Source organism: Cannabis sativa, chromosome 3, assembly GCF_029168945.1.
Source record: "Cannabis sativa cultivar Pink pepper isolate KNU-18-1 chromosome 3, ASM2916894v1, whole genome shotgun sequence".
Classification (NCBI taxonomy): Eukaryota; Viridiplantae; Streptophyta; class Magnoliopsida; order Rosales; family Cannabaceae; genus Cannabis; species Cannabis sativa.
In genome coordinates, this window is record NC_083603.1 from 64,065,041 (window position 1) to 64,137,129 (window position 72,089).

Consider the following 72,089-nt stretch of genomic DNA (forward strand, 5'->3'; position numbering starts at 1 on the left):
TCATGTAATTGGTTTTGATTAATCAATTATAATTCTCAAATTAGACTATGTCTATTTGTGAAATTTTCACTAAGTAAGGGCGAAATTGTAAAGAAAGAGTTTATAGGGGCATATTTGTTAATTATGATACTTTGTATGGTTCAATTAATAAATATGATAAATTACAATATTATTTAATAATTATTTATAGTTATTAAATAGTTAGAATTGGCATTTAAATGGTTGAATTAGAAAATTGGCATTTTTGAGAAAATCAGATGCAGAAAAGGTAAAACTGCAAAATTGCAAAAAGTGAGGCCCAAATCCACTAGTATAGGGCCAGCCACTTTTGTAGGAATGCTAAATAATTCAAACCTAACCCTAGTGGAATGCTATAAATAGATAGTGAAGGCTTCAGGAAATTTACACTTAAATTTTCTATTTTTCCTTCAGAAAACCTGAGCCTTCTCTCTCCCTATCTTTGGCTGACCCTTCTCTTTCTACTTCCCTCTTCAATTTTGAAAATCTTAGTGTGAGAGTAGTGCCCACACACATCAAGTGATACCTCAATCATAGTGAGGAAGATCGTGAAGAAAGATCATCAGCAAAGGAGTTTCAGCATCAAAGATTCAGAGAAAGAGATCTAGGTTCAGATATTGATAATGCTCTGCTACAGAAAGGAATCAAGGGCTAGATATCTGAACGGAAGGAGTCATTATATTCCGCTGCACCCAATGTAAGGTTTCCTAAACTTTATATGTGTTTATTTCATCGTTTTAGAAAGTTCATATTTAGGATGTTAATAAACATACTTGTGAGTAGATCTAAGATCCTGGTAAAATAATTTCCAATAACTGGCCTCAGAGCCATGGTAATTGATTTACTTGCAAGAAATTTGGACTTTAAAACGATTGTTTGTATGTTCTTTGGATGGTATCATGTTGTATTGAGTGTTATTTGATGATTGATTGATGTTTGTAAATTTTCGTGAAAAATAATTGCGATTTTGTTTCTGGAATTATTTTTATTGGATAGTATGGGAAAAATTAAGCAAGTTAGCCTTTTACAGAACTCAATTTCGATTTTATTTGAATTAGTTATGAATTTTTGAAGATTTGAAAAAATCAGAGCTCACAATTTTCCTGCGATCGCGAAAACTGTCCGTACAGCTCACAATTTTTTCGTTTTTCTTCAATTTTTCATGCTTTTTCATGGAATTAACTTCCGATTTTTTGTGTAGTTCTATATTGATACTATTACTATTTCTAATTCAATTCTAATTATCATTATGAATTAATTTAATATTTTTTAAATTTAATTCAAGATATTAGTGTAATTTGAATTTAAAATAGTTAATATCTATCTTATTTGCTTAATAATCTATCTTATTTTTAAATTTGATTATATCTTATCTTATTTTTAAATTTAAGGTCAGATTTTAAATATTTTAAATTTAAATTTTTTAAATAATTTGACCTTATTTAAATTTAAAATAAGATAACAATAATCATGTAATTTTAAATAGATGTAAGATATTTTGCTAACTTTTAAATTTTGTTATTTTATTTATTTAAATTACATTTAAAATATGAAAAATATATTCATTTATCTTTTTTAATTTTTTATTTAATTTTTATTTATAAAATAACATTAATTTTTAAAAGTAGTTAGCAAATTTTGAAATGATATTTAGGTTGGTTGAAACCTAATTTTTCAAAATTGTAGGTTTAATTTTTTAATTTAATTTTTTTTTTAAATTTCGAATCTTTCAAATTTTATTTTAAATTTTTAAATATTTTATTTATTTTATTAATTATTTCGAAATTAATAATTTAATTTAAAATTAAATAAATCCTACATCCAACTATCCAGCTAACCTTGTTGCAGGAGTATGTGTTTTAGCTTGTGTGTAAGTTTTCAAAACCTATTATTACTTGATTGCAAATAGCCATGGTTTCCTTTTGCCAGATCTATTGATCTGATGGCTCCCTTGGTCAAGATAATAATTTGTAACAGGTATATTTACAAACTTCTTTCATCTGTGTATGACCTAGCAACATGATAGGACCCATCCAAAGTGTACCTGTGTGAGCCTATGTGTTTAATTTTATTATAGATGCATATAGGTTGTTGTTGCTAAATAAAATATCATAGTTCTTGATAGATTTTATTTAGGCCCATTTAGTTTTTGGGCTTATTCAATTAATAACAGTTGTTCATTTTAAGGTTAAATTCCTCTCTTTTGGGCCTTGTGTGAGAGTTGGGAGCCATAGTAGTGGGTACGACATACTGAAGCCAGCACCCCCTCACATGAACCACCCCAATTGTGAAGGCCCATTTTCTATTTTTCCTTCAGAAAACCTGAGCCTTCTCTCTCCCTATCTTTGGCTGACCCTTCTCTTTCTACTTCCCTCTTCAATTTCGAAAATCTTAGTGTGAGAGTAGTGCCCACACACATCAAGTGATACCTCAATCATAGTGAGGAAGATCGTGAAGAAAGATCATCAGCAAAGGAGTTTCAGCATCAAAGATTCAGAGAAAGAGATCTAGGTTCAGATATTGATAATGCTCTGCTACAGAAAGGAATCAAGGGCTAGATATCTGAACGGAAGGAGTCATTATATTCCGCTGCACCCAATGTAAGGTTTCCTAAACTTTATATGTGTTTATTTCATCGTTTTAGAAAGTTCATATTTAGGATGTTAATAAACATACTTGTGAGTAGATCTAAGATCCTGGTAAAATAATTTTCAATAATATTAACTCTTTGCAGAGATTGATCTTTTCAAAACCACTATGAACAAGATACAAATGCCATAGATTAATAAAAATGTGGTTGTGTCTTTTTGATGACTTAGGTTTAGTTACATGAAAGAGTTCTTAGAATAGTGTAAGTGGATCCTGGTCACAGAATACTAAACTCATATTCCATACAGTTTGAATCCATTGATAGAAAATAGTTATTAATCAATTGTGAAAGTGTAACTGTATTGTATCCTGGAATTAGAAATATAAGAAAATTTCTGTTTGGAATCTAAAATTAAAGTCAAAGACTTAAATTTATACCAAATATAATGAGTAATTCTTCTTGGACCACCACTACTAATTTAAACTCTAAGTCAGATTTGTCCATACAAGTAGTAGATTTCTAAGATTGAGGACTTATGTCATTGTGGAATAGAATTTCGGGATTATAATCATATGTGTCATTTAATTTCTGAAGAGAGAAAATAGAATGACATTAAATGATATATAGACCATTCATCCAATGATATGTTATTGAGCTAATTCCAAATGAATAAGCTAAGAGGAATTAGGATAATTTCGTTTATAAATAAGAATCCAACGATGCTTTGATTAGCGAGAGTCAAAGTAATCTTATTTATACAATCTTCTTGTTTCATATTGTAAAAATACTAGTCTAAGGTGTCATCTATTGATGAACAACTAGATGTTGCATATACAATATTTATCTTTCGAGATCTAACACTATTATGTATGTCTAATGGTGAAAATCTATTAGGGATTTATCTCATTAGATAAACAAACCAAGTTAGACCAACAATGAAGATTCGAAATTAAACTACAATTTAATAACAGAAAATAACATGGTTCAATATAAATTCATACACAATTCAGAAATTATTAAACATATAGCAAGTAGGAATGACAAGTGAAAATACTAAAACATACAATCCTAAATAATTTCCAAGATTTTCAACAAACTGATATCAGTGTCCCGTTTAGGAGAGAGTCAAAGCTACCATCCATTGAATAGAGTTGTCAGCTCATCTAAAATGTTAAACATTCTAGCAACCTTTTATTCGATCAAGATTGGAATTCAGCGTTGTCCCGTTTAGGCGAGAGTCAAGGCAATTCTATCTTATGAGCTTCCACCATTGTTTCATAATTTGCAAGTCAAATATGGTCGCCACCATTAGGGTGATCCATACCATATAAAACACTTACAAACTACTTATCTTTCGAGATTAAACGGTGCGAAATTGCTAATGAACGTTCCTCCATTAGGGAGGATTACTCACTAAAACAAACGCGATGTAAAACCAACAATGGAGATCGAATATCTTAATAATAAAGCTCATTGTTTAAAATGTATTTTCATTATTATTTATAATAAAATATATTCATTAAATATCGAATTTAGAATTAAAATTCTAAATTAGAATTTAATTTAATATTTATAAAATTATACTTAGATGGTGATTGAAATAAATTGAATTATATCCATCTCAGTAGTAATTTTGATATATAAATATTAAGAAAATTATTTAAGTTGTATTAATTTAAATTAATTTGCAACTCAAAATAAATTTTCATGCGAATATATTTATTGTATTTTGAAAAAGAAAGTATAAAAATTTTATATTTTCGAAATACTTAAATAATAATTACTTAGAAAAATACTTCAAGCAAAAATATCACCTATCTAGATTTTCCTTTGACTAATTAATTCAATTTCTAATAATAATATACTTTAATTCATTTATTTTAAATTAATCAATAAATGAAAAAATCATTGATTAAAGTTGGTCCAAGAATTAATTAAAATAAATAATTAATTTACAACTTAATCTATTTTTCAAGATAAATTCAAAATCATCTTGCATTATGAAATGCAATTTTGAAAATTGATTAATAAAATTAAGAAAAAATATATATTTTGAAAATTATTTAAATTTAAGTTGAAAAAATAAATTTCAACTAAAAATAATTTTCTATTTAATTAAGTGTCATGAAAAAGAAATATTTAAGTATCATAATGAAAATCAACTTAGATATTTAATTTCAATTTAATTAAATGTATTAAATTCAAGAAATAAATAATTAAGTGTAGATAAGACTTAATTATTAATCTCTAGTTTAATACTAGGAAAAAAATATACTTAAAATAAATTGTACCAAAATTAATTATTTAAATAATTAATTTCACAATGTATAATATTTTCCTATTAAATATTAGAAATAATAAGTAGTCTAGAAATAACTGTCTAGAAAATATCTTATTTGACTAAGTATCTTTTCCACAAAATTTGAAAAAATATCTAATTTAATTTGTATTAGAAAAAATCTAGAACTTAAATATTTTCAAATTCAAATTTAATTAAATATCAAAAATTAAGTTATAGCCACTTAATTTGAAAATATTCCATTTTAAGTTAATATTCGAAAAGATATCAACTTAAAAAATATCTAAAGAATCTTAATAACCAATTCCTAAAATTACTCAACTTAATTTTGAAATTTTAGATCCAAAAGATATTCAGATTTAAGTTGATTAGTTAGAGATAACTAAATATCAACTTAAATAGGAATATGTAATGAAAAATTTAAATTAAGCTTCAGAAAAAATCTAGATGGTTATAATTCTATATTTAATTAAATACAAGAAAATACATATAGTTTAGCTTAGAATATAAAATTCTTTAAACTATGGTTTTCTTAAATTAATTTCAAAATAAATGAAATTAATTATGTTGCTAATCAGTTTTATTAGGTTAAACTAATTTAATTAACCTAGTACAGTTATTCAAATCAGGCAAATGGGCCTTCACAATTGGGGTGGTTCATGTGAGGGGGTGCTGGGTTCAATATTTCGTACCCACTTCTATGGCTCCCAACTCTCACACAAGGTCCAAAAGAGAGGAATTTAACCTTAAAATGAACAATTGTTATTAATTGAATAGGCCTAAAACTAAATGGGCCTAAATAAAATTTATCAAGAACTATGATATTTTATTTAGCAACAACAACCTATATCCATCTATAATAAAATTAAACACATAGGCTCACAGAGGCATACAATTTGGATGGATCCTTCATGTTGCTAGGTCATACACAGATGACAGAAGATTGTAAATGTACCTGTTACAAATTATTTACTTGACCAAGGGAGCCATGAGTTAAAATCAGATCATTGGATTTGTCAACAAGTTAACTATGGCTATTTGCAATCAAGCAATAATAGGTTTTAAAAACTTACAAAAAAGCTAAAACATATACTCCTGCAACAAGGTTAGCTGGATAGTTGGATGTAGGATTTATTTCATTTTAAATAAATAATTTCGAAAAATTAATTAAATAAAAAAAATTTATTTTCGAAAAATAATAAAATAAAATTTTAAAAAATTTCGAAATTAAAATAAAAAAAATTTAAAATTAAACCTACAATTTTGAAAAATTAGGTTTCAACCAACCTAAATATCATTTCAAAATTTGCTAACTACTTTTAAAAATTTAATGTTATTTTATAAATAAAAATTAAATAAAAAAAAATTAAAAAAGATTAATAAATATCTTTTTGAGATTTTAAATGTAATTTAAATAAATAAAATAACAAAATTTAAAAGTTAGCAAAATATCTTACATCTATTTAAAATTACATGATTATAGTTATCTTATTTTAAATTTAAATAAGGTCAAATTATTTTTAAAAATATTTAATTCAAAAAATTTTAATATCTGACCTTAAATTTAAAAATAAGATAAGATATAATAAAATTTAAAAATAAGATAGATAATTCAGCAAAAAAAAAGATAGATATTTGCTATTTTCAAATTCAAATTACACTAATATCATGAATTAAATTTAAAAAATTTTAATTAATTTAATTATGATAATTAGAATTGAATTAGGAATAGTAAATGCTTAAATACAGAACTACACAAAAAATAGGAAGTTAAATCCATGAAATAGCATGAAAAATCGAAGAAAAATGAAAAAAATGCGAGCTGTACGGACGGTATGCTGTGCATACTCGTCCGCGCGAGCATGGGGACTGCATGATTTCCGCACGCGGAAGGTGGTTGCCCGATTCCTGGTTTTTTCGAAACTTCAAAAAATCATAACTAATTCAAATTAAATCGAAATTGAGTTCTGTAAAAAAGTAAATTGCTTAACTTTTTCCATACTATCCAATAAAAATAATTCCAGAAACAGATATTCAATTATTTTTCACGAAAATTCACAAACATCAATCAATCATCAAATAACTCTCAATACAACATGATACCATCCAAAACATCAAACAATCGTTTTAAAGTCCAAATTTCTTGCAATCAAATCAATTACCATGGCTCTGAGGCCAGTTGTTGGAAATTATTTTACCGAGATCTTAGATCTACTCACAAGTATGTTGAGTAACACCCTAAATATGAACTTTCTAAAACGATGAAATAAACACATATAAAGTTTAGTAAACCTTACATTGGGTGCAGCGGAATATAATGAATCCTTCCGTTCAAATATCTAGCCCTTGATTCCTTTCTTTAGCAGAGCATTATCAATATCTAAACCTGGATCTCTTTCTCAGATTCTTTAGTGCTGAAACTCCTTCTTGCTGAAAGTCTTTCTTCACGATCTTCCTCACTATGATTGAGGTATTCCTTGCTGTGTGTGGGCACTACTCTAATCACTAAGTGTTTCGAAATCTTAAGGAAGAAGAGAGAGAGAGAGTGGTCGGCCAAGGTATAGAGAGAGAGAGAGAGGCTCAGGTTTTTTCTGAATGAAAAGTGTGTTATTTTCCTGAAGCCTTCACTATCTATTTATAGCATTCCACTAGGATTAGGTTTGAATTATTTGGCATTAAAATAATGAAAATATCAGAGGATAATTCCTATAAAAGTGGCCGGCCATGGCAGTATGGATTCGGGCCTCACTTTTTGCAATTTTGCAGTTTTATCACTTTTGCATCTGATTTTCTCAAAAACGCCAATTTTTTAATTCAACCATTTAAATGCCAATTCTAACTATTTAATAACTATAAATAATTATTAAATAATATTATCATTTATCATATTTATTAATTGAACCATACAAAGTATCATAATTAACAAATATGCCCTTAAAACTCTTTCTTTACAATTTTGCCCTTACTTAGTGAAAAATTCACAAATAGAATTTGAGAATTATAATTGATTAATCAAAACCAATTATATGAGTCTTACAAGTAATATTATCCTAACTAGTGGGGGGACCATGGGTCTATATAACCGAGCTTCCAATAAGCAGATCAAGAATTTATAACCTAAATTCACTGACTTATTAATTCTTCGTTGAATCCACGCATAGAACTTAGAATTGCACTCTCAGTATATAGAATGCTCTATATGTTCCACCATATAGACACATCATTAGTTATCCATTGTTATAATCTTAATTTGATCAATGATCCTCTAGATGAATGATCTACACTGTAAAGGGATTAGATTACCGTTACACCCTACAATGTATTTTATCCTTAAAACACTTAACCCCGTATAAATGATATTTCAACTTATGTGAAATGAGTACTCCACCATTTATTTTCGTTTGGTCAAGCTCAAAGGAGATCATCCTTTACTTACTATTCGTCAGATAGAAGCTATAGATTCCATGTTTATGTTAGCGCTCCCACTCAATTGCACTACCGTGTTCCCAAAATGTACGTATCACCCTGACCCAAAAGTAGGCTTAACTAACAAATCAAAGAACATGAATAGCCTCTCGAGATCGAGCCTAATCATAATAGGATTAAGATCATTTGATCTAGGATCAACTAGGCGATATTGACTTGAATAGATATTACGGTAAGTTTAATAAATCTAAGTCAAAGTTCAATATCGGTCCCTTCCGATGCATACTCCATGCATCCAACCTGAGCTTTACTTTAACCAATGCTCTGGAAAGAACATAGCACTTCTCCAAATGCAAGTAAACTCTGTTGTAGATTATCATATCAGTATAACCCTGTGTCTGATAAATCTAGGAAACTTTATTCACATAGTCATGTTTACTTTCCAATGTGTTGACAGCACAATAAACAGGATCAAGTATGTGAAAAGGGTTTCAGATGAATTTATACATTATGTACATATAATCATGAAATAAATCATGTGAACCATGCAACATTAAATGTTATTTCTGATCTATATTAATAAGTAAATCTGATTATATTGAAATGAGTTTTATTTAGGGCATAAAACCCAATAGGAGGGACACACGAAACCCAGACAGCGTAGGTTGAGATTCAACATCGTCGTCTGAAATCAAACGAAACCCAGAAGATTGGTAAAAGCATAAGGTTTTTGCAATGGCGTTTCGTCATCGAGGTGAAGAAGATCCTCCGCCCGACTACAGTAAGTCCTAGATCCATATTTTCTAGGGTTTTTTGTGTTTTTAAAAAATATTGGTGTTGTTTGGGTGAATGTGAGTAGAATGAGTTAATGGGGGTTTTTATACAAATTTTTCAGTGGGTAGTAGCTTTAATGGTTTGTGGTGGGGCTTGTGGTCCATATCCTCTATAGTGGTTGGATATGATATTAAAGTGGAAGGTTTGAAATTATTGCAGAAAACAGAGTAGTCAAAGGCTGTTGGGAATCTTTGGTTGTTGTTTTCTTCAATGGGAACATTTCCACATGTTTTTGTCTATTTTATATTATTCCTTGTCTGTTTGTTGGCATTGGGGGATGAATTGCTTTTGGGGGTTAATATCTTTTGTGGGTTAATTGCCTTTGGGGATTATTTACTGTTAGGGGTTAATTGTTATTGGGGGTTATGTCAAAATGTTTGGAAAGTTTTATTGGTTTTGCCCATAAGTTTAACTGTGTACTTATACTTACATATTAACTTTGCAGGTTTGAATTTGGATAATTTCACTGTGAAATTTTTCCATGGTGGGTATTGGTTCACCCGAGGTGGCAATCGAAAGTATGAGTCTATTTTGATTTCTGCAATTTTAATGGATTCAGCAGGCTCCACCTTGAAGAAATGGCTCAGGTTTTTGGATACATATTCCCTTTTGGTTTTATGTTTAAGCCAAAAGGGAAGAGCTTGAATATGGGGTTTAGGGTTTTTGAGGAAAGTGAATTATGTTGATGTTGGATGATTTGAGGGGTAGAAATTACAGGGAGGCCAACATATATTTGGTATTGCCAGATCCAGTTTTTGCAGTTGAATGGAGACTAGATGAGGATGCAGTAAGGCATGTCCCCCAACCCCAACCTGCTAAATTGGACAAATGCATTCTAGAGGAGTTGTCATCTTACAATGAGTTAGTACCAGATGTTGTTGTAAATCCAAGAGGCCATCATGATCCTAATGATGAATTCTACAACAAGTTTGTGTGATGGGGTGATTTAGCAGCACAATGGATTGATGAAGAGGTAGATTCTCGAGAGTGCAGCCCTCAACTAGGTAATACTGTGCCTGAGACAATTGATATTTCATCCTCCTCATCATTAGAATCTGAGGAAGATGATGATGCTGCTGATGATGGGGATGATGATGATGATTCTGCTGACGATGATGATGCTGGTGATGATGATGGAGATGATGATGATGCTGGTGATGATGATGGAGATAATGAAGATGATGACCATGATAAAGGAGATGGGGAAGTTGATGATCGTGGAGATCCACCTGATGATCAGAATATTTCTGAAATCATGGATTGGGCTGAGGAGACTTTAGGGCATTTGGATGATGATGGAGGCCTAACAACATATCCAATACCATTGCAGCAAATCCCCCCACAAAGCCCCCCCTCTACCAGATGTGGCACCAACAGCCCAAGTTAATGCATATATTTGGCATGTTTTGGCTCTATATTGTTGATGGTTTGGCTCTATTTTGCTGGCATGTGTCTAATTTTTAATTTGCTTTTTGTTTACAGGGTAATGATGGTTCAACAAGGTCTCCAGAGGTGGAGATCACTGGTTATAAAGAGGTTGAAGAATCTCCAAGAGCTAGAAGACTTAGGCAGAGGAGGAGGTTGAGATTCAGTGCCCAATCACAACCAGAACCCCACACTCAACCAGATTCCCACCCTGAACCAGAACCCCACACTCAACCAGAACCCAACATTGAACCTGAAACCATTCTCCCAACACCCCAACTAGAACCTGAAACTGAACCCCATCCAGAAATTGAAACCCAACCAGATTTTAAACCCCACCCTGAACCAGAAGAATCTACAAGAGGAAAAAGAGTTAGGCAGAGGAGGAAGCTTAAGGAACCCCAATCTCAACCACAAAACCCCACCAAGAGCCAAAAGACTAAGACAGAGGAGGAACTACAAATTCCCCCCCCCCCCCACACAGAAATCCAACTAGAAACACAACCACAACCTAAACCAGATATTTTAACCCAACCTGAATATGAGTTTCCCTCACAGTCTACCCAACCGGACCCTCAAACCCAACCAGATTCCCACCCTGAACCACAAACCCAACCAGAAGCTGATTTTGTTTTGCATGAGGAGGAATACTATGGAGAGCCAGAAGTAGAGAGGCATGGCTACACACAACCTGACAATTGTGATTGGTGGGGAAGGCACACTGAATTGGTTCCTGATGTCCTCTATGAAGATGAAGGTGACATTGGTGAAGAAGATGAAATGGGCAGTGTTCATAGTGATGAAGAAAATGAAGGTGGAGGACCATATAAGTTGCCGTATAATCCAGAGACAAATTTTGAGAACTTGGTGTGGAAACCATACATGGAGTTTGCTTCCATAGAAGTGCTGAGGAAGACAATCAAGGCATATTTCATCCATGAAAACAAGGAGTACATTCTACTGGCTAATGACTCCAAGAAGTTTAGGGTAAAATGTAGGGCTGAAGGATGTCCTTGGATGCTCTACGCATATGTGAAGCAAGATGGGAAAAAATTCAGGGTAAACAAATGTAAACCTAAGCATGAAAACTGTGGCATTGTTTTGGACAATAGACATATTACTACACAATGGCTAGCAGAACAATTCAGAGACACATTCAGATTACATCCATCAATTGAGTACAAGTCCTTCTTGGAGATAGTCAAGGATACAAAGTATTCTAAGGTAACTACCACAAAGTTTTATCGGGCAAAGAACATAGAAAAGGCAGAGCTAGAAGGCACAGTCATTGAGCAATATGCAATCTTGGAGGATTACTTCAAACAACTCTTGCAGACCAATCCAGGTAGCACTGCCAAAATTAAGTGTGAGATGCAAGGTGATAAAAGAACATTCCAAAGGTGCTATGTCTGTCTACATGCTTGCAAGGAAGGGTTTAAAAATGGTTGTAGGCCATTCATAGGACTTGATGGGTGCTTTTTGAAGGGGTTTTGCAAAGGAGTACTGTTGGCTGCTGTTGGAATTGATGCAGCAAATTCTATATTTCCAATAGCTTATGCTATCACTGAGAAAGAGACAACCAGCAGCTGGAGTTGGTTTTTGGAGTTAAGAGATGACTTGAGTCCCATTGAGCCAAACTCATTCACTTTAATGAGTGACAGACAGAAGGGGCTTCAAAATGCAGTTGAAAACATTTTCAACAACCCAGATAGCAGGTTCTGTGTGAGACATATGCATGGAAATTTCAAGAATGAGTTCCCTGGACTATTGCTGAAGCAACTACTGTGGAATGCAGCAAGATCCACCATTGAAGCAGATTTTGATAGGAGAATGGAAGAGATAAAGAAGGTGAATGTGAAGGCATACAACTGGCTGGCAGCAAAGCAACCATCAGAATGGACAAAATCACATTTCAAAGAGGGGGTGAAATGTGATATGCTGGTAAACAATATCTGTGAAAGCTTCAACAATACAATTCTTGATGCAAGGGACAAACCAATTATTACTCTATTGGAGTCCATTAGGTAATTTCTTATTTTATTTGGCTTGCATCTGTCTGGTAGGAAGTTTACATGATTCAGGGTTAGAGTTCTTGTTTTTTTTTTATATGATTTACATTCTATAAAGTACTCTTCTGCTTGCTGTTTTACTGTATTATAGTGGTTGCTTTTATGAACAAGTACGTTGAAAAAGAAATGGATTTTCCATAGCTGTTGAGGTTGTGATATTAGGGTACTTAAAATTTATAATTTGAAATATGAGTGGGAGTTTATTGTCTCTTTCTAACATTTTTGTTGGCTGATTTAATTCTAAATAGTGTTGCACTTATTGTCAACATTGATTTGTTACTTTCCAGGTATTGGCTTATGTGTCGTTTTTACAAAAAGAGGGAGAGTATATCAAAATGGAAAGGCCCTATACACAACAACTTTGTTAAAATCACTACTAAGCTAAGAGAGGTTGCTAAACGATGTGTCATAACAAGGGCAAATGCAACTATGTTCCAAATTCAGATGAATCCAGGAGGTGGTTTCACTGTTGATCTAGAGGGGAAAACATGCACGTGTAGGGGATTCCAGTTGACAGGCATCCCATGTGGACATGCCTTAGCTGCAATCTGGTTTTGCAACCATCAATCTCATGCTTATATTCACCCTTGGTACAAGATGGAGGCTTTCAAGAAGTGTTATGAACATACAGTTTACCCTATACCAAGCCCTGATAAGTGGCCCAAAACAGGTCAAAATCCAATCTTCCCTCCAGGTGTAAACATTTTGCCAGGCAGACCAAAGAAAAAGTGAAGAAGAGATGCTAATGAGCCACCCTCTCCAAATTGCACAAATACAAGGAGAATCGGTGCAATTATGCATTGTAGCAACTGCAAGAAACCTGGACACAGTAAGAGGACTTGCAAGAATGATGCAACACCTGCTTCTATTCCTCCTCCAACTCAGATAAGACATTTTAAGCTGCAATCTTGGTATGCATGTCATTTGGATTTTTATGTCAATAAAATAACAGTGATTGTTTTTGTTTAAGGCCAAAAGAATAAGGGGGGCAGGCCACCAATACAAAATCCAAACAAGGAAACATTGAAGAGAAGGAAAAGAAGGGAAATGGAAAAAGCTAGGAAGGCTAGGCAGGCTGCAGAATGTGGTGGAGCTGGGTTAGCTAAGGCTGGAGGGTCTAATACATAGGATGGAGTAGTGTCATGTTGTAGCATCTTGTGCACAAATTGTTGTATTTTGAATTAGTGCACATGATGCTTACTTTTGACACAAACACTTTAGTGTTTAGGGCTTTAAACTTTAGTTTTTTGAACTGCTATTGTTGCACATTATGTGCTGCGTCTGAATTAGTGCACATAATGCTTACATTTGACACAAACTCTTTTAGTGTTTAGGCCTTCTAATTTATGTTTTTTGTTGCTGCTATTAGTAGACAATTTGTAGTAATACAAGACTCAAAGCAATGTTTGTTTTTTACTAATTAAAAGTAGAATATATTTCATTGATCAACCAAAGTTACACTTGTTACAATTAATTGCTCATGCTTTCAGTACAAACAACAAAATACATATTGCAATACATATTGAAAGGTATCTAATACATCCACTCCTTTTACATTTACAGGTTTGACTTACATTTAGGGATTCATCAATGGTGGGAGTGTTGTCATCAAAACTCTCCACAACTTCATATCTGTCTTTGCAGTTCATTGACTTCTCAATAGGTTTAGAATGGTCTTGGTTAGTCACAACATTGTCAACACCTTTAGATGATAGCATGGACACTTCTCTCTCCAGATTTCGAATCCTCCTTAGCAGCCTAGGAATCACATCCTTCGATCGTTGACAGATGGGTGGGTCGTACCACATCCAAAAGTGACACCCTTCTACTTCCTGCCACAACCAGGAACACTCGTGAACAGAAGGAAAGAATGAGACATAAGAAAATAAAAATTAGGGCAAAAAAAACTCACATCATGGCATGGGCATCTAATGAACCTTCGTCCAGGATTCCTACTTGTCCAGGATGTTATCATCTATGCAACTCGAAGGGGCCAACCGCGCTACGCCCACACGAGTTCGTACCTATTGATGGAAGAGGGGCTCTAAGCGATCACGAGCGAAGACGTGTCGAAGTGAACGCGCAGACATTTTTTTGCTGGTTTGTGGTCTTCAGCTTTGACAATGGAGGACAAGTACCCAACACTTTCACTTTTATTTCTCTTCTCTTCTCTTCTCTTCGACAATGGGGTCTGAGGATTTTCCCTCCTTTGCAAATCCAGATCTTCGTGACTGAGAAAATATAGATCTAGGTTTGGAGGATTTTAATTTAAGTCTCTATTTTTTTCTTTTAATTTTTTGTCTTTTATTTTCTAATTAGCCATTAGTTAAACAAAAAAAAAAACATTAATCTTTTTTTTTTTAATTTCCACGTCATAATAATTTTTGACTTAGCAAGCTGCTGCTTACTTGGACTGAGCCACGTAGGCGAATAACGAGGTCAGGGGGACGGAGGTGTGTTTTTGCTAACAGAATAGTGGTTTTGGGGATTTACCCACACAAATTTGGGTTTTGGGGGTTTAGTGAAACCAAAACCAAAGTATTGGGGGTTTTGCCGCCATTTACCCTAGTTTATATATATGTATATTATGTATTTGTTATTATTATAAATACTATAATCAATAATTAAAACTTACAGCTTTTTGATTTTTGTATGTAACGGTTGGGGTTTGCACGTGCGACGATGTCAGTTATGTATTTCAAAACATGAAAACCACATTCTTGGTTTTTAGGTTGTCTTGGACAATTTGCTAGTGCAATTCCCTGCCACGGGCCAAGATACTTATGTGTGTCCACTATATATCTGAATGCACTGTTTGAAAAATTATATTAGCATTTCAATTCATTAGTTAATTAAAATCTGTTACATAAGAAGTCATTAAATTATTACCTTCCGAACATCTGAGTAATTTCTTCGGGAATCAGGCGGCCACGTATAGGGTCTAAATGGATAATTTTCTTTGGTGTAACGACCTCTAGCATCCAATGCGCACTAGAAAATTATATTGGAATATAAGTGAGATAGTATAAAAATAATTTGAAGTCATAATATAGAAATGAACAATTTGCACTAAAGAATTAAACAGTGTTTACCCGATATTCCAAGGAATAAAGAACATTTGGTGGTTGTTATTCATCGATGATAACCAAGCAGCCAATCGTCTTGCCATATTGTCAAAGACTGACTCTTCTCTTCATCGGTTTTCCCATTCACTGCGAGAATCTATGGGTCGTAAAACTTGAAAAAAATTCTCATACCGTTGATGCTCTCCTTGATGTGCCTGCCAAAAAAATTGTTAAGTATTAGTGTCTTATAATAATTTGACTAGAATTTGATATATATATATATATATAAGGTTAATTAGATTAAAGAAGAGTATAAATCATTCAAACAACATTCCCTAGTTGCCGATGAAGTCACACAATGCAACCTGTTGCAAATCCTCTCCAGATAACGTGATCTGGGTACGCAGTGCTATGAATCCCTTAGGCACAGGAATTGTGATTATATCACGTTTATCTTTGAGGTTCAGGAATTCAACAACCATCCATTTTAGTGATTTATGGATCAAGTCCATCTTCTTTTTCGAGAATAATTCATCTTCCCGTGCACCACTACCTTGTGGAGAAAGCATCGGAGCTTTCCCCTTCGACGCATCACGTCTTGAAGGCGGTTGAGCGAGTGGACCCTAAACAAAACAGAACATAATATATCAAATTTGATCCGAATTCTACCAAAATTTTTGCAGCGTAACGGCTGTTATTTAATGCCCCCAAAAATTTAAACATGCTTGTATAATGACAAATAACACAGATATAACAATAGCTTGTTCATCCATCCCACCGCAGCACATATATTCGCAGAACCTACTTCACTATGGTTGAATATTGAAGATATTCAAACTCCACTAATCAGTAATAATTAATTTATAAGAGAAGTTACCTTGGATGTTACAATTAAGTGTTTAGGCCAAGGAAGGAACATGTTTGGTACGTCCCTAACATATCTTCACCCTTCAATTGAGATTAAGATTTCAGCATCCTCTTGCAGCATTTCCGAAATCAAAACCTGAGCATGTGAATCATCGTAGTTAGTGCAGTGAATAGTGATTTTACCAACATGATCGAGCAGATACGCTCGGGCCACAATGTTGTCGATGTTGTCAGAGCAGAGGTATACTTGATGATCAAGGGCCGCATGGTCATCAAAATTGTACAAGAGAGCTGTCTCGTTGAGGGAAACAAACTCCTCAGCATAGGTTTGTGGTTGACCCTCATCCTCACGAGCGTATGGTTGTGGAACATACGCCTCACCAGCCACCTCTCCTTCTTCCTCTTGTTCGGCAGTGTTTTTCTTCTATTTAAGGGATTGGACTTCGGCTTTTAATTTTTCAATCTCCTTCTGTTGCCGAGTCACAACATCAGACACTTGCCTTTTCTTCCTACCGAACAGTTTAGATGCCCTGGTCAGGAACCTGCAAATCATAAAATGCAAATTAGCTACGATTTTATTTGTGTAACTAAATAAACAGCATTTCAAGTACTAGCATACCCAGTAGCCTTGACACGTCCAGGATGCTCTGGTGTCCCAAGCGCCTGCGTCAGGATATCATTTTGGCCCTGGACCTGAATTTGTCCCTGACTAAGCTTCTCCTCTAATTGGGCCTAATGCACACATATATTCAAGCAATTAGTATGTGAATTATATATACTAACTCATTAGTATAACTCAATTTATGATTAATATATACTTACTATCTTCTCTACAATTTCCTTGTCGTAATCAGTGATAAGTTTCCGACTCTTGGTGCGAGATTTGATCAAAACACGGTGGCGGGGGGGATCTTGAACGTCGAGATCCTTTTTCTACATTATTTTATAACAATTAAATGAGTACAAATTAAATTTTATAGCACATTATTAGAATTCAAGCATTACTTACCACAGCTTCCCGTACGTTCACCATTCCACTCTGACTACTTCGATGTCTGGATTGCATTTTCGAGGAACGTTCACGTTGCACCTTACTCAATTCCTACAATGCCAAAAAAAAAAAAACATTAGATACATGTACTTGTATTTAAGAGTTTATCTTAATACAAATATAATTAGCGTACCTAAAATTCAGGAGTTAGTCGACTTTCAACAAATTTGCACCAATCGTAAGGTCAATTTCGGGATGCTTTTCAAGGACTTGTGCCAATCGTCCCACATCCTTCTCTTCCACTACGGGCATTATAATGTCTTTTATCATCCTATTCTTGAAGTCTTTCATTAACTTCCCAGCAAGGATGAGACAATCATGTTTGAAGGAATCCGGCACAATGAATCCCGTCTAGTTTGAAGCAAAACAAACACGGTTAGAGTTAACATTTGAATTAATAAAAAACAAATCAAAATTCTAACAAATAACTGCTTACTTATATATCTGTCCAAACTTTATTTTTCAGAGTAGGGTTGACTTCTTTCCAATTTTTATACGACAACCCTATTGGCTGACGGCATCTGACTCCTAAAGTTGATACGAGCTTGGCGTAGCTTTTGTCGCAGTATTGTCCTTTGTCATTAACCTCGAGGGCCACTCTTTTGCCTTGATCCATTAGCTTGGATATTTCATTCATTTTAGTAGGTCCTCGTGTAGGTATTACTATTGGACACTCTGCCTCTGGGTATGAATCTCATCATGAACCCGAGCTGGCCATATCTACACCATTAACAAACAAAATTTAAAGTTAGGTATATATATATATATAACAAGTAATCTATACGAAATATTAAATGCATAAACAAATTGTTAAGTATTCAGTATAAACAAACACCATATAAAGTAAGCTATATATCAAGTTACCAATTAGACACGTTTATTTTCTTTTTTTGTTTATGTTGCCTGAATCACAATCGACCTATATTCCCTAATTGATATCGTTTCTAATGTATTCAGTGTCGTCTTCCTCAAGGTTACGATCAATTCCCATAACTTGCTCATGAATTGGTTGTCCAACAATGAAGTCATCATAACATAAGTCAGCATTCTCTTCATCCTCTTCATTCTCTAAGAACCTCCTCTCTAGTGTCGATAAAACAATAGACAATTTATCATTAGCTGGATCAGAAATGTAAAAAATTTGAACTGCTTGGCTAGCCATGATGAATGGATCATTCTTGCTTCCTCTCTTACTTAAATCAACCAAAGTAAAACCAAGCTCGTCATTTTTTACTCTAACATTGTTGTCAACCCAAGAACATTTAAAAAGTGGAATTCGGAACACAAAATAATTGAGCTCCCATATTTCTTCAATGACCCCATAATACGTCATAGTACCTAAAATAGGGTTTCTATCTTTTGCACTTGCAAAGTGCATAGTTTCTGAGACGATACGTATGCCACTATTTTGAACCTCTCGAGCATCATCTCTTGACTTTGTATGGAAACGTTTACCCCTTACAATGTACACTTCATGCTTTGCTACCGCAAAAGTTGGTCCAGTGGCAATACGACTCAACACACCAGATACTCCATGATTTGGTTCGTTCAACTTTGCTATAATGGTATTCCTTAACCACCCAATGAAAGTTTGACGATGTTGGTCTACAACCCATTTTTGTTTATTTTTATGATTTCTTGGAACCATTGATTTTAACAGCTCCATATTGTCACTGTAAAACAAGTAAGGTAAATCAAGTTATTGTTCATCGTGACTTAAGTAATGTTAATCAAAGAAAAGCTACTTACATTATATATGGTTGAACCTCTGCATTATTGTTCATCACGACTAATTGAGCTTGATCTAGTTCAAGCTTGGACACTGTCACCATTTTCCCTTTCCCCCTTAATCCTCTATCAACCTCATCTGGGTCAGTTCTTGGTTTGCTAATTCCTATTGCCTCAACTCCAGCTATGTACTCTAAACAAAATTCCACAGCCTCTTCAGATATGTAGCACTCAACCATACATGCTTCTAGCCGATAGTGGTTACGCACATAACTTTTAAGTACCTTCATATTTCTTTCAAATGGATACATCCATCTCGCCCATACCGGCCCACACAACATTGCTTCTCTCACTAGATGAACCATTAAATATATCATGATGTCGAAAAAAGATGGCAGAAAAAACTTTTTCAGGTTGCATAATGTTTTGACTACATGTTCATGTAATGCATCTAACTTATCCAATTCTAATTCCTTCCCGCACAACTTATTAAAGAAAATGCAAACATGTGTCAAACACTCTTGAACATTTTTTGGCAAGACTGATCTAATGGCAATTGGAAGCAAATGTTGCATTAACGCATGGCAATCATGTGATTTCAGACCCATTAGTTTCAATTCAGTCTCATTTACCAAGTTTTTGATGTTAGACGAGTAACCATCGGGTACTTTCATATTTGCAAATGATTTGCAAACTATTTATTTTTCTTTTTTGGACAAAGTGAAACAAGGAGGAAGAAAATATAATCGTTCACCTTTCTTCTCAGGTGCCAGATATTGTCTTATACCCATTTTAATGAGATCTAAACGACTATTTAGACCGTCCTTAGGTTTGCCGGGAATATCAAGTAAGGTACCAATAATACTCTCACACACATTTTTTTCAATATGCATGACATCCAAACAATGTCGAACAAGTAAACTTTTCCAATATGGAAGACGAAAGAAGATTGACTTTCTTTGAAAATAACCATTTGTTTTTTTTTATTATTTTTTTGCGTCTTTCCATACTTAAAATCTACAAGTTCAACTTGTTGGAGAATTCGTTCCCCTGACAGTGGCAAATGAACCATATCTCCCTCTTCAGTACCATCGAATGCTTTCTTCTTCCGTCTATCAGGGTGATTTATAGGCAAGTACCGTCTGTGACCCATATAACACATCTTGTGTCCATTTGGCAAGCGACGAGTCGATGTGATAGTGCAACAAATCGGACAACCTTCGTAACCTTTTGTGCTTAAGCTTGATAAATTATTATAAGCAGGGAAATCACTGACAGTCCACAATAACACAACTTTCAGATTAAAGAATTCTTATATAAGAACCGACGCCATAGGGTTATTTCGTATAACCCAAAGTATTTTATTTCCCGACCGAATCTAAATGGTATAATGCAATTCTATACGTACGGTTTTTATAATAAAACTGCCTCTAAAGGTCAATTTTCAATAAGCAGGTATTTTTACACCCTTTAGTTCCCTTTTATAAAATAGGTTGAAAAAAGGGAAGCTAAAAACCCATTTTGTAGTAGTGAGCCCTCGATTCCTTTATGTAGCATAGCATTATCAAGATCTGAACCTGGATCTCTTTCTCTCCTTCGAGTTTGGTTACCACCGTCTTACTCACTATGATTGAGTACTTGACTTGCTATGTGTGGGCATGACACTCATTCACTATGGGCCGAAATAGGAAGAACAATGAAGGAGGTGAAATCTCTATAGAAGGAACTCTCTCATCTATGTTTGGTTGAATAGTCAAGTTGACATTAAATTGGATGAGTGAGAGTATGATGTTCCTTTTATAGTGTTTCAACTAGGGCTTAGGGTTGAATTATATGGATTAAAAAAGAATAGAATATTGAGCAATAAAACACACTTGGCTGTACACAATAAGTGAGCCAATCTCTAGTTACAATTTTGTCACTTTTTCCAACCACTTATTCTTCTTTTCAATAATACCATATTTTCCAATTCAAACCTATAAATGCCAAAACTATTTATTTAATAATTATAATTAATTACTAAATAAAATTTTCATTTATGTAATTTATTAATTAGACCATACAAAGTTTCTTAATTAACAAATTGACCCCAAAACCTCTTTTCTTCATAATTAAACCCTTGCTTAGTGAAAATTCATAAATAAGACATAGTCTAATTTTAGAATTATAATTGATTAATTAAAATCAATTAACTGAGTCTACAAGCAGTATTATCTCAATTAGTGAGGGGACCATGGGCCTATATAACCGAGCTTTCAATAAATAGATCTAGAATTCACCAAGTAAACTCTCAACTTATTAATTTCTCATTGAACTACTATAGAACTTGGAATTGAATACACTCTTAGTTATATAGAACGCTCTATATGTACCACGATATAGATTCATTATGATTATCAATCTAATAGTCAAGGATCCTCTATAGATGATCTACACTGAATATGGATAAATTTACCATTCTACCCTTCAATGTATTTTAGCTTTAAAACATTTAGCTACCTATAAATGATATTTCAATAAATTAATATAATTACTAAAATGAGATCTCAATCATTTATCTCTATTCAACCAAGCTCGAAGGAAATCATCGTTTCACTTTTATGTCCAGATAGAAGCTATAGATTCCATGTCTATGATTAGCGCTCCCACTCAATTGTACTATCATGTTATCAAAATGTACGTATCACCCAGACCAAAAGGTAGGCTTAACTAACAAATCAAAGAACACAAATAACACTCTTGAGATCGAACCTAACCATGTCAGGATTAAGATCTATAGACTTAAGATCAACCATTGATATTGACTTAGAAAGATATAACGGTAAGTTTATGATATCTTGTCTAAGATCAATATCGGTCCCTTCCAATGTATACTCCATACATCCGATACTGGTAAATTTTACCAATTCCTTGGAAAGGACATAACACTTATCCAAGGTGTAAGTATACATATCGCTGATTATCATGCCAGTCTAAATCCAGTGAACTAACAAATCAGGGAATTAAGCTTTTGAACATATAATCATGTTTATATTCTACTGTGCTGATAGGCACTAATGTTATGGACTTAATAGAATTTATACATTAAACATAATCATGAAATAAATTATGTGAACCATGCAACATAAAATGATTTCTGATCTTTATTAATTAGTAAATCTGATTATATTGAAATGAATTTTTTAGGGCACAAAACCCAATATAAATGTTGTCTTTACCTTATAGAGGTATTTTTGTAAATAAATTGTCAATTTATATTTTTTTTTATGTAATAATTTCTTTGGATTACGTATCAAAAATAAAGATACAATAAAAGATTACACAGAAAAGAGATGCTTTCATTAATTTACAAACGAGTTTAATAGTTGAGGAGGATTCTATATTTCTCCATGTTTCAAGGACAGACAAGCAAGTTATTACATTGTATATGAAAATCTCCTAAAGAAAGAAATTAATAATTTTTATTAAAAAAATAATGTCCTCGAGAAGGGGTAATATCACCAGTTTAGTTAATTTTGGACCCATCAATAAGAAAAATGACTCAACTTGTCTACAAAGCAATTGTGAAGGTTCAATTTCTGTTCACCTCGATGGAGTAAATTGATGAATATAAGAGGAGTGATGTGGATGAAGCAAGTTTTTGGACAAAACCTCAAGAACATATCATGCAAGTTTGGGGTTTTACATATCATGTTTTACATATTGTGTGGGAGTCACGTACAACATCAAGGGATGCAATAAAGCAAATATATCCGAAAATGTTTTTTGTTTTTTCTTAAACATGTACACCTTTATCATGTTTACTAATTACTACAAAAATAAAAATAAAATCACAATGTTTGTTTACTAATTAAAGAATGAGAAATAAAAATGGTTTTACATGTATAGTGAAGATAAAAACCAAATTTAAAGAAACTAATGACTCCTAAAATCAATTCTCTTTATAAATTAAGTATCTAGTAGTAAAGGGTTTTTTTTTTTAATTGAACAACTGAGTAGAGTTCTTCGTATGGAGAAAGAGAAAAATATACAAAATCCCATTGTTTAGGAAAGGACCAAAACTTAGGGTGTGGGTTTGTGATAGTAGAGGTAGCTTGATTGCTAAAGTTTCGATACCAAAACTTTATACTGCAAAAAAAAAAATTAATATATGAAATGAAGAAACACTAGCTTGTTTACATTAATCTTTAAGAAATAGAAAGATCATAGTGTTTCCAAACGAGTGGTAATAGAAACTACTGTATAATTTGTATCTGCACACAAGAATGAATTAGGCCAATAAAAGTTAATAGCCGAAATGTAAGTTTGATATTTTTAAGTTTATGTATACATTATTCTTTTAATAGGTGTATATTTTTAAAAAATTCTTTGGAGAAACTAGATGGATTATTATATTTATACTATTTTATTAATTTAAGATTTCAAAAGTACATAATATGTAGAAGCACATCAGATTTGATTTTTCCTTTGTTTATTTGCTTTCTTTATTTTATACCTCAATATTGATCACCATACAAAAAATATATGATGAGTCCATTTTGTAGATCTCATCAAGCATTTTATAGATAGAAGAAGCATGCCTATGAGTCATGTCCCCAACAACAAAATCATGAATAATGCCATCAATGTGAATTCAACTTCGACCTGGAGGCTTTTTCACACCCATCTGAACCATCTTTTGTCTCACAAAAGCAACATCTAGCCACCTTTCAGCAGCTGCATACACATTAGACAGCAGAACAAGATAACTTGTAGATTGGTCAGAATTGAGCTCCACTGATAGTTTCTTAGCAATATTGGATGCAAGCTCTGCATTTTTGTGAAGTCTCCAACCACCTAAAAGAGCACTCCAAATAACTGTTGGGTTTTGTGCCCTAAATAAAAGCCATTTTAATATAATCAAATTTACTAATTAATAAAGATCAGAAATCATTTATGTTGCATGGTTCACATGATTTATTTCATGATTATGTGTATAAATTCTATTAAGTCCAGAACATATGTATTTGTTCTTGATTATAGTGTTGCCAACACAGTGGAATATAATCATGATTAAATGTTCAAAAGTTTAATTCCCTGATTTGTCAGTTCACTGGATTTAGACTGGCATGATAATCAGCGATAGGTATACTTACACCTTAGATAAGTGCTATGTCCTTTCCAGGGCATTGGCAAAGTTTACCAATATCGGATGTATGGAATATACATTGGAAGGGACCGATATTGAACTTGGATTTGATATAATAAATTTACTGTAATATCTATTCAATTCAATATCACCTAGTTGATCCAAGATCAAATGATCTTAATCCTGACATGATTAGGTTCGATCTCAAGAGTGTTATCCGTGTTCTTTAATTTGTTAGTTAAGCCTAATTTTGGTCAGGGTGATACGTACATTTTGGGAACATGATAGTACAATTGAGTGGGAGCGCTAAACATAGATATAGAATCTATAGCTTCTATAGGTATTTAGAAGTGAAACGATGATTTCCTTCGAGCTTGGCTGAATAGAGAAAAATGATTGAGATCTCATTTTAGTGTTTATATTAGTTCACTAAAATATCATTTATAGGTGGCCAAGTATTTTAAGGATAAAATACATTGAAATGGTGTAACGGTAATTTTATCCCTATGCAATGTAGATCATCTATAGAGGATCATTGATTATTGGGATTATAACAATGGATAATTAATAGTGTATCTATATCGTGAAACATATAGAGCATACTATGTAACTGAGAGTGCGATTCCAAGTTCTATGGTGGATGCAATGAGGAATTAATAAGTTAGTGAATTTACTTGGTAAATTCTAGAGCTGCTTATTAGAAGCTCGGTTATATAGGCCCATGGTCCCATACTAGTTGAGACAAACTTCTTGTAAGACTCAGTTAATTGATATTAATTAATCAATTATAATTCTAAAATTAGACTATGTCTAGTTTATGAATTTTTCACTAAGATATGGCTTGATTGTGAAGAAATAGTGTTTTAGGGTTTATTTGTTAATTAAGAGACTTTACGGAGTCTAATTAATAAATATTATAAATGATAATTTTATTTGATAGTTATTTTAATTATTAAATAAATAGTTTTGACATTTATAGGGTTGAAAGTGCAAAAAGTGGTATTTATGAAAAATAGATAAAATAGTTGAGAAAAATGACAAAGCCCAAACCAATGTGGGGCCCATTAAGTGGCCGGCCATAAGGTGCTTATTTTGCTCTATTTTTATCATTTTTTTATTCTAAATAATTCAACCCTAACCCTATTGAAGATAGTATAAAAGGTATGGTCTCTTCATCCAAACTAATGCCTCCAAATCTAAAAGCCTAGCTTTCTGATGAGACCTCTTCCTTCTTCTTCTTCCTCTTGAATTTTCGAAACACTAAGCCTTTCTTCACAAAATAAATTCAGCCATTAGTGATTGAGTAAGTGCCCACACACATTTAGTTGGTCCTCAATCATAGTATTTAAGACTGTGAAGAATCCAAACACAAGGAAGGAGTTTCGGGCTCAGATCTTGGTGATACTCTGCTACAGAAAGGATACAAGGGTTAGAGATCTAAGTGGAATGAGTCATTTAATTTCGCTGCACCCACTGTAAGGTTTCTTAAACTTTATATGTATTTATTTACATTGTTTTAAAAATTAACATACATGGTAGTAAATCTAGATCCTGGTAAAATAATTCCAACAATAACATCATTTAGCTTCATTGGTATAGTCTCAATAAGCCTCACTGCTTCATCGAGGAAGCCAGCACGACTAAGGAGATCAACCATGCACCCATAATGCTCAATACTTGGCTTGATTCCCAAAGTTTGAATCATGAATTTGAAAATATGGCGACCATCTTGGACTAGTCCACCATGGCTGCAAGCACAAAGCGCACCAATGAAATTAATCTCATCAGGACTTTCTTCACTCATTCTCGAGCTTAACATTGTCCACAAGACATGGAGAGCTTCTTCCCCACGGCCCAGTTTTGCAAAACCATTGATGATTGTTGTCCATGAAACAGTTTTTCTTTTTGGCATCTTTATGAACTCTTCATATGCTTCATTGATCACACCACAACTGGCATACATGTGAATAAGAGCATTATTCAAGGAAACCAACAATGGCTAGTTTTTCACACACGATGCTTTTCTAATGTACCAGTGGATCCATCTCCCCAATTCCAAATCACCTAACACAACACAAGCCGATAATGCTGACACTAGTGCCACTTGGTCCAACCCCATATGTGATCTCCTCATCCATTGAAACATAGACAAAGCTTCTCTAGATTTCCCATTTTGGGCACACCCCAGCCACCATGGTCGTCCATGAGACAACATTTCTCTCCGGCATTTCATCGAAAACTCTCCTTTCTCTATCAATATCGTCACACTTCACATAACCCTTAAGCAAGGAATTCCAGCTCACAACATTCCTCTCATGCATATCATCAAACACTTGGCGTGCATTTTCAACACGATTAGCTCCTTCGCCAACCGCATAAAAGTTCACCAAATTTGTTTGAACCAATATATTAGAGCAGTACCCATTTGCGAAAACTCTCCCGTGAACTTGTTCCCCTTCTCTAAACATTCTCGACTTCACACATGCATTAAGAAGAAACGAATATGTATACCCCTCTGGCTTAACTTCCGTCTCCACCATTCGATTGTATAATTCAACTAATTTTCTAGGGGTTTTACTTCGACCATGTCCTCTGATTATTTGGTTCCAAAGAGCAGTGCTTGGCTTCCCAACATTTTCAAAAACAGTTAAGGCAAGCTCAAGATAACCAGAATAAACGTAGTAAAATAGTAGCTTAATAATAAGGAAATTTTTTTGGGTAAACCCATTAACGAGTAACTGATTATGAATCTGTTTAAGTTTTCTAATGGAGTTACAACTCTCAAGTAGATTGAATAGATTTTGTGGATGTGAATGTCTAAATACTTTGGCCATATCATTTACTTGAACTAACATTTGAATGCTTTGGAAACTCAGTCAACTATCTCTGTATCTCATTGTTGTATTTGAAAAGGTGAAAGAGTGAACAGAAAAGCCATATTCAACAAAAAAAAAATTAAATAAATAAAAGCTTCTTTTCTTATTCTTATTTTATCGTGGAACCTCTTAAAATCAATTTTCTCTTTTCTATTTGTCGGTGGTTGAGTGAAAATCCCCACCAAAAAAGTGGGTGTGGGTTAATTTTCACTTTCTTATGTGAATGTGTTATCTAGATTGACAATGACTTTGGAATTTTATTTTTCTAGTCATTTGGTTGGTCGTATTGCCATAGATGATGAGATTCCTAAATAAGTTTCCTTGTGTCCAAAAAATGGAAATAACAAACCTATTTGCCTTTTATCATCTTCCTATAACCCAGCTCCATACTCACCTTAAACCACCAAAAGCAAACCAAAAACTCAACAGTTATCTTAAATCCCTGTATCCCACAAAAGTTCTTTTATTGTTTAAAGAGCTCTTGAGAAAAAACCTCTCAACAATTGATAGCTATTCTTTTTTGTTTGTTCTCAAGGCTTGCACCCAAAAGTCTTCCTCAATTGAAGGAAAACAGTTTCATTCCCTTGTCATAAAATTTGAGTTTGAACCCAACATTCATCTTCAAACATCTCTTCTCAATGTGTATTCTTCAGCATGTAATCTTGTGGACGCACACCAAGTATATGATGAAATGCAATCAAAAAATATAGTATGCTGGACAGCCTTGATTTCTGCTTATGTTGATAATGACAAGCCTAACAAGGCTCTTCAACTATTCAGGCAGATGTAGATGGAGAATTTCAAACCCGATGAAGTTACTGTAACCGTTGCTCTCTCGACATGTGCTGATCTTGGAGAACTAGAAACTAGAGAATGGATCCAGGCTTGTGTTCGTCACCAAAAGGGCTTGTATACAGATTTATGCTTGAGAAATGCTCTCATCAACGTGTATGCAAAGTGTGGGGATGTCAAAGCTGCACGGAGATTGTTCGACAGCCTCCAAGAAAAGGATGTGACGACTTGGACGTCCATGATTGCTGGACACGCATTACACGAACAAGCAAATGAAGCTCTCAATCTCTTTACAAAGATGAAAGAAGCAAGAAAATACTCTAAAAGTTCTATGATTGTTCCTAATGATGTTACTTTCATAGGAGTCCTAATGTCATGTAGCCATGCCAGTTTGGTAGAACAAGGAAAGCATCATTTTAGAAGCATGATGGAGGATTACGGTTTAAAACCAAGAGATCCTCACTTTGGATGCATGGTGGACCTTCTTTGTCGAGCCAATCTCGTCAAAGAAGCATTTGATTTTGTGTCAAAGATGCCCATATGCACAAATCCGGTGGTTTGGAGGACACTACTAAGTGCATGTGGCATCGATGGAAATGTTGAACTTGGCACACAAATTAGGCAAAAGTTGATGGAACTGGAGCCTGCTCATGTTGGAGATAGTGTTTCTTTGTCCAATATTTATGCAACCAAAGGAATGTGGGACAAAAAAATGAGTGTTAGAGAACAAATAAAGCAGAGAAGGGCACCTGGTTGCAGCTCAATTGAGGTGAGTGGAAGTGGGATTAGTGAATTTGTGGCTACAGATGATGATCATCCTCTAAGGTCTGAAATATACAAGGTCCTTGAGAGTTTGGTTGTGTGCATGAAGGGTTCTTATGGATATTCTCTCAAGATTTCATGCCTAGAAGATTGCTAGAAACATTGGGGAAAATGGGTGATGTAAAGTAAGAAGTGTTGTAAATTTTCTTTATTCAAAAGTAATACATAGTTCGATAATGATCTTAGGTTTTTCTCTGCATAAAAATTGGATGCACCATGTAACACCCTAACTAACATAGGCGTATTACGTGATTTTTAAACATGCTATGCAGCTCGTTGCTAATCAACGAGGTTTATGGAAAAATGTGATTAATTAAAATTTTTGCTTTTTAATTAAACTTATAAAATAATATAACAAAAGAATTGGGATCCCGATTATAAAATCATTTACAAAAAAGGTTTAACTGTTTAACTGATACACAAAATAAATGTCGCCTAGCGACCAGTTACAAAATTAACCTCGCTGTCCCGATGATCGTACGCTCCAGGCCTAACTGCCCCGACATGTACAATCTTCACAAGCTCGCTCACGGTCCATCAGCTTTAGCCTTGCCTTTACCTACACATAAACGTAGAACTGTGAGTCGACAGACTCAGTAAGAAAAGCATAATAATACTCATACATAAATCCCGGTCATGATCAGACGCCCATACCCCTGATCACAACCCTAACTGCTGTGTCCAACACGATACTGAGTCCCGCTACTGCCGTGTCCAACACGGTACTGAGCCATTACTGCCGTGTCCAACACGGTACTGAGTTCTGAACGTTCATAGGGACGGTACTATTGACACGTAACGGCTGATCGGTCGAGCCGGTCATACTCCATTCTTGGTCATACTCCGGCCTGTACTGACGTGTTACTATATCCACGATCGGTCGAGCCGGTCATACTCATTCTTGGTCATACTCCGGCTGTCTGCCGACGGGATACGTCAATAGTACGGAACCACCAACCAAGTGTCGGCTGATCGGTCGAGCCGGTCATACTCCGCTTCTTGGTCATACTCCAGCCTGTACCGACGTGACAGGGTTGGATGGTTCGAAGCCAACATACATAACTAATGTAATCTAACAGGCTTCCTACATGCTCGCTAAACATGTAATCTACATATGCATACTGTTATACTAATCTTACCTGGATTCCGAATTCAGGTGTGCTTGGCCAACTTATTTGGAACTTTAATCGCGGCGGATTACAGGCTCCTAAACCATAAAAATCACAACACTATAAGTGACACGCTAAATCACTTCCCGGGGACTTAAACTAGGAACTAAAAGTTTCCCTATCGATAAAAAGCATGGCAATACCCCCTAAAACATAAAAACGAGGAAAACTAGGGTCCCTGAATTTTCCCCAACCGGTAGACCGGTTGCCCAACCGGAATTCCGGTTCTGGGAAAATTCAGAACCCTCATCCGGAATTCCGGATGCACAACCGGAATTCCGGTTCCTTGCAGGCAGCAACAACAAAAAATCATATCTTGCACAAATCAACCCCAAATCACATGAAACCTTCCAGACCTGTTCTATACCTCCCCTAGAACATTTCTAAAGCTTCAAAACCACCCAGAAAGCACAGAAACGAAAAGTGCCATTAAAGCTCAAGCTTTGAGTTCTAAACTCAAACTTGAGTAAAATCACCTAACATGCATTCAAACCAACTCAAATCCTCTTAAACAAGCATAATATAGCCTCCGAAAATGAAATCTACTAACTACAGCAAGCAATTTACAGATTCACACATTTCTTCAAAAATTCATGTTCTTGAGCTAAAAACTTCAAAACTTCAATCCAAGCAACTATCATGCATACACTAACTCTAAACCACTTAAAATAGCAAGATTAAACCATAGAGAACAACAACAAAACACAGCAGCAAGTATCACAACAATCATGCATGCATCAACTATTTTCATCATATTTTTCCAAGAAAATAAAGGAAGAAAATTAAGAAACACATACCACAATCAAGAGTTCACAAATTTATGTTGAATCTAGCTTTGAAAATTGATGAAAACCAGCCCTAGAATTCCATGCAATCCAGCCGAAAAAGAGAGAAGAAAAAGAGAGTGTTTCCTTAAAAATTTTCTTTATTTTTTTCTAAGTGTTGATTTTTGTGAAAATAAATTAAAGCCACTTAACATATAACAATTCATTTCAGCCAAATAAAGCATAAATAAACATTTATTTTTCAATTACTAAACTCACTAAAAGACAAAATACTAATGGGGCAAAAAGACCATTTTGCCCCTCCACACCAAAGCCACATAAATCACACTAACGGGGTATTTTTAGGAAATTCTAAATTCCCGGCCATTCCTGACATTCCCAATGTCTAATAAACCGTCCCAAACTACTAACATACTAAGTTGTGATTTCTACTGAGCCAAACGCCGGGTTCCAAAATACCGGGCACTGGAAATGCAAAATATGAAAACTACTGAATGACATAACAATGCATTTCTGAATTCCATAAATAACAGTATAATAAATTATTTAAATAGCTATAAATAATTTCCATAATTAATCATAATTAACTGCTAATTTCCAAATTAACTAAGCGGGCTTTACAACTATCCCCCCTTAAAAGGATTTCGTCCCCGAAATCTAACCTGAATAACTCTGGATATTGAGCTCTCATATCTGACTCTAGCTCCGAGGTGGCTTCCTCCACCTTGCTGTTTCTCCAGAGAACCTTGACCAATGCTAAGGTCTTATTTCGAAGGACTTTATCCTTTCTATCCAGGATCTGCACTGGCTGTTCCTCATAAGTCATGTCTGGGTGTAGCTCAAGGCTCTCATCACTGAGTATATGAGAGGGATCTGAAACGTATTTTCTCAACATCGAGACGTGGAATACGTTGTGAACTACTGATAAGGCTGGAGGCAATGCTAACCGATATGCCACTTGACCTATCTTCTCGAGAATCTCGAAAGGTCCTGTAAATCTAGGGCATAACTTGCCTCTTTTCCCGAAATGTTTGATCCCCTTCATCGGAGATACCCGTAAGAACACATGGTCCCCTACTTGGAACTCAACATCTCTGCGTTTCGGATCTGCGTAACTCTTCTGTCTGCTCTGTGAGGCAAGCATTCTAGCTTTTATCTTCTCTATTGCCTCATTGGTTCGCTGCACTGACTCTGGACCTAAGTATTTCCTCTCCCCTGTCTCATCCCAGTGGATGGGAGATCTACACTTCCTACCGTATAACAGTTCATAGGGAGCCATCCCTATCGTACTCTGATAACTGTTGTTGTAAGAAAATTCTATCAACGGTAGATACTTATTCCATGAGCCTTCAAAGTCCATAACACAGGCTCTCAACATGTCCTCCAATATCTGAATTGTCCTTTCGGACTGACCATCTGTCTGAGGATGGAATGCTGTACTAAATTTCAGCCTTGTACCCATTGCTCGCTGCAAACTCTGCCGAAATTTGGAGGTGAACTTCGGATCCCTGTCCGAAACTATAGACTTCGGTACCCCGTGAAGTCTCACTATCTCTCTGACATACAACTCTGCCAACTGATCCACTGTAAATGTTGTTCTAACCGGCAGAAAATGAGCAGATTTCGTAAATCAATCCACCACTACCCAGATGGAATCATGCAAACCCGTGGTCCTAGGTAACCCGACCACAAAATCCATCGTGATATCTTTCCATTTCCATTCTGGTAGGGTTAGAGGCTGCAACAACCCTGCTGGTCTCTGATGTTCAGCCTTAATCTGCTGACAAGTGAGGCATCTCGATACGAATTCTACCAAATTCTTCTTCATACCGCTCCACCAGAAGTACGGTTTCAAATCTTGGTACATCTTAGTGGTGCCGGGATGCAGAGAATACGGGGTAGAATGAGCCTCCTCAAAGATCTCATTCCTAAGTTCCACACTATTTGGAACACAAACCCTAGCTTTATACAAAAGCATCCCACTGTCTGACACTGAAAAGTCCTTGGCTTGACCAGCCAATACCTGATCTCTGATCTTTACTAAATCTGGATCCGTCATCTGAGCGACTTTTATTCTTTCCAACAGGTCAGATTGCAGCGTTAAGTTATGAAGCTGACCTACCACAAACTCCATGCTGGATCTAACCATATCCTCTGCTAGCTGAGGTGAGATCTGAACCATACTAGCTACTTGCCCGGGACCCTTTCTGCTCAGGGCATCGGCCACTACATTGGCCTTTCCGGGGTGATAGAGGATCTCACAATCGTAATCTTTCACTAATTCCAACCAACGCCTTTGTCTCATATTCAAAGCCTTCTGAGTAAAGAAATACTTGAGACTTTTATGGTCGGTATAGATTTCACACTTTTCCCCGTAAAGATAATGCCGCCAAATCTTTAATGCGAAAGCCACCGCGGCCAACTCCAGATCATGAGTCGGGTATCGCTGCTCATAATCCTTTAACTGACGGGAGGCATAAGCGATAACTCGATCGGCTTGCATCAATACACACCCCAAACCCTGTTTGGATGCGTCACAATAAACTACGAACTTCTCCTTGTCTGAAGGCAAAGCTAGCACTGGAGCGGTGATCAACCTCTTTTTTAGCTCCTGAAAACTAGCTTCGCACTTATTTGACCAGATAAACCGCTGATTTTTCTTTGTAAGTTCGGTTAGGAGCATTGAAATTTTAGAGAACCCTTCAACGAACCGGGATCTACCTTGATCCCATCTTTGCTCACAATGTGCCCTAGGAAGGACACCTGAGATAGCCAGAACTCACATTTCTTGAACTTGGCATAAAGCTTATGTTCTCGAAGCCGTTGCAGTACCATCTGAAGATGTAACTCATGCTCCTCTTCCGATTAAGAGTACACGAGGATGTCGTCGATAAACACAATCACACAGATATCGAGGAAATCCTTGAATACTCTATTCATCAGGTCCATGAATGCTGCAGGAGCATTGGTTAGTCCGAATGACATAACCAGAAATTCGTAATGTCCATACCTAGTGCGGAAAGCCGTCTTCGGAATGTCCTCCTCTCGGATTCTCAACTGATGATAACCCGAACGGAGATCAATCTTAGAAAAGACTATCTTCCCCTGAAGCTGATCGAATAAATCATCGATCCTAGGTAATGGATATTTATTCTTCACCGCCAGCTTGTTCAATTCCCTGTAGTCGATGCACATCCTCATAGATCCATCTTTCTTCTTGACGAATAAAACCGGGGCTCCCCAGGGTGACACACTGGGCCGAATGAACCCTATGTCAAGCAACCCTTGGAGCTGAATCTTTAATTCCTTAAGTTCAGCTGGAGCCATTCTATATGGGGCTTTGGAAACCGGTTCCACCCCTGGTGCCAAGTCTATCACGAAGTCAATCTCCCGCTGAGGTGGTAACCCTGGAAGTTCTTCGGGTAAAACATCCAAAAATTCCCGAACCACTTTGATGTCCTCTGGCCGAATGGTATCTGGCCGAGTGGTGTCCACCACCACGGCCAGAAACCCTAAACAACCGCCGTGCAATAAATCTCTAACTGACATGGCCGAAATCACCGGGATCCGGGATCCCTGAACTAAACCAACAAACACAAATGGTTCTTCACTTTCCGGTTGGAAGATCACCATCTTTCTTTTACAGTCAATGCTCGCCGAATATTTAGATAGGAAATCCATTCCTAAAATAATATCGAACTCTACTAAATTCATCTCTATCAGATCAGCACTTAGCTTCCTACCATCTATCCTGATCGGCATAGACCTAATCCATCTGTTGGAGATAACCAACTCTCCGCCAAGTAATAGGGTTCCAAACCCTGATTCATAATTATCACACGGTCTATCTAATTTACTAAAGATTCTGGCGGTCACACAAAACAACCTTGACCCAAGCACTCATTCGGAGGATGCCTCTTACTAATGAGACACTCCAGTAGGAATAACGGGTCTCAACACTACCCCGACGACTACCTTGATTCTGGTTCCCCCGGAACCTCTTGTTCTGCCCTGAGCCACCAGATGCAGTGGATGATTTCCCCCTCTAGTCCATGGCCGAACCACTACCTCCCCTGCTGAACCCTGACGCAGGAGGGGTAGGAGCCCCGCCACATACTGGAGTCCTAACTGATTCCACATACATCTAATTGCGCCCTCAGCTCACAGTGCTTTCTCCACCATCTCAGCATAGATGATCTTATCGTCGGTAGTGATCATAAGGTCATACTCGATCTTCACATTAAGTCCACCCAGATATTTTTCTTTCTTATTGAAATCGGTTGGCACCAATCCCGAGGCTAACCTCGCCAACCGGTTGAACTGAGTAGTATATTCCGTCATGCTCATATTCTCTCGCTGGGTCAGGTGGGCGAACTCTTTCCTCTTGGCGCTTCTGACCGCCTCGTTACAATATTTAGCGCTGAAGAGTTCCTAGAACCTTTCCCAGGTCATAGTGATGACGTCATGGATCTGAGACACCATGTCCCACCAGACCAGAGCGTCTTCTTGAAACTGGAAGGTGGCACACACCACTCTGTCGCTCCCGGTGACACCCATAAAATTCAAAATTTTGGTGATCACCGTTAGCCACTGTTCGGCCTACGCCACATCTGGACCTCCCAGAAAGACCGGAGGTGCTTGCTTCCGGAACAGTTCATATAGAGGTTCCAATCTACTGGCCGCCACCACTATCTCGGCCTGAGCAGCAGGGGCGGGTGCCACTGGAACTTCTGGCACCGGCTCTGCAGAAGCACCCTGCTGCCTCAATCTCTGAATCTCATTATCTTGCTCCTCTATTCTGGCTTGCATTTCAGCAAACCTAACTTCCCAATTCTGGGCTTCCTGATTGACTTGGGCAGCCTGCGGCGAGTTAACATCACACCGACCGCGAGCCCTGCCCCTGGGACCTCTACCTCGGCCCATAACACTTGAGGGGAACTGAGCTCCTCAACCTTGATCTGACCCGACTGAGATGCCCTGACTCCTAATATTTCGTCTGGCGTCCATCTAGTCTGAACCGCCTCGAAATCCCGAGTTGGCAATTCAGGTCACGATCATCAAGAGCTTACTAATGCCGCTTAATTTGGAAATTAAAAACGAAACATGCGCCTATTCTACTATCAGGCTACTAACATGCTTCCTAACAGGCTTTTCTTTTTCATAACTGAATAAAATAAACTACTAAAGCAGTAAAGGCTTACTGAACCGTGAAACGAGCTAACTGCTGATGATGATTGTACATGTCGTGACGATCTTCGGAAGACAACCTGGCGGCTCTGATACCAAATTGTAACACCCTAACTAACATAGGCGTATTACGTGATTTTTAAACATGATGTGCAACTTGTTGCTAATCAACGAGGTTTATGGAAAAACGTGATTAATTAAAATTTTTGCTTTTTAATTAAACTTATAAAATAATATAACATAAGACTCGGGATCCCGATTATAAAATCATTTACAAAAAAGGTTTAACTGTTTAACTGATACTCAAAATAAATGTCGCCTAGCGACCAGTTACAAAATTAGCCTCGCTGTCCCGATGATCGTACGCTCCAGGCCTAACCGCCCCGACATGTACAATCTTCACAAGCTCGCTCACGGTCCATCAGCTTTAGCCTTGCCTTTACCTACACATAAACGTAGAACTGTGAGTCGACAGACTCAGTAAGAAAAGCATAATAATACTCATACATAAATCCCGGTCATGATCAGACGCCCAAACCCCTGATCACAACCCTAACTGCCGTGTCCAACACGATACTGAGTCCCGCTACTGCCGTGTCCAACACGGTGCGAGCCACTTGCCGTGTCCAACACGGTGCGAGTTACGAACGTTCATAGGGACGGTACTATTGACACGTAACGGCTGATCGGTCGAGCCGGTCATACTCATTCTTGGTCATACTCTGCTGTCACATGCCGACGTGTAACTATATCTACCGATCGGTCGAGCCGGTCATACTCATTCTTGGTCATACTCCACTGTGCGGACGGGATACGTCAATAGTACGGAACCACCAACCAAGTGTCGGCTGATCGGTCGAGCCGGTCATACTCCATTCTTGGTCATACTCCGGCTGTACCGACGTGACAGGGTTGGATGGTTCGAAGCCAACATACATAACTAATGTAATCTAACAGGCTTCCTACATGCTCGCTAAACATGTAATCTACATATGCATCTTTGTTATACTAATCTTACGGATTCGAATTCGGGTGTGCGGTCAACCCGATCGGAACTTTAATCGCGGCGGATTACAGGCTCCTAAACCATAAAAATCACAACACTATAAGTGACACGCTAAATCACTTCCCGGGGACTTAAACTAGGAACTAAAAGTTTCCCTATCGATAAAAAGCATGGCAATACCCCCTAAAACATAAAAACGAGGAAAACTAGGGTCCCTGAATTTTCCCCAACCGGTAGACCGGTTGCCCCGGGAATTCCGGTTACGGGAAAATTCGAACCCTCATCCGAATGGGATGCACAACCGGAATTCCGGTTCCTCGCAGGCAGCAACAACAAAAAATCATATCTTGCACAAATCAACCCCAAATCACATGAAACCTTCCAGACCTGTTCTATACCTCCCCTAGAACATTTCTAAAGCTTCAAAACCACCCAGAAAGCACAGAAACGAAAAGTGCCATTAAAGCTCAAGCTTTGAGTTCTAAACTCAAACTTGAGTAAAATCACCTAACATGCATTCAAACCAACTCAAATCCTCTTAAACAAGCATAATATAGCCTCTGAAAATGAAATCTACTAACTACAGCAAGCAATTTACAGATTCACACATTTCTTCAAAAATTCATGTTCTTGAGCTAAAAACTTCAAAACTTGAATCCAAGCAACTATCATGCATACGCTAACTCTAAACCACTTAAAATAGCAAGATTAAACCAAAGAGAACAACAACAAAACACAGCAGCAAGTATCACAACAATCATGCATGCATCAACTATTTTCATCATATTTTTCCAAGAAAATAAAGGAAGAAAATTAAGAAACACATACCACAATCAAGAGTTCACAAATTTATGCTGAATCTAGCTTTGAAAATTGATGAAAACCAGCCCTTGAATTCTATGCAATCCAGCCGAAAAAGAGAGAAGAAAAAGAGAGTGTTTCCTTGAAAATTTTCTTTATTTTTTTCTAAGTGTTGATTTTTGTGAAAATGAATTAAAGCCACTTAACATATAACAATTCATTTCAGCCAAATAAAGCATAAATAAACATTTATTTTTCAATTACTAAACTCACTAAAAGACAAAATACTAATGGGGCAAAAAGACCATTTTGCCCCTCCACACCAAAGCCACATAAATCACACTAACGGGGTATTTTTGGGAAATTCTAAATTCCCGGCCATTCCCGACATTCCCAATGTCTAATAAACCGTCCCAAACTACTAACATACTAAGTTGTGATTTCTACTGAGCCAAACGCCGGGTTCCAAAATACCGGGCACCGGAAATGCAAAATATGAAAACTACTGAATGACATAACAATGCATTTCTGAATTCCATAAATAACAGTATAATAAATTATTTAAATAGCTATAAATAATTTCCATAATTAATCATAATTAACTGCTAATTTCCAAATTAACTAAGCGGGCTTTACACACCAGTAGTAGATTTTTGGTCTGGTTATGGAGACTGCAACATTCGAAGACGAAAGCTTTCTTCAATGTATTACCCGCTTATTAGTGTTTGGAATTACTTGGGTTCTACTTTCTTTCTTTTCTCTTGGTAGTTCCAACTTTTTCCCTTTGTTTTTCTCATTATTTTCTTAATAGACATTTAAGTATTTTGTCATTGATTTGTTGTGAATTTTTGATGATTAGACCATTTGGGTTATGTGTTTTGCTGAAATTTCTGATACCCTTATAAAAGGAAAATTGCCTTGCTATATATGAGCAATTTTTTTTTTCAATTTTCTACATTAGAAGGAAGAACTATAAGATGAATTAGCTGAGTAACAAATCACGTTCATGAGTTGCTTATGGATTTATTAATTATAAGGAAAATAAAATCTCTTTTTCCATGTTCAAATGTATTAAATTATTAATTGTATTGATTAATCTTTTTTTTTTTTCATGATCTTGAAGTTGGAGACATGACAAGGAGTCTACCTCAATGTGGTCACACGTCAGACATGGTTCTTGCCCCATTTGTAAGCTAGATATCAAATGAAATGTATAAGAGCCCTAGAGACCTCAAACCGGTGAGACTAATGTATGTTTTGTAGTGATTATCTATATATATAATGATGTTGTTAGAGATGGTGATGTGGCAAGTTACCATGTTAGGAATCTAATTTTCTTAAGTTTTCCTAATTTCTAGCTAAAAATATATTATTTGTGTATTAATATTTATTTATTTTAAAAACATACTAATTTATTCAAATTCCATTTTTTCAGTCTCTCCTAACCTAATTGCCGCCCATCCTTTTCTTCTCTTCTCTTCCTTATCCTTGCTTCCTCTTTCCTATTATTCTCTCTTCTCTATTTCCTCTTCTCTATGATCTAAGGCTTCAGGTCAATTTCAAGTAAAGATCTTTGGCAACCAAAGACCAAGAAGAAGAAGATGTTTGCCAACCCCAAGACAAAGAAATTAAAGAAGACGTTTGGCAACCAAAGATTGAGAAGAAGAAGAAGAGCACAATCTTTCGCATGAGGAAAATCAAGATGACCAGATCAAACACCCAACAGAAAATAGTGAGAAACAAACACCCAACAGAAAATAGTGAGAAATTATAATCTCTATCCCCTTTTGTTTTTCCCACTTTTTATTCTTCATTTGGTGAAATGTGTGTTTCTTATTGTCTAATCTCTATTTATGATTTAATTTTAATTTCTATGTCTGATTTTATTTTTTGGATTTTGATTGTCTGATTTGTAATTGTGATTTAAATTTCATTTCTACTTGTCTGATTTTGAAAATGTATATGTTAAAAAAATAATAATGAATAAATGGTAGTATTTTGCTTCTTAGAGAAGTATACAGTTTGCCAATAAAAAAAAATAAACAATGAGCAAACCCGAACAAAGAAAAGAAGGAGAAAATGTATATTACAGGTCTATTCATTAAAATAATTTAAAATTAGTATTGGCATTAAAACTGCATAAAGATTTTATTTATTGAAATTTTCATTGATATGTGATTGTATTAAAAATGTTTTGGCTTTGTTCTGAAATAAATTTTGGGTTTAACCCCTAAAATAGTATTTTTAATATTTATATAGATTGTCATAACTTTACCTCTTATTATTTTATAAAATAATTGTGAATTAGTAAATACTGAATTAATGCTAATGGGAATCAATATTAAAATAATATAATATTAGTACAGCAAATAGAAATCAACAGACACAAACTTTTCTTTTAATACATTTATATATATATATAATTTAATATTAATACAATTAATAGAAATCAATAGACTCAAACTTTTCTTTTTTATACATTTATATACAAAAATAATAAACCATAAAATATACTTGAATTAATAAAGACTATTTATTTGGCCTATTCATAAATTCGTATGATGAATTGGGCAGTTTAAATTTTGTTTTAAAAGCTTAATATTATTGTTTTTTGTATTTATTGATTTCAATGTGTGTAATCATATGTGTTATATATAGAAAGAATACATTTCTATGTATTCTATTGTATTCAATTTTAAAAAAAAAAATTAATTAGATGTAATATCAATTATTTATTCATTGTAATATGGAATTCAACGGTTCCACATAATGACAATAACACTGGTATGAAAGCATTTATTTTAATTTAATCAATTTATTATTTTATTGTTTTCAATATTTATTAATTAAGTGTATTATTAATTATTTATTCATTGTAAATATGGAATTCAACGGTTCCACATAATCACAATAACACTACTATAATTTCTTTCAATTTTTTTTTTTTTGAGAAAGCGTGATTTTCTTTCAATATTTAATATGTGTTTAACTATATTTTTCTATATATTAAGCCAATAAAAAGTTTCACATGCAAATCAAATCACTAATGACAATTAAATTACCAAACTAGATACATATATCTACTTGAATAGGCTAAAAGATCATTTCTGCCAAAGTAATAACATATATAAATAAAATAATGAACGCACTCATAATAATTAACTAAAAAAAAATTAAATAAAATCATAATTATTAATGTCTTCAATGTCTTTTGAAATACATTCTTAATTATTCTACCAATAATTATTTTCATTAATACTATAAATGTACAGTTTTTCATACTATCAACTATTTAAGGATTGCTATATTGTCCTCCAATTGATACCAACTAAATATTTTACAAAAATAGAAAAAAAACAAATCTTATTTGGATTGTGTATAGTATGCTTCATGGAGTACTCTTTTCTTAGTGACTTAAACAATGAATCGAAGATTTGGATGATAAGGATTAGGGTATGTCGAATGTGGGAATCTCTTAACACTAAGAAAAATGGAGAATTGATTCACCTCAACTTGATTTTTATTGATGAGCAAGTAATTTTAATATTAATTTACAAACTTTTTATTTTTTTTTATTATTTTTTCAGCCAATTACATTATACTTATTGAATAATGTTTATTGTTATAGGAAAATCTAATCCATGCCACCATCACAAAAACTTTAGTTCCTAGGTTTAAGAACCTACTGAATGAAGGCTCCTTGTATAGTGTCAAGGGTTTCAAGGTTGTCAAAAGCACAGGGGAATATAGACCACTTTCCAATGAGTATAGGATTATTTTTGTGGTTGGAACTTCTCTCATGAAGTTAGAAGAAGAAACGATTCAGATTCCAATTAATGGATTTCAATTTATTACTCCAAATTTAATTGATTTGCGTGTTAATAATAATGAAATACTCTTAGGTATTTTTTTAAAAAAAATTTGTTATTGAAGTATTTGAATTTAATATATTTATACACTAATATATAATAATGTTATATTTTCTAAGATGTTGTTGGGTGTCCACGTGGTGTGGGTGATTTCGAAACTGTTGGAGGTGGCTAAAAAAAAGAGATATCACCATTCTAACAAATTAGTAAGTTTAAAATAATTAATGACGTATTTCGTAGTATACGTTTAATATTATTTGTTTAACCTATAACCATATTATATTATGTTTGATTATATACTTTATTTATTTATATTTTTTATGTATAGTTCGGTGACATCAAAGATTACTTTGTGGGGAGATTTGGGGAAGATGTTCGAACCAAAATTATACAAGAAGAATAATGGCCCTGTGATTGTGATTGTAACTTCAACAACTATTAAAAATTTTAAAGGTAATTTTTTTTAAAATATCACACTATATAATATTTTAAATTATAATATATTTTTGCTGACTTAGATTTACTCTAAATAGGTAAAGTTAGTTACTCTACGACAACTGCCAGCAAAATATACATAAATCTGAAAACAGATTATGTAGCATCATTAGTAGAAAAATTTTCTACCATCTCCAATGGTGTTGAAGTCATAGAGAAGTCGACTGTGAATAAAATTTCACCTGAGGAAGAGATGTTCCTTAACAGGATGAGCATTGAAGAACTCTTAAAGACTGATTGGAATCCTCAACTTAAGGTGATATTTAATAATATAAATAATTTTGACATCCCTTCCTCATGTATTTTTGTTGAAATATTTATAATTTTAATAAATAAAAAACTTTAATTGTAGGAATATTTTCTTACTGTGAGGGTAAAAATAACAGAAATAGACAACACATTTGGATGGTACTATATCTCCTGCCAAAAATATTTTAGAAAACTTGGACTTGAAGATGGTGTTTATAAATGTTCCACTTGCAAAAACAAGTGTGACTATACTCTTGTGAAGTAAGAAAATTATTCTAATTTTTCATCACCAAGATATTAGTTATATTATTGATTTTTTTACTGTGTAAAAAAATATTTTAATATAGGTACAAAATACATATAAAAGTTGAGGACAAGACTGCAGAGACAACTTTGGTGATATTTAATGATATAGCTGAGAACTTACTTAACACAGCAGCAAACAAGTTGTTTAAACAAAAAACCAATGATGTTCCAACAGAAATTCTAAGTCTTTGTGGCAGAGAGTTTGTTTACAAGTTGAAGTTGAATACGAATAATTTGAAATATGGACATGAGAACTTTACAGTGTCAAAGGTTTTCAATCTAAATGAGAAATTAGAAGAGCAAGATGAGTTGAAGAAAATAAAAGATAATAAGGTAATGTTGACATTTATAAAGTTTAATTTGTGTGCAAAATATGAAATCAAATGAATTTACTATAAGTTTTCTTGTGCAGGAAAAAAATAATAATACTAATGAAGAAAATGGGAATGAAAATCGAAAGGAGTTACATTTCAAAGACATAACTACTGCAAAAGATTTAGAAGACTCTGATGAAGATTATCATCATAGCATTTCTCTTAAAAAAAATAGAAAAAACATAATTATTGAAGATGATAGTGACGATGAAAATATGAATTATAGCGATTGAAAAAATAGTGTAATTAGTATTATTGCAATCCATCTTGCGGAGTCCTTTGTTTTAAATTTTATTTTATTTTGATGTAGTGTTTGTGGTGTGATGAGAGTTTTGTTATTTTTTTTATTTATGTAATGTTTAAGTGTGGTTTGATGAAATACTTTAATTATATATCGTTTAAGTGTGTTATTTGTCCTATGCAATTTGAATATTTATGTATTTGTTTTAAAAATTTAGTATATATTTCTTTTCTTTTTTTTGACAGAAATTAAGATAGAATATTGAATATAAGTATATTTTACTATTTAAATTATAGAAATTAAAAATGAGAATTACTAAATAAATTAACATCATAAGTTAAAAATTAGAAAAATCATTCATCAAATTTTTTTTTAATAAAATTAATCAAATATGTTTCTATTAAATTTAAAAAATCTGTTGTTAAGCACAATGATATTGTGGCAGTCTATATTTGTATAATATAGATAGCTATTGTATATTTTTTAGTAATAAGAAGTACTAATCAAAGAGATAAAAAAAATACACATAATGAGTTATTACTATGATATTATTTAAACTTTATTTAGATGTGATTCAATGTTAACTTTACCCATTACTATTTCATATAATAAGAATTTAGTGGTATCCTTTAGCTATTTTGCATGAAAACGATTTAAAAAAGAAAACAAATAATGTTTCAAAAATTATCAATATCGAATACAATAGAAGACAAAAAATCATAAAAATTTTAAAGGCTATATTATAATTAATAGAGGAGAAAAGTTTATAAAAGGAGCGAAAAAAAAATCATGAAAATAGAAATAGTAGAAAGTATTAAAATAGAGCACAAATTAAGCATAAATGCTTAGCTGTTATTTTCTTATGCAATAATAGTATATTAAATATGATTGTCATAACTTTACCTCTTATTATTTTATATAATAATTGTGAATTAATATACTGATTTAATGCTAATGGAAATCAATATTAAAATAATATAATATTAATACTAATGGAAATCAATAGACACAAACTTTTATTTTAATACATTTATATACATATAATATAATATTAATTCAATTAATAGAAATCAATAAACTCAAAATTTTTTTTATACATTTATATACAAAAATAATAAAATCATAAAATATAGCTGAACTAATAAACACTATTAATTTGGCCTATTCATAATATCATATGATCAATTGGGCAGTTTATATTTTGTTTTAAAAGTTATCATAATAAATGACATATTAGTACATTCTATTACATAAAAATGAATCTATTACATATATTTTACTTAATATGGAAATAATTTAATGTAATATATATCAATAACTATTAATATAATTACACTTTATTATTGATATTTCAAAATGCATCAGATTTAAAAATATATAGTAACTATTATCAATTTTAATATATTAATTGATACATATTCTTCTATAATTATCTTAAATATAAACAAATAGTGTGTATAGACACATAACTATGTACTAGTAAAAAGTTACGTGCGAGGCACGTATACTAAATTTTATGCTACGTATTTTTAATTTTATTTAAAAGTGATATAATTAATAATTGAAGAACCATTCAGAAAAAATAAATAAAAATAATTGAAAAAAAATATAATTAATTATTAAGTAATACAATTAATAATTGAAGAAAAAATATTATTAAGCGGTGCTTAATGCACATATTATTTTTATCATATGCTTTAATAGTTATATGCAATTTAATTAAATTAACATTTTAATATTAAGAAGAAAAAATATTTAAAAGTTAGAAGTATCATAATAATTCAACACCAAACAAGTGTCATCATAATTCAACACCAAACATCAGTGTACACTTGTAATATATATTCCAATTCAATATAAGTTCTGCAGCGCTGTCAAATTAAGTAACTGAAGGAATACAATAATACCAAAATATTAGTACATTGCATGCATTTCTATGCATATACTTAAAAATCAATCAATAAGATTACAATATGGCTTTTATTCATGAACTCAACAATTAAATAAAGCTAGTAATAAAGATAAAAATAAGTATTGACAAAATAAAAAGGTAAGAAGTAGCAATCTAATTGTTAATCAACAAACTCATATATAATTAGTGGAGGAGAGCCAAGTCAATCTTTCTAGTAGGTGGAAACATGGCCTACCGACACCGAGAGATGTGTGTATACATACAGTTTCGGCAATAGATTCTATGAGCTCATATTCATAGGCAGTGTTTTCTTATAATAGATACCACAGGTTCATTATTAGAACCATATCCTTTTATTCCTTTGATTATCTGCAGATATATGCTTTTTTTAATAAACGGAAAAGGAGAAATATTACAAAATAATTAATAAGCATAACCATAAATAAATTATACTGATATACTCATGATATGTTCATTCAACATAGTATATAGCTTAATTCCATGTTCAACATTTGGTTAAACTTCATACATTTGTGGTGTAACACATTTTGTAGTTTCTAAAAGCTTGCACATCTATATCAATAAATAGGTATATATTTCACTACTTTTTGTACACTAATACTTGAGAAGATTAATCCAGACAACATCATCACAATAATATTGGTCACTAACAAAAAAACCGAAAATGAGAAACATAAAAAGCCACACATAATTAAGACAACAAATATATATATATATATACAGTCACCATCAGAAGAAAAAAACATAAAGTGGGAAGTTCTAACAGTACACAAGCTTGATCAATTGAATTTGCATCTATATAACATATACATGAACAATAAATAAACAAAAAACATGACCATTGATTAAGGCTCAAATTTGTACATTTTAAGTCTTTATTTATGCATATTAAATTAATATAAATTAAATATTTTATATTATTAATGTTAAATTTATTTTAGTTAGAAATATTTAATTTATTCTAATTTTTGTGTTATTTTTCAGATTTGAGCAAAGTGGTAAAAAAATGTCAAATTCATATACAAAAGAGCCCAATCAAATTAACGCTCAATTTCATTTGCAGCAAAAAGTTTGGAGGAAAATGATGAGAACTCAAAAGTGTGTATTCAATTAACACTTTTGTGTATCTGGTTGAAATTAGAGCAAATGACTCCAAACATCATTATTTCCAATCAATTCTATGGGCTCTTATTTTATTCTTCTCTCCAACAAAGTCTTCAAGCCCATCATATAATTTCATCAAGTAATTGGGCCATGAGCACCATAGTAGTAATTGGTCTCCAAAGGGGGTCTCCATTCAGCCCAATTCAATTTGCCAACGATGAGCACTCCATCCGAGTCCATGGCACCCACATTCACCACCAATACATTTATGTTACTGCTCCACTAAATTAAGTAACACTTGGCCATTATCAAAACCCATTTCTCCACCTTAATAGCCATTATCTCCACTATTTCATGTACACGAAAATAACTTTAGATGCAATGATTCACTATAAATAGGCCTTTGGACATTGTGAAAGGTATCAGATTTTAGTAGTGTTATTATACCAAAATTTTATCTTTTTCTTTCCTTCTTCTTTATTTTACTTTATTAATTTTGGTGTAAAGACAATGCCTTTTCTAGGCTAATTTCTTTGGCAAGACTCAAGTGTAAGTTCATGCAATTTTTATTCTTTTAATATATTGATTCTCTTTGTTCTTCATTTTCACATTTGTTATATTAAATTTCTCTTCTTCTTAATTGCACTTTAAATTTAATAGTAACTTTTATATAAGTTCAGTCATGCTTTTCTTATGTAAGTTAGGCTATTAATTATTAGAGTGTTTATTATATTATATGATTTTTACTGCATTCTGCCTGTGGTATTTTGTCGATTTAAATTATATAATATGATAGTATTTTTAGAAGTAGTATTAATTTAATTAGAGAACATATTTTTCTAGTGAGCTTAATCATACACATTTTCCAACTATAATTAATGGTGTAGAATTATAGTTGAGGTTAAAGAATCAATTTTATTAGGAAAATATAATTGCATGTACAAAGCTTGTGTCTTCCATAATCATTTTCTGATTACTTCTCATTTTAATTACTTGTTTAATTTTTAAAAATCATTTCTCAATATTCTCATCACATTCAAGGTTCATATTTTATTCTTGTAAAATTACTAATTGTCCTTTTGAGTGTATTTTTCCTCCCTGTGGATACGACATATAGCCCGTTTACTACCGCGACCGCAGTGTAACTAATTGGGCGACATCAACCATAAACAGAATTACTGTGTACTTAAATCAGTAGAAGTTTGATGTCGCCCAATTAGTTACACTGCAGTCGCGGTAGTAAACAGGTTATATGTTGTATCCACAGGGAGGTAAGTTACCACTAAAGATTAGTATAAATAGAAAATGGTAGAAATTGAAATGAATTAAAAATAATGAAATGATGAGATGAGATCAGATAAAGAGCTTAGTAAGATAGAGATGTAGTTATGCAAATCCTATTTTAATACCGATATTAATCTAAAACACAGTTGCAATTCTACACCATTAATTACAACTGGAAGATATATATGTTAAAAGCACAAATAAATTAATCTTGCATAAATTGAATCTCACCTTTAACTTGACAGCATATCATATTATATATCATAAATCGACAAAATACCACTATTGGCAGAATGCAGTAAATGACATAAAATATAATAAATATACCAAAATATTAATAACCTAACTTACATAAGAAAAGCATGAATGAACTTATATAAAAGATACTATTAACTTTGGAAGAAAAATTAGAAAATGAAGAACAATTTAATAAATGAAATATGGAGATGAAGCACAAAAGAATCAATATCAATATTGAGAATAAAAAGTACAAAGTTACACTCTAACCTCACCAATATTACTATTTGAATACACTCATTTTTGTCACTAAAATAAGTATAAATTAAAATAATAATAAGAGAGAAAAATAAAATAACAAAGTGTATTTTCTCTACTTTAAAATCTGATATCTTTACACTTGCTTTGGGGTCTATTTATAGAGAAAATCTGATGGTAGTTGTGATATAATCACGTATGTAGTGGGCAAGTTGGCAGAAATGGTGAGAGAATTAAGCATAAGTGGGAACTTGGATTAGTAGAAATCGTGGCTTGGACAAGCTTGTTCACCACGCTACTAATATTTGGGAATAGAGTAGGCCCACCAAAAGAGCATGTTGATACGTGGGCGCTTATATTAGTTTCCTTTGGTCTGACTGTCACTTTGGCAAGTTAATGAAGCTTTCATTGACTTCAACTTAGTACATATTATGTACTTGGAAGGAAGACCACATTTGTGGTAATTGGAGTTGGGCAAGAGCTTCCTTGACATGTAATTGGCCCAAATTGAAGTCTTACTTTGGCCCAAATTGAATAATAGCAAAGAAGATTAATGAAACTGAGTTGGACATTAGGCTTTAAAAGAAATGACCCATGATGAGACTTTAATTGGAAAGATGGGTTAGGGTGACTCTATTCATTGGGCCTTCAATGTATAGACCTCTTGATCTCTTTTTGCTTATTTATACCATTTTGCTTAAATCTGAAAAAATAATACAAAAATTAAAATAAATTAAATATTTTTGACTAGAATAAATTGACCATCAAAAATAAGAAATATTTAATTTAAATTAATTTTATATGCATAATTAAATATTTAAAATGTATAAATTTGAGCTTTAATCAAAGTTCTAAAATTATCTTAATTTTTTCTATTGAATAATTAAACATAAATAAAAGAAAACATATATTAATGAAGCTGAGAATTAACATAAGGTTACCAATCCATAAAAGCAATAATAAAATAATTATCAAAAGTTTAAGTCATTTTTTCTCAATTGAGTTAGCCATATTTGAGATTGTGATGTAATTATCAATTAACGTTAGACAAGCTCAAAATGAAAGAAGACATAATATTACAAATAAGCAAATGAAATCAAAATGAAGGAAGCAACTAACTACACTAATGATGATAACTAAACAATTGGCTGTAGTCTTAGAACATTAAAATAAAATCAAATTGCAAGACTATTCCTGTTAAAACAAAGGGTATTCTCAAAGTGAACACCTATAAAATAGTACACAACCCTTGACCTTTTATGTCAGAATAGTCTCATGTTAAAATCCATATTCTTGGATTAATAGTTGTCAATTTTGAAAAAAGTTGAGAGAAAGAGATTTAAAAAAAATACAAATTTAGTGAAAAAAACTAAGAAGAATATGATATATACATAGAAATTTAGTAATACAGACTCAGTTAAAAACGATGATGCCAATGATGATATATAATCCATTTTTTCTGATAGTTAAAAACGAGGATGCCAATGATGATATATAATCCATTTTTTCTGATAGTGTCTAACTAACTTACAGGATCAAGGTTTCCAATGAAGAGGTTAGCTCCAAAATCCAAGCTCTTTTTATCTTGCGATGCCTAAAACAATGCAAAATACATATACAATTTACTAATGTTGCATAATTTTCTACACATTCATACGAAAGTAAAAGACCCGAGTAACCTTTCGAGGGAAAAATAAAACAAATACCTTATTGACACGGATTGGCTTCCCGTAAAGCTTAATCATATTAAGCACCTTGATTGCCTGTACAATTGTCACGAAAACATAATTAAAATAAGGTTCTTAACTACAACAAGATACATAAATGAAAGTTGATCAAGTCTCAGCATAAGCATTGAAAATCTCATAAAGTAAAATAGAATCGAAATCACTCACATAGCCCCCATCTCAATGATTTTTTTTTTCTTGTTGTGGATCTGAAAAGTGGACCAGAGGGGGAAAAAAATCCTTAGACAATGAGAATTACCTGACTCACTCACTCTGTAAGTAAATCAATTTTCAAATTAAACCATAAACAGTCTATTTGGATCTAATTCAGAAAGAACGAAAAGAAAACCTCTTTCTCGATGAGCTTGGAGAAGAAGCGCTCAGGCTAAATGGCTATTGTTGCGAAAATTATTAATTACTACGCAAGTGCACGCAATCAAGTAGTATACTCGCGCAAGTGAGGTCGAACCACAGGGAATTGGATTAATTACTACTAAACTATACTTATAATTCTATTTGGCAAATTAAAAGTATTTATGATTGAAAAAGGAAGAAAGAAATTCAAGAAACTTAAAGAAACAAGTGAATATTAATCAAGATGAGAGATTAGGGAGGAGAATCCTGTTGTTAGTTTACCACAATCGTTAATGCCTAATTGCTATCCTTTTCTTGAAGTGAATGACAGATTATAAATTAACCTAACTCTTTTCAGATCTTTTAGGTTCTAAATCACATGTTCTCTAATTAATCTCTTAATTAAACTAACATGAAATCAGCATTAAGCAATAATCTAATTGTCACAAAGGCTATGCAAATACTCTCGTTTCACATCAAAACCTAGATTATCCAATTTTAGCATTCTCAATTCTCACTTTTCAGATTTTGAATTGAGATCATAGAACATGTAGAAGGTGATCAAGCTTACACATGGAATTAAGCACAAATATAGATAATGTTCACAATCAAGACGGAGGAATGGCAATTATTCATTAACTAGGAAAAACTTAAACAACATTCATCATTCTCCCTAAATAGGAGTTTAGTTCAAAACAACCATAATCAAATCCATAATTAACATTGAAACAGAAAATAACATAGAAAAATTAAAGAGAAGAGAAAGAACTAGTTGAAGCAATTGATTCGGGTTGCCACAAGCCGCTCTTCTAGCCTCCTCCTTTGTTTCTAGGGTTCCAATTCTGAATGAACCCTAATTTCCACGAACTCCATCTATTTAAACCAAGTCTCATCCTTAAAATTCGTGAAATTACAAAAATGCCCAAAAATCCCGTCTCTGGGTCCCCGTCGCGACTGGAAAAGCCCCCGTCGCGACGGGGTTAAACTTTGAAATTTCGAGATCCTCTCTGCCAGTTCCCGTCGCGACGGGGTTAAACTTTGAAACTTCGAGATCCTCTCTGCCAGTTCCCGTCGCGACTGGCAAATTCCCCATCGCGACTGGAACAGGCAGAGACACCAATCTTGGTTTTTCTTCTCGATTCTTTCACCACTTGTCCTCAATTCTTGTACATACTTTCTTTAAACACCCAAGGACCTGAAACAAAAGAATCAAGCGTAAAATAGCCCTAAAACTAGAAACAAAGAGTGAAAACTAACCGAAAATACGACCCAAAACTTAGACTAATTTTAGCCTAACAGCTGTAACATCGCCTCACCACCGTTTGTCCCCACCATTGCACCTACTCGTCATTCAGAGATCCCCTCCCGTTCATAGACCTCCGATCATTCAGCCGCACCCATTGTTGCAGCTGTAATCGATGTCGTTCGATCGGGCTTTTGGGCACTCAGTCGTCTAATCGTATTGACTTAAAACGTAAGAGAGGACTACAAGAAAAAAGTTGAGAGATGATGAGAAAGGGGTGAGAGAGCCATAGAATCTACATGGCAATTAGGGTTTATAGAATTGGAAAAGTTAGTGAGAGAGAAGTCTTCAGATCGTGGTCTTCATCATCATCATCATCGGTGTTGGCAAACTGTAAAGGGTGTGGTGGGGGAACTCACTGCTCGACATGGGAGTTCAATTGTTCAGTTACTTCCTCTGTATTTGAAGTGTAAGCTTCAATGTCATATTTTTTGGGATTCCTCAGCTTTATTTTTCCAATAATCGTCGTACTCGGCGATTTTTGATTGAACCAATATTGTAGAAAAAGTTAAGAAAAAGAACAACCCATAGAATTTAGTTGTGTTAACCATGTTGTTGTTTTTATATAAATATAATATATAGAAATTAATGGCCCCCGAGAACTGGTGAATAAGGATGAAGAAGACTATTAATTAGATCATTGTAGATATGGATTTTGAATAATCCACGAGCGAGACCTAGCAAACCCCAGTTCGATCCAGCGACGCTTGAAAATTTTTGGGATATTTTAAGTTTATATTATTTTTTAATAGAAAAGTTTAAAAAAAAATAAATTTTTAAAAAAGAAAATCACCCAATAATTTCTCATAAACCAAAAATTCTGTTATATAGCCACATTTTATATAGAATAGATATACGTAACGCTTGATACAAATCTTTTTATTAAATTCAGTATTCTATAATAATTGATGCATATATATTCACATTATATATATAAATAATACGTAGTCGGATAATTACTAAAAAATAAAACTTTGCTGCAATTTTGAAGGTAAATAGCAAGGAGGCTTATTTAGAGAGGTATTTTATTGTTTTATATTTTAAACTCTTTATCACTCACTTGGTATATGTTTTGTATTTATGTGGTACTCATTTCTCTCTTCCTTAACTTCTCTTAGTTTCATTTTTTTTTCAATTTGATATGGCTTCAAGGTTCCTTAAGTAAATATCTTCTTATTACTTTTTATTTATATCATTCATATTTATTTATTTTATTTTGATAAAAAGTTTAATTAATGAGTATTTACCTTAACAAATTTTATTTTTATTTGAGTTTAGTGTTCATGAAATATATATTGTTTTTTATTATTGCTCACTCATTTGTTTTTTTAGATCACTCGAGATAAGAGGAATAGCACTTATACTATCAACCCGCCAAATTGAGTAAAGCTTAAGGAAATTGTCATATAGCTAAAGCTTATTTATGAAACAAGGTATATAGCTTTTTACAAATTGAGTAACATAACTTTAAGAAAATTTTAACAAAAAATGCTCGATATCAATACATAATAATAATCATGATTACAATATTTTTTTTAGTTTAGGTTAATAAGTTATTATATATTTCTTTCTTTTTTGTTTTAAGAAAAAATTTCTACTGAATGTTTGTTTATTAAAATATTTTATTTATTACGTTATTTTTTGTTATTATATTTTTTGGAATTCCTAAGGTGATGGAAAAAAATATGACTAGCTCTAATGCTTTTGACAGCATATCATGATCTTTCAAATAAAATCATGTGCGAACCTGAATTTATTTCTTAATCTTGCTTCTTTTAATTTTTAAAATTTTGTTATTGATTTTTTGTTTTATTTTTTTTTTAATTAACCTTAAGTTTACTAAAAATGAAAAATAACTAAGTAACCAACCAATAATTATACTAATAAATAATAATACAACTAATACAACTTCTTCATATTCAAATTTAATATAATGATTATTTTATGCCTAATTACTTTTATAATAATAGTGACGATAATTATTTTGTGGTTTCCACTTCTAATAATAGGATAGATTTTTATTTTTTTTATTTGTTGTTGAAATAATTGTCCAAATATCAAATGACATCTTTGCCCTTACTGAACTTAACTAACTTAACTAACTATTAGTTAATACAGTTAGAGTTCGGGCCTTGTGAACCACTGATGCAACATCAGTATTTAAGAGGCTATCCCTTCACACTGCAAAATTGAATCTTGGAGAAGAATTATACAGTGAGAAAGAGAGAGAATTCAGTTTGATTGAGAGATGTTTTGAGTGCCCAAAACTGGTGTGACTTTGTTCCTTTGATCACCACCATTAGAGATAGAATTTACAGAAGCATTGCTTCATTGTGTATGTAAATCTGTATCTGTTGTAATCCTTCTTTTTGAAGCTCAATCAATAAATTCTCATAAGCCATAGTTGTGGCTATTTCTGGCCGAGGATGTAGGCAAGTCATCTTGCTCGAACCTCGTAAAATACATTGTGTTCTTTATGTTTTATTGCTCAAGTTTTCTGGTTTAATCTTTACTGCATTACTCTGCACTTGTCATTTTGGTTTTCATTGATCTTACTGTTCTACATTTGTTCTTGCTGAGGTATTGCTTTTCACAACAATTGGCATCAGAGCTCAGGTTTCACACTTCAGAAAATTATTGACAAGTTTTGCATGAGTGAGGCCAAGACAGTCACTACACCTCTTGCCTCACACTTCAAACTTGCTCAAAATCAAGCTCCAGCTAATGAAGAAGACAGACTGTACATGGACAATGTACCCTATGCTTCCTGTGTTGGAAGCTTAATGTACTGTATGGTCTGTACCAGACCTGACTTGGCCTATGCATTGAGCATGGTAAGCAGATTTATATCTGATCCAGGGAAGACACATTGGGAGGCTGTGAAGTGGATTCTAAGGTACCTAAATGGAACTTCTAATGTTGGATTGCTGTACAGAGACAATGGAAAATTTGAAACTGAAATTGCAGGGTATGTTGATTCGGACTATGCAGGGAGTATTGACACCAGAAGGTCTATCACTGGTTATGCATTTACAATGTTTGGTGGATGTATTAGCTGGAAATCGAATCTACAAAAGGTAGTTGCATTATCCACCACAGAAGCAGAGTATATGGCTGCCACTGAAGCCATTAAAGAGGCAATCTGGTTAAGAGGATTCACTGAAGAACTTGGTTTCAAAGGAGAAGACATCACTGTCCATTGTGATAATCAAAGTGCCATTCACTTAATGAAGAATCCCATGTACCATGAAAGGTCCAAACATATAGATATCAAGCTACATTTTATTAGAGAAGTGATTACAAGGAAAGAAATACAGATTAAGAAGATTGGAACTAAAGAAAACCCTGCTGACATGCTAACCAAGTATGTTCCTCAAGCAAAATTCAGACTTTGTCTGAATTTGCTTAGCATTCTCACTGCCTGAGATTGCTCAAGTCCAGAATAGCTGCAACTCATCTCTATGCCTCTAATCATTTGATATATGTCCAAGGTGGATAATTGTTGAAATAATTGTCCAAATATCAAATGACACCTTTGCCCTTACTGAACTTAACTAACTTAACTAACTATTAGTTAATACAGTTAGAGTTCGGGCCTTGTGAACCACTGATGCAACATCAGTATTTAAGAGGCTATCCCTTCACACTGCAAAATTGAATCTTGGAGAAGAATTATACAGTGAGAAAGAGAGAGAATTCAGTTTGATTGAGAGATGTTTTGAGTGCCCAAAACTGGTGTGACTTTGTTCCTTTGATCACCACCATTAGAGATAGAATTTACAGAAGCATTGCTTCATTGTGTATGTAAATCTGTATCTGTTGTAATCCTTCTTTTTGAAGCTCAATCAATAAATTCTCATAAGCCATAGTTGTGGCTATTTCTGGCCGAGGATGTAGGCAAGTCATCTTGCTCGAACCTCGTAAAATACATTGTGTTCTTTATGTTTTATTGCTCAAGTTTTCTGGTTTAATCTTTACTGCATTACTCTGCACTTGTCATTTTGGTTTTCATTGATCTTACTGTTCTACATTTGTTCTTGCTGAGGTATTGCTTTTCACTACAATTGGCATCAGAGCTCAGGTTTCTTGCTGCAAGAACTGATTCAAGAAAGTAATCTATGGCTTCCGCACGTTTTGAAGTAGATAAATTCAATGGAGCCAATGAATTTGGGCTGTGGAGAATAAAGATGAAAGCTTTTCCTGTTCATCAAGGAGTGTATCAAGCCATTGACAAAGAAGAATTGAAGGAATTGGGAGATGACAAGAAGAAGATTAAAGAAATTGAAACAAAGGCTCATAGTGCAATCTTGCTGAGTTTGGGAGATGAAGTGTTGAGAGAGGTATCCAATGAAGAAACAGCTCTGGGATTATGGGAAAAGCTGGCATCAATATACCTGAAGAAGTCACTTGCCAACAAACTATACCTGAAAAAGAAACTGTACACACTCAAGATGGAAGACTCGAAAGAACTCAGAAAACACCTTGATGAGTTCAATCGAATCATCCTAGACCTTAGCAACATTGGAGTGAAAATAGAAGATGAAGATCAGGGAATCTTGTTGCTCAGTTCACTGCCTAAAACCTATGAACACTTTGTTGACACGATTCTATATGGCAAAGAAACATTGACCATGACAGAGGTCAAGGCTGCACTCAACTCGAAGGAAATCCAGAAAAGAAATGATGAAAGGATTGATAGCATAGCAGATAGTTTGTTTGTGAAAACCAGAAGTAACTCAAGAGATTTCAGAAGTGGACAAAACAAAACTAATCACAAGAACAATCAAAACAGAGGACACAGTTCAGGATTCAAATCCAAAGCAAAATCTAAACAAGGAAAGCAGTGCTATTACTGCAAGAAGGAAGGACATTTCAGAGATGAATGTAGGGCACTCAAGGCAAAACTAGAGAGAGAAAAGGGACAAGAAAGAGGAGCTGCAGGGATTGTTTTTGATGGCTATGAGTACGAAGCTCTAGTTGTGACAAGTCAAGAATCTGGTTGTGAATGGATTCTTGACTCAGGATGTTCATTTCACATGACACCAAGGAAGGAACTGTTAAGTGATTTCAAGAAGATTGAAGGTGGTTCAGTTCTACTAGGAGACAACAAAGCCTGTAAGATCTCAGGGATGGGAAGTGTACTGATCAAGATGAATGATGGTCAGATCAAGCTCATACAGGAAGTCAGGTATGTCCCTGAATTAAAGAGAAATTTACTTTCAATTAGTGAACTTGTATCTAAGGGTTGCACTGTAAAGATAGATGGTTCAATGAAAGTAATGAAGGGTACTAGAATAGTAATGAAGGGAGACATTAAAAATGGAATTTACTATCTACAAGGAAAGACAGTTGTGGGAAATTCGAATCTAGTGGTCAAGAGTTGTGATAGAGACAACACAAGGTTATGGCACATGAGACTTGGCCATGTCAGTGAGAGAGGTCTCTATGAATTGGAGAAACAGGGAATTCTCAAAGGCAAACTTGACAAGGAACTAGGATTCTGTGAAGAATGTGTGTATGGTAAATGCAGCAGAGTGAAATTCACTCCAGGAATACACACAACCAAGGACAAGCTGGATTATGTGCACTCTGATCTCTGGGGTGCTTCAAGAACCAAGACAATTGGAGGTGCCAGCTATTTTATGAGCATCATTGATGACTACACTAGAAGAGTTTGGGTTTTTCTACTCAAAACTAAGGATGAAGCTTTTCAGACATTTGTCAACTGGAAGAAACTAACTGAAAATCAGACAGGAAGGAAGATTAAGAAACTAAGGACAGATAATGGGTTGGAATATTGCTCAGATCAGTTCACAAAGTTTTGTCAAGACAATGGTATTGCTAGACACAAAACTGTTGTGAAAACACCACAACAAAATGGGATTGCTGAGAGAATGAATAGGACATTGCTTGAGAGAGTGAGATGTATGCTAAAAGGTGCTGGTTTAGACAAGAAATTTTGGGGAGAGGCACTGCAAACAGCATGCTACCTCATTAATAGATGCCCTTCAACAGCACTAAGGTTTAAAACTCCTCAAGAGTTTTGGACAGGTGAAGTGCCTAGATATGATCATCTCAAGGTTTTTGGCTGCACTGCATTTGCTCATATCAAACAAGACAAACTAGAACCTAGAGCCATCAAATGTTTGTTCTTGGGTTACCCTGATGGTGTCAAGGGTTATAAACTGTGGTGCCTAGAAGATGGACACAAGAAGTGTTTCATTAGCAGAGATGTGGTGTTTAAGGAACATGAAATGGCAATGAAATTTGCCAATACAAAGAGCAACCATGAACAGCAAAGTATTGAACTTCAGACAGACCAGGAGAATACAGAAGTTACAGATCAGGTGGATACATCTGCAACACAAAGAAGACACAGTACTGAAGAAGAATTGAGGGAAGAACAATCATCTTCTGAGCTTCAAGAGTACCAACTGGTCAGAGATAGGGCAAGAAGAGAAGTAAGGCCACCAGAAAGATTTGGATATGCTGACTGCATTGCTTTTGCACTTGCAGCAGCTGAAGAAATCGAAAACAGTGAACCTACCACCTATACAGAAGCTGTCACTGGAAAGAATAAAAAGAAATGGCTTGGTGCCATTAATGATGAAATGGGATCACTAGAAAGAAACAAAACATGGATTAGAATACCTAGACCTAAAGGACAGAGGGTAATAGGCTGCAAATGGATATTCAGACACAAAGAAGGGTTACCTGGTGAAGAAATCAGATACAAAGCAAGGTTAGTTGCAAAGGGGTTCAATCAGAGAGAAGGAATTGACTATAATGACATTTTCTCTCCTGTGGTAAAACAAACTTCCATTAGAATCATGATGGCTAAGGTTGCTATGTTTGATCTTGAAATGGATCAAATGGATGTAAAGACAGCATTCCTACATGGAAGTTTAGAAGAGAAAATCTACATGGAAGAGCCTGAGGGATTTAAGAATGTGGAAACTGATCAAGTTTGTTTACTACAAAAGTCCCTATATGGACTGAAGCAGGCACCAAGACAATGGAATCTTAGATTCCATGAATTCATGCTGCAAATAGAATTCACAAGAAGTGAATATGACCCCTGTGTCTACTACAACAAGACTCCTATATGGCTTCTGCTCTATGTGGATGACATCTTGATAATTGGAAAAGATAGAAAGGCCATTGACTTACTAAAAGAACAACTCGGCTACGAATTCGAAATGAAGAACACAGGTGAAGCCAAAAGAATACTCGGGATAGATATCAAGAGACAAAGACACAGTTACATTTTCTTATCTCAAGAAGGATACATTCAGAAAATTATTGACAAGTTTTGCATGAGTGAGGCCAAGACAGTCACTACACCTCTTGCCTCACACTTCAAACTTGCTCAAAATCAAGCTCCAGCTAATGAAGAAGACAGACTGTACATGGACAATGTACCCTATGCTTCCTATGTTGGAAGCTTAATGTACTGTATGGTCTGTACCAGACCTGACTTGGCCTATGCATTGAGCATGGTAAGCAGATTTATATCTGATCCAGGGAAGACACATTGGGAGGCTGTGAAGTGGATTCTAAGGTACCTAAATGGAACTTCTAATGTTGGATTGCTGTACAGAGACAATGGAAAATTTGAAACTGAAATTGCAGGGTATGTTGATTCGGACTATGCAGGGAGTATTGACACCAGAAGGTCTATCACTGGTTATGCATTTACAGTGTTTGGTGGATGTATTAGCTGGAAATCGAATCTACAAAAGGTAGTTGCATTATCCACCACAGAAGCAGAGTATATGGCTGCCACTGAAGCCATTAAAGAGGCAATCTGGTTAAGAGGATTCACTGAAGAACTTGGTTTCAAAGGAGAAGACATCACTGTCCATTGTGATAATCAAAGTGCCATTCACTTAATGAAGAATCCCATGTACCATGAAAGGTCCAAACATATAGATATCAAGCTACATTTTATTAGAGAAGTGATTACAAGGAAAGAAATACAGATTAAGAAGATTGGAACTAAAGAAAACCCTGCTGACATGCTAACCAAGTATGTTCCTCAAGCAAAATTCAGACTTTGTCTGAATTTGCTTAGCATTCTCACTGCCTGAGATTGCTCAAGTCCAGAATAGCTGCAACTCATCTCTATGCCTCTAATCATTTGATATATGTCCAAGGTGGATAATTGTTGAAATAATTGTCCAAATATCAAATGACACCTTTGCCCTTACTGAACTTAACTAACTTAACTAACTATTAGTTAATACAGTTAGAGTTCGGGCCTTGTGAACCACTGATGCAACATCAGTATTTAAGAGGCTATCCCTTCACACTACAAAATTGAATCTTGGAGAAGAATTATACAGTGAGAAAGAGAGAGAATTCAGTTTGATTGAGAGATGTTTTGAGTGCCCAAAACTGGTGTGACTTTGTTCCTTTGATCACCACCATTAGAGATAGAATTTACAGAAGCATTGCTTCATTGTGTATGTAAATCTGTATCTGTTGTAATCCTTCTTTTTGAAGCTCAATCAATAAATTCTCATAAGCCATAGTTGTGGCTATTTCTGGCCGAGGATGTAGGCAAGTCATCTTGCTCGAACCTCGTAAAATACATTGTGTTCTTTATGTTTTATTGCTCAAGTTTTCTGGTTTAATCTTTACTGCATTACTCTGCACTTGTCATTTTGGTTTTCATTGATCTTACTGTTCTACATTTGTTCTTGCTGAGGTATTGCTTTTCACAACAATTGTTTTATACTTATAAACTAGAACGATAAACATATAAAAATACACAAATATTTTATTATTATATATATATACAAGGTTAATAATATAAGAGATTTATAAGAATAAAAATTGTATTGATAAATCATACAATGAATATACTAATAGTTAATTGTGTATATAAAAGATATAATTATGAAATTGGTAGATTTTGTAGATTCTCATTAATTTGGTCTATTATATACAACATTGCCCTTAATTAATTTTTATTCATTTTATTGTCTGGGAATATTTTATCTAACAACAATTTTATTATTCTTTCTCTTACATTTAAAGAAACATCACACTGGTTTTGGGTACACATATTTCAAGGACAATACTAACTTTATTTTCGGTCACCCACATTTGAAGTAATACTGTAAGTACATTACAATTTCTTTTGATTGTAATTTTTTTTGAATGTGGTTGATTGTAATTAATTTTACTATATTATAAACAAATTTCTTTTTAAAAAATAATTATTGTTTTCTTTTCATGATAATATGTGCGATGAATGAGAATATGTAAATCTTCAAGACATCCCTTATAATTCTATGAAGGTATATTAACACTCATTTTCTGTTTTTTTTTAAGTTATTATTACTATTTAGTATTATTTTTTATGAAAAAAATTCAAATTGAAGACACAAACAATATGTATATATATAAATCTCATACAACTATATTTTAATTAGTAGAATTTTGTACAAGTGATCAAGAGAATAAACTCCTCCAGGCTTTAATAATCTCCATGACAAATACTACTTGATTCATCGAGGTTCTCCCAATTCAACAAAGGTTAGTATACCCAAAACTATTTATTTGTGAAACCTTTATACATTCTTCAAAAAAAATATATATATATAATACATGTATGAATGTAACTCATGTAATGAAAAAAATACTTACATATATTGTTGTAATACTGTTATAATTCCAAATTTGCATAAATATTGTACAATTTCTGACAATTGAGAATTGCATATATTTATTGAATTTTATATATTTTTTAATATTTCTCTTAATTTTTTTAGAAATATATATTTTATACTTGAGGCTACAATCCCCCCATTATTATTATTTAAAGTAACTTTACTACTCTATAAAAAAATAAAAAATAAATAAAAAAAAGGTGATTTTACTACTATTAAAATTCATGGTGAACTTTATGGTTATGGTATAACTTAAAATTAGTATAATGGTAATAAATTGTTATTTTTTTTCTCTCTTGAACATTTGCCTAATAAAATCGTAACTATTACTGATACTAAATAATTGCGCACATTATAATATTATGTAAATACCATTTTAGACCCTGTGTTTTGCAAAAGTTACAGATTGGACCCTGTGTTTTGTTAAATGATAAAATGGACCCTGTATTTTCTAAAATAGTAAAAATAGGACCCTGAGCTTAATTTTTGACAACTTTTTTTTTTAATACAACCAACTTGAAGACAATGCTTAATACGAACAGATACAAAAAATGTAAATAGTTTTGTCATAGCACTTTTAGATCGGATTATAATTAAACTTTATTTTGACAAAAAATCAATTCAGGGTCCTATTTGTACTATTTTAGAAAATACAGGGTCCATTTTGTCATTTAACAAAACACATGGTCCAATTGGTAACTTTTATAAAACAGAGGGTCCAAAATGGTATTTACCCTATAATATTTGACAGATAAAATAAAATAGTTGAGTTATATATGATGGTTTCTCAAAAATAAAATGGATGTTTAATAAAAAAAATGTATAAATACAATTGTTTATTTTTAAAAAAATTAACATTATATATATTGTTTATGAATTTTTTATGGCGCACTCATGTTTTAAGTATATAGATAGTTTTTTTTTTCTTTTTGTGTGCAATGATGTACATTGTAGTTATTTAAAATATTTTGTAAAAATATTGAGATAATCTAAATAGTTAATATACCAAAAAAGAGTATAATTAGTATAAAGCGCTGGTTTCGCACTATAAGGTTCAACTATAGACGTGTTCTTGGTCTTCTTATAACTCTTTTATTAAATTACCTATAGATTAGACATTCATGAATTAATTAATATGATATATTATTTTGTTTAGTGTGATCTTATCATTTGTATGCCCATTGCATATCATCAATATCTTTAGTGCCATAACAAATCTAAATGTGTACACAAGCTTTTTTATATTTCCAAATTTTTATTTTCACTTAAAAATTGTACAATTAAGTTCTATTATATTAGTTTTTATTTTTTATAAAATGTTGACTGGATTTTTAGCCAACCGACGCGGAGTCGTAATAAATGAGATTTAAACCAAAAGCACAATAATAAATGCAATTAATAACACCAGAATTCGTAATAAATGTAAATAAAAGACACCGAAATTTAAAAAGGTTCGGCCCCGGATGTCGGTAATAGCCTACTCCCCTTGAGTTTTATTAATCTGAGTTGCAAAAGTTAAGAACAAGCTCTTGATTTCAAAAAATGAGAAGTGTTTATTTTTCTATGTGTTTCAGATTGCGGATCCCCCTCCCAGGTCATGGGTGAACCCTTATATAAGGGAGGGGGGTCGGTGCTTCTCGTTTCAAGAGACGCGACCAACGCGGAGCTATCTCAACCATCTCCTTGATTTTCGGAGGCGGTTGGAGTTTGATTTTTAGGATAATATCCCGCTATTTTTGTGGGTTGACAACTGTCTTTGAGCCTTTCCCGAGATTTGAACATTTGAAGGAGCCACTGATGACAAGGGTCCCTTATGGGTGTGACATGGTCGTCAACCACCTTTGAGGATTAAGCCCATACTTGGAGGTAACACCCCCGGAACTCTCGTTGAGGGGGGATGACCACCATCATAGTTAGGTGACCCCCTCAAGACCCAACTTGAGAGAGGGGGGGGCTCCCCCCCTTAAACCCAAGTTTGGTGGGGAGGGGGGGTCCCCCCTCTAAACCCAAGTTGTGGGGGCATCTCAATAGTCACGACTTTACACCTTCTTCATTAATTTAGTCCTGGTATTTTTGTGCCACGCGGTGCTATTCTTGACACGTCATCGTCGTCAAAATTTGGGTAAACATAAAATATATATTTTTTCACTAAGATATTATATCAACAGTTCAACATAATAAAAGCAATAAATATTAATAAAAATAAAATTAAATTAATTTATAAAATTTTATGTAAATATATTTTAAAATTTTAATTTAATTTTTGGATAGTATATATTTATTTTTTATCTTTTTTTGCCAAGAGTTAAAGCATATTTTGCTATTTGAATTATAAAAATTAATAATGAAAACAATAGACAAAATGACATCATAACTAATCAAAATTAAGTTTTTTTTTTTCAATTTTCTTTTTTATATTCTTAAAAATTGTGTATTTGTTTTACTTTTTAGAATTTTTTTTCCTTTCATAAATTTAATAATATAATATGAACTGTCATATTGTTTAATGATTTTTTTTTATATTTTTGAAGGAAAAGAATAAATGGAATTCATTTCAGAATTGATCAAAGATTTTGGTGATTCAAGAAATATTCCACAAGAAATTTATTTATTGCAGAATCAACTTTCATCTTTAGCTCGGCATGTAAGGATTCAAAAATTAAAACTTAAGAGATATGCCTCCAGTGCCCAATGTCATATAAAAAATGACAACTTGGCTGTTATTCAGAAGACCATATGCAAACATGCAAGATTGATGAGGAAAATTCAAATGATCAAAAATAGATACAGTCATGATTTAAATAATAGGATAACCTTCATTCTTCAAATTGTGAAGTATTTCATAAATTGCATGAAGGTGGACAATGTTACAACTCCCATTGAATCACTTCAATCAAACGGTACGTTTTAGTTCACACAAAAATATTCACATCTATTCAAACATAAAATAAGTAAAATGTCAACTTTAGAGATATTTCAATATGCTATATATATAAATTAATATATCTTTATAACATGATGCAGGTCAGAATCTCCTGCAGTCCTGTAGTACAAATGGCAACAATAACACACCATTTCATATAAATCAAAATAATCAATCAAAGAAAAGAAAAAATCATATTCATACAGGTACATTTCTATTAATTTTACTCAACTTCGTAAAAAAAGTTTTCAAATCCTTTAATACTACACATTTAATACTAACTCTATAGTTGTTGACTATATAAAATAATGTAGATGAACATGGACAAGTTAAAAGAACATGCTCATCATCAAATCAAAATATGCATCATTCAACAACTTTTTCATTAGATGCTACAAGCTCAAATAATGGTACCTCCTTTATTATATGAAACTACATATACAATTAGTTTAATATAATATAAAAGAAGATTTATCTAACAATTGTGTTAATCATAATAGTTATTACTGATTCCGATGATGAAGACTCAAATGAGGAATTTCAAACCATACAACTCAATGATAAAGAAGGTATTGTAAGATTTTTTTCAAAACCATATTGGTTGGTGCCAACTAAATAATTTATTTAATATAATATTATTATTTACTCAAATGACAGCTCATTATATAACACCTTGGACTTTCGGACCTCCTTCATATACATGTCAATATTGTAGTGCTATTCTATGGTATGAGGAAAGAACAAATAGAACCCGAGAGGTCACACATCCCAAATTCTCATTTTATTGTATGCAAGGAAAAGTACATATACCATTATTCAAGGATGCACCTCTTTTGCTCAGATATCTCCTTGGGCCTGATTCAAGACAAAAAGGGGTTAAATTCAGAAAAAATATTAGAGCTTACAACTCATTGTTTGCGTTTACATCAATGGGAGGTCGAATCGATAACTCAATCAATCAATCACAAGGTTCGTATGTATTTCGGATGAGCGGTCAAAATTATCACCACACTGGTTCGTTGTTGCCAGAACATGGAAAAAATCCACAGTTCGCTTAGCTCTACATATATGATACAGAAAATGAGACAGAAAACAGAATCTCCACAATTCAAAAAACCAAGCCAACAACTGAGATTGAACATGATATTGTCACTGAATTATCTCAAATGTTTGATCAACATAATAATTTGGTGAAATCCTTTAGAATGGCAAGGGATAGATTCAAAGAACAACCAGAACGTACGTTCCGTTTACGACTTTTAAGTACTCGAACAAAAGATGGTTGTCAATACAACTTGCCAACAGTATTCGAAGTAGCTTTGATAGTGGGTGATTTCAATGAAGAGAATTGCGAACGGGATGTTATTGTAGAGCACCGAACTAACAGACTTCAAAGAATCACAGATTTACATCCAAGTTTTATGCCTATGACATACCCATTGATACACCCTTATGGTGAAGATGGATATAGGCTTCGCATACCTTTTAGAGGTGAACTTGAGAAAGAATCTGATGCAAAAAAGTTGACAATGAGACAATACTATTACTTCAGGTTGCAGCAAAGACTAAATGAGGGCACACTCTTCTTCAAGCTGGTAGATTATTGCAACAATATATGGTAGATTGTTACATGGCGATTGAAGAAGAAAGGTTTAGATGGATACAAAATAACCAAAGACAACTTAGATTAGAACTTTACTCTGGTTTAATGGATGTTGTTCGTAGAGGTGATTTAGATTGTTCAAAAGTTGGAAAAGTAATTATTTTACCTTCGTCACACTGTGGGGGACCCCGATATAGAGTACAAAATTATCAAGATGCTATGGCCATTTCTAAATGGGCAGGATACCCTGATTTATTTCTTACTTTCACTTGCAACCCAAAGTGGCCAGAAATAAATGACATGCTCAGTTTAATTGGTCAAAAAGATGATGCTAATAGAGTGGATGTCATATGCAGAGTTTTTGAGATAAAGTTATTTCAACTAATGGAAGATTTGAAAAATCAACAACCATTCGGAAAAATAATTGCATGTAAGTTGTTCTCATTTACTCCATTTTTAGAAAATCCAACTCATTTATTATACGAATATTTTCAAAAAAAAAAATAATTCTTAATTCATATGAATTAGTTCTAAATATAAATTTTTTCTTTATTTTCTCCCAGGTATATACACAATTGAGTTCCAAAAAAGAGGCTTGCCCCATGCACACATATTGCTTTTCTTGCATTCGACAATGAAAAATCCTTCAGCAAACCATATTGATAAAATAATAAGTGCAGAAATTCCAGACAGGAACATTGATCCAGATGGTTATAATGCAGTCAACAAATTTATGATTCATGGACCATGTGGAAAGCTCAATCCTCACTCCCCATGTATGATGCAAGGAAGATGCACAAAACATTTTCCCAAAAAATCAATAATCAAACGACAATTGATACAGATGAGTTTCCAGTCTATAAAAGGCGAAATACAGGTATTTGTATAGAAAAAAAATGTCTATTTATAAATAATCAATGCATAGTCAGTCATTAACTATAGTAATTTTATTAAGAAATTTGATGCACATATTAATATTAATATTTCTAATTAAATATAGGTACTCATGTCGAAAAGAAAGATGTATTCCTAGATAATCGATATGTAGTTCCTTACAATAGGAATTTGATTGTAAAGTTTGATGCACATATTAATGTTGAAATTTACAATTACTCAAGATCAGTCAAATACCTTTTCAAGTATGTTCATAAAGGATCTGATAGAACGACTGCAACATTGGAATCTATTGACACTACTGAACAAATTGATGGAATCAAAACATATTTGGATTGTAGATATATATCAGCAACTGAAGCTTGCTGGAGAATCTTCCAATTTGACATACATTACAGAAAGCCAGCAGTTGAAAGATTGTCGTTTCATTTACCAGGATAGCATACAGTGATATTTGATGAAACTAAATGTGTAAACGATGTATTTCGCCAACCTGGAATAGAAAAAACAAAGTTTACTGAATGGTTAGAGACGAACAAAAATAATGAAGATGCACGAGAGCTAACATATGTTGATTTCCCTACATGTTGGGTTTGGAATTCAAAAGAGAAAATATGGACTAGAAGAAAAAGGGGCATAACAATCGGAAGAATCTACTTTGCACATCCTTCATCGGGAGAACGGTTTTATATGAGAATGATGCTTAATTTCATCAAAGGATGCACTTCCTATGAAAGTATTTGAACAATAAATGGAGTGACATATCCTACTTTTAAAGCTGCATGCTATGCTTTGGGGTTATTAAATGATGATAAAGAATGGACGGACTGCTTGACTGAAGCTGCAATATGGGGAACTAGAGCAGAATTAAGACATTTATTTGTCACGATAACTTTGGAAATCAAATTATACTGCATTGTCAGAAGACATAACTTCATTGCAAAGGAAAAGATTCAGAATAAGTAATCTACAGCTAACTGAACAACAAGTTGAAGCTTATACATTCTTTGAGATTGAGACAATAATATTAAAGATGGGAAGAAGTTTGAAAGAAATAGATGGCATGCCTCTACCTAATTCCTCATTAATTAGAGATTCAGGAAATAGACTAATCAATGAAGAGCTTGACTATAACTGTGAGGAATTAAAGATATTTCATGAGAAGTCAGTAGCTGCTTTAACTCTTGCCAAAATTAGCTTATGAAGCTATCATACATTCTGTTGAGAATGAAGAAGGCACTTTATTCTTTATCAATGGACATGGTGGTACTTGAAAAACATTTTTGTGGAATACAATTATTTCATACCTAAGGTCACAATCCAAAATAGTCTTGCCTGTTGCAACTTCAGGTATAGCAGCTTTGTTATTACCAAATGGTCGAACAGCTCATTCACGCTTTCGAATCCCCTTGGATGTTACAGCAGAGTCAACTTGTGACATTCGACAAGGAACCCTATTAGCTGGTCTTCTTATGAAAACTTCTTTGATCATTTGGGATGAAGCCCCAATGGCAAATAAATTTTGCTTTGAAGCTTTGAATAAGACATTATGAGATATTTTGAGAACAAGGTATGAAAATAACTCAAACAAATCTTTTGGAGGACTTACAGTTGTATGTGGTGGTGATTTCCGACAGATATTGCCAGTTGTCCCAAAAGGTACAAGAGCTGATATTGTTGATGCTTCTCTTAACTCATCATATTTGTGGCCATATTTCAAAATATGTTGACTCAACCAAAATATGAGTTTATATAATGGAAGTGTAAGTGGTTCTGAGGTTGCTAAAATAGCTTTTTTTGACAAATGGATGTTGCAAATTAGAGATGGTTCGCTATATGATGACAAAGAATTGATCAAAATTCCTACAGATATATCTATAAAGCCATCTCGAGATCCAGTTAAAGCCATAATTGAAGCTATATACCCATCGCTTTTGCATAGATATAATGATCCCACATATTTGAAAGAAAGAGCCATATTAACCCCAAAAAATGACATGGTCCATGAACTAAACGAGATGATTATGAATGAACTCCCAGGTGAAGGAAGAACCTATTTAAGTTCAGACAGTATATGCAAAGCAAGTGTCAACACAAATGATGAAGATCTTTTGTATCCGGTGGAATTTTTGTAAAGTTTGAAATTTAATGGCGTCCCGAATCATGACATCCGTCTTAAGGAAGGTGCTCCTGTAATGCTCCTTTGAAATTTAAACCAAACTGAAGGACTCTGCAATGGCACAAGATTGATTATCACTCAACTTGGTAAATGGTCAGTTAGAGCTGACATCATTTCTGGAAAAAATATTGGTCAAAACGTAACAATTCCAAGAATTACCATGTCTCCAAATGAATCAAGATGGCCATTCAAGCTAAATAGACGACAACTTCCTTTGGCACCATATTTTGCTATGACAATTAATAAAAGCCAAGGACAATCTCTTAAATATGTGGGCTTATATCCACCTAAGCAAGTATTCACCCATGGTCAACTATATGTAGCTGTGTCTCGAGTTACCATAAGGGAAGGATTGGCCATACTGAACCTTGATGATGAGGAGGAAGACAAATCCTTCATCAAAAATATTGTTTACAAAGAAATATTTCAAAATATTCAATCCTCAACCCACTGAATAAAGGTAAATTGCTTAAGTTATATATTTTAAAATAATACATTACAAGTTTATCTTAGAAAAGAAATATTAAAATCGTTTTTTAACTTATTTTAACAGACAAATCAATGGATCAAGCACTCAAATTATTTTACAACTTCATGTTTGGCTAGATTATTCACAAATCACAAGACATCGTTACCAATAAGGTAAAATATTATGGTCTTACAATTTATTTTTTAACAAAATAAAAAATTATACATATTTTTATACAATTTCTAACTCTTTCTCATTTTTAATTTGGCAGCCTTAATTTGAATCATTCTACCTACCACACAAAGTAAGTTACAAGAAAATAATAGCAACAAAATAAGGAGCAATATTATGAAATTCTAATATTATCAAATTTACCATATTTGTTTTATTGTACACTAAATTAACTTAATACTATATATGCTTTATTTCTTTAGTATATCACGTTTTATATTATTATTCAATATATATATTCATCTTTCATCTAAAATTAAAAAAGAAATATATATATATAAACTTCTTATTTATTACATAATATTACTATGTATAGTCTCATTTTTTTAACGTATATGTTTCATCTATTTACCATAAATAAAATTTATGATTCATAATCTTACAAAACACAATAATTAAAAAAAATTATTTTTTAAAATAAATAAAAAATATTAAAATATAATATCATAATCAATTATATTTTTATAGATTTCTAAATAAAAAATTTTAAAAATGAAATTTCTAAGAACAACCGCGCAACGCGCGGTGAAGTTTCCTAGTTAAGTTATATCCTGAGTGCATCTCAATTTGTAGAGGTATTCATAAAATGTCCAATCTAATTCAATTTGTATGATCTGATCCAATCCGCAAAGTGCGGATTAGATTGGATTGAAAAATTTAAAATCCCCACTTGTGCGGATTGGATATTGACTGACATATAAAAGTAATCGATGCAATCCAGTCCATACATATTTATATATATTTAAAAAAAAGAATTATATCTATAATTAATATTTTAATGTGAAAAAATAATAATTTAAAAATCTAAGACATATGATATAAATATATTTTAAAATATAGTAAATCACATGTATATTCCATTATTATATACAAGAAAAATATAATTTAAAATAAAATTCAACATTTCTTTATACATACTTTTTCTCTTTTTGCTTTAATTTTTTATTTTATTTATTTTAATTTGTTGTTGAAGATATAAAAACAATAATTTATTTTATTTTATTTTTAGTTATGTAAAAAATATTTTTTAATAAATATTAAATAATTTAATATTAAAAAGTAACTAATCTAAAATAATCGATCCAATCTACACTTTTACAGATTGGATTGAATTGTGTTATCTAGTTTTTTGCACATTGACGTGGCAAGAGGACTGAGCGACATGTGTCTTGTATTTCTGGTAGAGCATCCAACCAGGTAGAAGTCTGAGACACCGATCTACTTCCAAGGAGTTAATTAGTTCAGAGTGATCTAGTAATGCCTAAACACGAAGGTAATCCCTACAATCGTGGGATTGAGTCAGAGAAATATGACAACCTGTTCTAGCTTCCTACTTTCTATATCATAATTATGTAATCATTTTAATTTCCTATTTTACACATTGTAAGCAAAAAGGAAAGTATCCTTCATGCATTAAGTGTAAAGACCGCTTAGTTTAAATTTAGAAATTAGCAGAAAATTAGGGTTTAATTATAAAAAATTATTTATTGATATTTAAATAATTATTTATGTTGATTTATTTGAATTCAGAATGCATTTTATATGTCATATAGTGAAATTTTATATTTTTGCATGCTCAATGCCCGACAATATTGGAACACGGTGTATGGCTCGATAGAATCACATCTTAGTATTTTAGTATAGTAGGGCAGTTTAGTTAGACATTGGGAATGTCGGGATTGGTCGGGAATTATAATTTCCCAAAATACCCTTAGTGTCCTTTTTGACTTTTAGTGTGGGAGGGGCAAAATGGTCATTTTGCCCCATTAGCTTTTTTGTCATTTTGTGACTTTAGATAAGTTAATCTAATTATTTTATACTGATATTATTTTTAGTAAAATCCTTTTACTCATTGTTGCAAAATAAGGAAAATTTGGAAAAAATAAAGAAGAAAGCTCTTTCTCTCAAAGTTCTCCCTCTCTCTCTCGTTTTTGCTTGGGCATCTAGGGCTGGGAATTCTTCTCTATAATTCTTCTAGTTTCAGCTAGTTGGTAGTGATCTCAAGCCAAGGTATAGTTCTTTAAACTTGTTCTTGATTTCTTGAGTTGTAAAGAAAAGTAATTTTTGCATGTTTTGAGGATTTACTTGCTGTAGCTGCTGCTGTTGTTTATTGTTGTTTTCTAAAGCTTAAATATGTTTAATTGAGTGGATTAGAACATGTTTTGTTGCATGTTAGTTGGATTTAACCAAGTTTGAGTTTTGAACTCAAAACTTGGAGCTTTAATGGTGAATTGTGTTTCTGTGTATGGGTGGCTATTTTATTGCTTTAGAAATGTTCTTTAGGTTGTATAGAACATGTCTGGAAAGTTTGGTTTGGATTGAGGTTGACTTGGTTGAGAAATGAATTTTTGAAAAATTCTTGCACTGAACCGAAATTCCGGTTCAGAGAGGCATGTAGGAACCGGAATTCCGGTTGGCTTCCAGGATATCCTCCCAGAATC

The 72,089-nt window shown here is 33.3% G+C and overlaps 3 protein-coding genes and 2 pseudogenes across 3 annotated transcripts; 3 read left to right on the plus strand and 2 right to left on the minus strand.

Annotated features, from left to right (window-relative positions):
• Positions 1-18,572: 18,572 nt before the first annotated feature.
• On the minus strand, positions 18,573-20,046 carry LOC133036227 (uncharacterized). Its single transcript, XM_061112745.1, has 2 exons — positions 19,394-20,046; positions 18,573-19,317 (listed from the first exon to the last, which is right to left on the minus strand). Exons 1-2 carry the CDS (start codon positions 20,044-20,046, stop codon positions 18,573-18,575), a joined length of 1,398 nt encoding a protein of 465 aa, XP_060968728.1.
• A 3,561-nt stretch (positions 20,047-23,607) lies between these two features.
• LOC115710526 (pentatricopeptide repeat-containing protein At5g66520-like) lies at positions 23,608-27,334 on the minus strand (annotated as a pseudogene).
• Positions 27,335-27,666: 332 nt separating this feature from the next.
• LOC115710528 (putative pentatricopeptide repeat-containing protein At1g74400) lies at positions 27,667-29,201 on the plus strand (annotated as a pseudogene).
• A 12,199-nt stretch (positions 29,202-41,400) lies between these two features.
• Positions 41,401-43,464, plus strand: LOC133036228 (uncharacterized). The gene is made up of 7 exons (XM_061112746.1): positions 41,401-41,472; positions 41,567-41,742; positions 42,136-42,260; positions 42,341-42,558; positions 42,655-42,710; positions 42,899-43,190; positions 43,270-43,464. The coding sequence occupies exons 1-7, from the start codon at positions 41,401-41,403 to the stop codon at positions 43,462-43,464; spliced, it is 1,134 nt and encodes a 377-aa protein (XP_060968729.1).
• Positions 43,465-54,323: 10,859 nt separating this feature from the next.
• On the plus strand, positions 54,324-55,097 carry LOC133036229 (secreted RxLR effector protein 161-like). Its single transcript, XM_061112747.1, has one exon. It carries the CDS (start codon positions 54,324-54,326, stop codon positions 55,095-55,097), a length of 774 nt encoding a protein of 257 aa, XP_060968730.1.
• Positions 55,098-72,089: the final 16,992 nt, after the last annotated feature.

Coding starts and splice junctions, on each gene's coding strand:
- LOC133036227 (XM_061112745.1), bottom strand. CDS start 20,046: ATGAAAGTACCCGATGGTTACTCGTCTAACATCAAAAACTTGGTAAAT. Junction 19,318..19,393: donor GAGGTTCAACCATATATAAT/GTAAGTAGCTTT, acceptor CTTGTTTTACAG/TGACAATATGGAGCTGTTAA.
- LOC133036228 (XM_061112746.1), top strand. CDS start 41,401: ATGTGGGAATCTCTTAACACTAAGAAAAATGGAGAATTGATTCACCTC. Junction 41,743..42,135: donor GTTGGAACTTCTCTCATGAA/GTTAGAAGAAGA, acceptor TTTTATGTATAG/TTCGGTGACATCAAAGATTA. Junction 42,559..42,654: donor ATTGGAATCCTCAACTTAAG/GTGATATTTAAT, acceptor CTTTAATTGTAG/GAATATTTTCTTACTGTGAG.
- LOC133036229 (XM_061112747.1), top strand. CDS start 54,324: ATGAGTGAGGCCAAGACAGTCACTACACCTCTTGCCTCACACTTCAAA.